This window comes from Chrysoperla carnea, chromosome 3, assembly GCF_905475395.1.
Source record: "Chrysoperla carnea chromosome 3, inChrCarn1.1, whole genome shotgun sequence".
NCBI classification, from domain to species: Eukaryota; Metazoa; Arthropoda; class Insecta; order Neuroptera; family Chrysopidae; genus Chrysoperla; species Chrysoperla carnea.
In genome coordinates, this window is record NC_058339.1 from 89678065 (window position 1) to 89750002 (window position 71938).

Consider the following 71938-nt stretch of genomic DNA (forward strand, 5'->3'; position numbering starts at 1 on the left):
AATATCACATTTCTGCCCGTGCAGTTAGAATTTTTTACCCGAAGTGATAAAAAAAAATTAGTCAACATGGCTATTGGAATTATGACCAATATATCGGCTATAACGACCAACGCATGTAAAAACACACGATTTTTTTTAAATTTAGGCGCGCTTTTTCAGTTAAACAACCCAAAGTATTCTGTTTTGCTCTTTATAAACTTTATTTTGGAACTCAATAACTCATATACGGGCTGTAGCGAGCAATCTTCATTGAAATTGTTCAGCAAAAACGACCAATATGTACATACAAACATATACTGACCACTTTAATATAAAAATGGACATATCGCTAATAAAGACTATCGATTATAACGACGGAATTTCTTGGTCCTTTCAATTTCATTATAACCGATTTTGACTATATATATATCGAATAAATACTTACTGCTTAAATAAACATAAGCTGGGAATAGTCTTGGCTCGAGGAAGTATAAGAAGAGTTTCCTTGGCAGAGTATAAGATGAGGCAGATGGAAATTTTTGAAAAAAGATGAGAAGTCAGAGAAGGAATAGATGTACTGACTAATACCTTCTATGACTTCTTATTTGGTTGGTGAACAAGTTTATCGTAATTTGGTGCGTTTTTGTTTCAGAATTCATGATCGCGGGTGTCCGATGTTTTCTAAAACGTATTTTTAAGATCTATAACATATTGAGATAAATATTTGGTCTGACAGTTCAAACTTAACCAATGTTGTGCCTTTTGTATGGAAGTTTGGTAGTTTAATCTGAACATAGAGGAAAATGAGGGAACAAATGCACGCACATAAATGTGAGTACCATGATATAAGACCAAAGGTGAGGTAGAGCATTACAATGCACATAAACAATAGCAGTCGAGCGCGAAGTCTCTCATATCATAAAATTAATGAAAATAAATTGCAAAAAAAAAAAAATACGACTGCTAGGGAACTTACTACACCAGACAGGAAAATTGTAAAGGGAAACGTAATATACGGGGTGTTAATAAAAGATCTGTACAAAGTTCTACAGCTCAAAATTTAATCAAACTTGCCCTAGTTCGAAGTTACTTCTTTTGATGGCCAAGTGTTGTCAAAGTTCAAACATAGAAATCGCTTTTTGTAACTTAACTCCTAAAGCAAAGTGCTATTTTTCTAAAATTGGCTATGTAGACAATTTTAGGATAAAAATCCCACATGAAAATTAAGTTTATCTTTAATCCCTTGGCGTAGAATTAGGAGTTTTCTTATTTCAAATCTTCCGTTTATTCTTACGGTTTATTTGAAATTCTGTATATAGTTTTAGATTTGAAACAATGGGCCTTTGTTCTATATTTTTTTTATTGCTTCACAAAACGTTTGTTATTAAGCCAAAACATCGCGTGAAATCAAATAGAAAGAATGAAAAATAACACTTGGTGACGTCATCGCCTGCAATTGCCATAGCGACTACATAAAAAAAGTTGTTTTGCAGGAATAAGATGGAAATAATTATATAATTGCTTTTATCTTTTATGATTATCAATCGCTTTTGATTTTGATTTCAGATCTTTTCATCTAAAATTGCTTTTTTCTTTCTTTTGGTAGTTCACAGTTTACCGAATCTGAATTCAACATTTTCAATTCTTTTCTTTCATGGATGTAGTTCTGATTTAGATCCCCACGTTCTGATTTAGATCCTTAAGAAGAAACTTAATGTTCATGAGTGCGGCTTTGTCCAATAAAACAATGTCAACATTGCTTTTAGAAAATTTGTAATTGGTGGTTGGAGTTAACTCACATTATTTAAAAGTTTGTTATTTTGAGCTGTACTATCTCTAATTGTACAGGTATTTAAGAAACACCCTATATATATATATATATATATATATATATATATATATATATATATATATATATATATATATATATATATATAATTTCTGTCTGGTAAAGTTGGTATGTATGCGTGCGTGTGTGACTCTTTTAAACTTCCTCTGTAGTTCTGTACCCTATCTAACTCTCCTCAACCCTATCTAGCCCTGCGTTTTATAGTTTAATAATAATACACTCTTTGCTAACAGGAATTGTTAAAATATATGTATGTATATGTACGTTTATTTTATCGTTGGGGATCGGGTAAGAGTCACAGGTGTTTTTACCATTGTCATTTGATGTTCACAAAAGGGCTTCTTAGAAACTTTAATTTTTGACCTTTTTTGAAGATATTGATCTGTTCCAATAGGCTTAAAAATTAAAGTTATAACAAGACAATGACAACGCAAATAAGTATGTTATCAAAGGTGGCTGTGCAAATAACAAGGAGGGTAGATTCCGGTGGAACGACACATGGGTGATTCCATTTGTGACTGACACTATCTTCGAAAAAAAATGCGTTTTATTTTGCGTCTTATTATGAATACTTTTATGTTAACGGTTTTAAATTTAGTGTAGTTTTATGGTTGATTCTACATGTAACAAGAAGTCGCGAACAAGAGTATTTTAAAAACTTCGAATATCCTTCTCTATGCAGCATTTATGTTTTTCAATTGTATCTGGGATCAAACTACATAAAAAAATTATTGGAAAATGGTAAAATGATGAATCTTATTTTAGAATTAAATTCATTAGAAAAATAAATCGGAACTGATACAACAAAACGATGATAAATCGGGACTGATACAAAAAAGCGATTATAGTTGCAATTTTAGGTTAACTGTTTTGGGTGCATGTTTATTAAGAACTCGGGCTACTCTAAATAACATTTCATTGCAATCTTCGTAAAGAGTTATTCTTTGTTTAAAATCGAAAAACTTTCAATGGCCACAAATATAATCATTTATAAACAAAATGAACAAGTCGCGTCTTCGTGTCGTGTATTTTAGTTTTCAATTTGTGCATTCTATAGGTAAACTACATAATAACACAATATACGTTTAAATAGAAAAAAAAATACAAGGTGGGTCATTTTCAGCGATATGTGTTTTAATTTGACCTTCAAAATCATCGCGACAAAAGTAACCTCAAATTCACTACTGATAAGAAATAGAGGAGCACCCAAAAAAAAAATCAATACGCTAAAAACACGAAAATTTTCAAATTAATAATTTGTACTTATATCTTGACATAGTGACCATGTACTTCTTTCAAAAATAAAGTCTAATATGGTAAAAACTCAAAAATTTCCAAATTTACAATTTGTACTAGTATTTCCACAATCATTTTTAGGAAACCCAAACGCAAGAAATTTTTTCCTTTTTGATATAGGTTTTTAAAATCCCAAAAATTTAATTTTGCTCTATCAAATCCAAATTATATTCAATTTTAATAAACTAAATATGTAGTTTTATTAAATTTGGGTCACACATTTCAAATTTTTAGTCCAATTAAGAGTACCTATAAAAGTTTTGAAGTTTTGAAGATAGTGGGATCCTGGTACCAAAATTTCACACAAAGGTGAATGTTAGCAAAAATTTAAATCAAAAATGAAAAGTTTGACCCAAAATAAGTGGATTTCAAAATATACTTTGTATACTTGGCGAGGATACTCTATCGATTAAAAATTTCCCCCCTGAATATGCAATTAAAACTTTAGCAAATATGTGCATGTTTTTGGAGCTTGAACACCATGCTAGTATACCTACACGAAGGATATCCTTTCAAGGGTGACTTATAATTATTTGCAAACAAGCATCAACTACGTAATTATCTACAAAATCAAATGGCTAACATAAATCCGTTTCGTTGGAAAATTAATATCGATTCAATTTATAAATAAAAAAATAAAAAACGGAATTCATGAACTGGTGAAAAAAATACTTTATAATCCTTTGTTAATAAATAATACTTTTTTTATATAAATATAGAAACATACACAAAAGTTTTGCAAAAAGGAACTCCATTAATCATTTTTATTTAAAAACAAATTCTTTTTTTAAAGTGTTATTTTTATAAACTGTTATAAAAACTGTCAATATTTGAAATGAAGGGCTTTGACGAACTTCTAATATACCATACTTATACTTATTATACCTTGCATATATGTAATATGCAAGGTATACTAAGTTTAGTCCCAAGTTTGTAACGCTTAAAAATATTGATGCTATGAACAAAATTTTGGTATAGGTGTTCATAAAATCACGTAATTAGTCCATTTCCGGTTGTCCGTCTGTCCGCCCGTCTGAGGACACGATAACTCAAAAACGAAAAAAGATATCAAGCTGAAATTTGTACAGCATACTCTGGACGTAAAAAGTGAGGTCAAGTTCGTAAATGAGCATCATAGGTCAATTGGGTCTTGTCCGTAGGACCCATCTTGTAAACCGTTAGAGATAGAACAAAACTTTAAATGTAAAAAATGTTCCTTATAAAAAAATTAAAAACTTTTGTTTGAAACATTTTTTTGTAAACATCACTGTTTACCCACGAGGGCGTTAATTAGGTTCAAATTTTATAGTATGTATTAATATAGGAATATCAGTTGTGTGTGTGTCTATTTAAAAGTGAATATCTTTTGTTATTTACGTGACGTCAAAAAAACAAACGATTGCGCATCAACACTGTCTATACATTTTTGTATGTGTTATGTGATAAAGAAATCAACACTGACTATGCATGGTATTTCAACAATTAACTCAGTCAATTGTTTCTTTTCACTTGTTTTATTTTACATTACGTAAAGAATGAGTAAACTTCTTTTCTTATTTGTTCAGAAATATTATGAAAAACTTATTGTGTTCCAACAATCAAAGATACAATATCGGAGTAGATCTAACAATATACTTAGATATACAGTGTGACTTAAGTCTTGTGGTTATTGACGTGAATACGTCTATATTTTCGTTTATAATATGGTTGCACATTACAGTTAGGGTTGCACATTTCGTGAATTAAGTTGGTAAGTATGAAAATCCTCTTATACGAAAGCGTATCCACGTAAAATTTGCGGCAAAGATTTTATTTAATATAAAAATAATGATGCAAAAATCATAGACAACAAAATACGTAATAAAACGACCTCGCAAAATCAGATAGAAAAATTACTTTTTCTAACCCACATTCAAATATTCTTTGGATCATTCTGATCAAAAGTTCTCACGGTCACAAATTCGATCACAAGTAGTTTTCGAGCTATGGGCGATCAAAGCTACGAATATATCATAGTTTTAGTATATGAGTAGGAAAATGGCTTTCCGTGAAACTTTTACGAACCACTCCTAAAATATTCTTCGGATTGTTCTCATATAAAGCCCACACGGCCACAAAATTTTTTAACAGGCAGTTTTCTATCTGAAGAACATTTTGAGAATGGTTTGAAAAAGTTTCACAGAATGTCATTTTTCTAGTCATTTACTAAAACTATAATATATTCGTGGCTTCGTCGTGGATCGTTCGTCGCTAGAAAATTACTCGCAAAAAATTTTTGTGACCATGATCAGAATTTGCGCTTTAGATCAGAATGAGTGAGTTAGAAAAAGTTTCATAGAAAGTCATTTTCCAATCTAATATTGCATATTGCGGGGTCTTTAGATAGTTACTTTGAAACTGTCTTGAAAAATGAAAAGTTTGGTCCCGTTTTTCAAACTTTTCGACATATTTCCAGTACTGTTTGACAAATTTCCAGTTTTTTTTTTTAGTTTTTTTTTTTGTATTTTTACGTCAAATTTACATTAATTGAGTTGCATCAAATTAAGTTACAAAAAATAATATCGCAATTTTTCGAAATTTCTAAAGAAAATTTATGCGTATCGCTTGAGCCCGTAATTGTGAGATAAAGGTACATGTAGGATCGAGGCCTGGTTATGATTTCGAAAACTGTAACTACACCAACCACTGCTTAATGATTTTCATTCTTAACTTTCAAGTTTCAAAAATAGAATCAATTTCGTTTTTTTTCAAAAATTTGTTAAATGAAATAGTCTTCAAAATCGTATTGATCATAATTTATGTGACTTAACTATTCTTCGAGACATATTGTACATTTTCTAAAGGATATCAATGAAATGATTGATTCTTTATCGTAGAAAAAATATGAAAAATATTTATTTTATAAAATACTTATGTTCTTTTCAAAAGTTAACCCCTTACCTCCCTTCGATATTCACTAAATATATTATTAATATTTGATATCAAACAAGCGAGATTGATCTAAAAATGATAAAACTTTTTGCAAATTATAATCAAATTTAAATCGCCATTTCTTTTGAACCGTCAGTTATTTCTCAGTGTTCACCAATTTTATTTCATTTTCTCATCACTTTCACGTTCAGATAAAAATCACCATCGTTTATAGAATGTAATATACACATTAATTTTCCCCCTTTTTATTTTGGATGTCAGTGATTTGGATTATTACTGGCCATTAGCCATTAAATCGAAACACATTATTCTGTATGACACAAGTTCTAGTAGTTGATAAATGTATTTCTATTTGTTTACAAATTACATCATTTTACACGGCATAAAACAATTGGCTATTACTTTCTTAATATATACAGGGATTAAATTTCAATTTTGCCCTAATTTCTTAGATTAGTTTTTGTATTGTATAAATACGTATTTTAACTACCATGTAGTCATCCTCAGTATGAATTAGCTAATCGTAATTATTCTTATTGTATATGTCACTCGTTGCTCATTTGATGACGGTCTGGGCACTGGTGGTTTGATGTGCGTACGGGGTATAATCGATATTTAATTCGAAATATCCTAGAGTTCCTATTTATAGAATAGACGATGAATTGGTTAGAGAAGCAATGCAAATTCGATTCCAAATCAATTTAAATAGTTCCCGCTTCGCATGTTTAAAAAAAATTTATATATAACCGTAAGCTCAGTGAAGATTCCCGGAATTATAAAGTTTTTTTCCGGGTATAAGTAACATTAAATTAATAATTTAAGGAAATCCCCGACATAAAATCAGGTCTGATTGATTCATTTGTGGTGTCACAGCTCTTTGGTGAATAAAACGGTTTTTTTTTAAAATTTTTTGTTTATTTTTGTTTTTAAAGGTAAATTAATCGAGAGTATCTAAGGTATGTTTAAAGAAAATCTGCTCGTCCGTAAGAAAATCACCTTGGTATAGGGAACAGAACCTTAAAGTAGCATTTGAAGCAAAGACCTTTGCCCAAACCTTTAAATAAATTCGTTATCATAGAAAGTAAATATTTCTAAATATTTGGGCATGAATTTTGTAAAACTAGATACATGATTGCTCTATATACAAGTATTTTCTAAATTTTAACCTTCCAAGTTGGTACAATTTACTTTTTACTTGATAAGAAGAAAGACTGAATATAACACACTTTATTCTTGAAACAAATAAAATTATATTCAATCAATGAACGAGACAATATAAGGCAAGGTATAGTACCTTGAATCAAAGTTTACTTTTATGTGTTTTTATAGGACATACATTGATATAGAACAATGGAAATTGCCTACGTTTATAGTAGTATCGTTCCTTAACACTAGTTATTTTTTGTGAATTTAAATATTAAGCAAGGTATATTTAAAACTGAAATAAGGTATTACAACTGAACTTACTCGCCACTAAACAATGATTTACGTTGAGTATAATTTTTAATATAATTACCAACTTATAAATATGACTGCCAAAAGAATAAAAACTTTTAATTACTTGCAAAAAGAATTTATTTTTAATTTATTCGAAAATAAAACCTCATAGACAATCAGTCTTCAGCCTATCTGCTTTCTTATAAAATACTCTCATTACAATGCCGCGCCTAGTAAAAAGCAATAGCTACCGAGAAATGATAGAAATTCAAGGTATATTTGACACTAGGTACCACATATTACCCTCATAAAGTGAATATTCACAAGATTATATTTTTCTTAGTACAACAAAAATAAAAATGCCTATAATATTTCAGATCCATTAATCTTTTTTCAATATAAAAAGTACACACATATACAGTGGAGGTAGTGGAAAACATTCTCTTCTTTATAAAAAAAAAAAAAATATATATATATATATATAATATAATATTGTAAGTAATTGATTCGATTATGTGATATAATATCAAATATGTATACTAAAAACTCTTGTGAAAAATATTTTACGAGGTCTAGAGCCAGACAATATATTTGACATTAATTTTGGTAAAGTTGGAAATTTGAGAGGCTAATGTAAAAACGATCATCAAGACAAATCACCCTGCAATGATTATTCAAAAAAGTTTTTAAAATACGAAAATATCGTTAAAAACTAGGGATCAATCTAAATATGATTTCATCCTGACATTTTTTGTACATTCTAGTTGAGAAATTCAGGCTTTTATCAAGAATACAGCATTTTTTAGCATTTGTTCAGGACGTTACAAAAATATCATGTTTTCTTAGTATCTTTTAACCGTATATAAAATAGTCGCTCAGCTCTACCTACTTTGGCACAGGGTCAATCGTAAATGCCAGTCTATTACGCGGTTTTTTTTACATAATTATTTTCCTTAATTATTCATTAAATATTACTTTATTAATTATTTAATACCTTATATTTATAAATATTGACCCAGCACTGAAGTACGTTATGCCGTACGCTCCGTCTTCTGTCCCCTTAATTTCAAAAATAGTTAAACGTAGAAAAAAAATTCAGACAAAATTTGTAGCTAATTTTATCCTCTGCTACTTATATTTAAATACTTGAAGGCAAAGGAAACACGGTATTCTCAAAAAACTGATTTATGCGACCTTTGACCTTGACTATCTAAGGACGCGAACATGTGACCATATGTGACTTTTGACACGACATTTGTTCTATCGAAATAAAGATTTTTATAAAAATTCAGCACAATCCGTTCGATCCCGAGGTGAAACCCTTAGATGATTGGAGTATATGTTCGATCTCTCTGCCTTAAATCTATTTAATTTGTAGTTTATACGTCAAGAAAATAATTTTAATTCTAAGTTATTTTCTGAGGCCAATAACAAATAGGTGGAAATAACAATATGTTATACAAATAGTTAGTTTTTAACACATTCCTCATGATTTTCTAGCTGAGACGTCAAAAATTCCGTAGTTATGAGAGTTACAGATTCGGACAAAATGGATTTTCTATTCTTATATCAATGCCAACCCCAATGGAATGCACAGTAATTTTATGCTTGCCACGCAATTAAAAATTTATACATTTTCTGAAAGGGAACTTCCAATGGTAAAAAGTTTCGTATTCTTTAAATTTGTTGGACACAGCCTTCACAAAAAGTTTTTCAAATTACCAGCCGTTCTAAAATGACTGTTGAATGCCACATTTGGTCCTATACCTACGAACACATTCTCCTCCATACCCATTGCCATCGTAATATTTGGAAAGAATGAGCGTAGAGAGGAAAATTTTTTGGTTCAGACCATTAATATTACAATTGAATAGAAATGTATAATATAATCGAAAAGATTAATAAATATTTTCTACGAAATACTTTTTTCATATGAAATTTATAAGGGGGAAATAAATTTGACATTATCTATATTAAATATTATACAGGATGTTTGTTTTTCAAATATGTTCAACCCAATGGCTTCTCTTAATTGGTTCCGAAAGGATGCAGGAAATTGTGTATTGGATCGAACTCCTGAAAAAAAAATCGATGGAATCAAATCGACGAGAGATACAGAACAGTATTTGTAGCACTACTCGAAATTTGTAGCCAAAACTGCATAAATTTGTCTTTTGTTGTTGGGCAAAGCTTCAAAAGGTAAGTTGATTTAACACAACACAAACCTAGATGAGTTTGATCTAGATTTGTAATCATGATCGTTTTGAGCTCAAAGAGTGTTTAAGAGGAAAACTTCCCATAGATGTGACGGTAAGGACGCAGAAAATTTGTATTTACTAATCCCATCATTGAAAGAAAGCAACCATAGAATCGAGGAAAGATAGGTTAGGCTAGGTTATATTGGCTGTTCACGAAGGACACACTTAGGCTATAAAGCCCGGTTGTGATACCATCTGTGTTTTACCACCTTTTCTGCTGATACTTTGATTTATTAGCAACTCAATAATTTTCAGAGACTGAGTGCACTTCCTTCATGCATATACCATGCACTACACCAGCCCATCACAACTATCAATTAAATTAATTTTGGTAGTGACGGCGGGAATCGAGCCCGCTCCTCTAGGCATACCGCGGACGAAATTGGTTTCGACTTAACCAACTGAGCTACCAGGGTTGAGGAGAGATATGGCTGGAACGTTATTTGTAACATTGCTTGAAATTTGTAGCCATAGCCTCTATTCTTACGAAATTGTGCTTTTGGAGCCACCTTCAAGAAATAGGCTGATTCAACATAAGTGCATCATACTAATTAGTATTAAACTTGTGTTGAATTGTTCCGAAAAACCATCATCCTGCAACCTTAGAACATGGTGTAATATAGAGAGGTCAAGAAAAGACCTAACAAGGAGTCTAAATCTTCCATACTCTATAAGCTTTGTCCTGGACACGCAATAACAAGGAATGTTGGGCACAAAACGGTGAATAAGATACTGGTTTATATTTTGAAATCATAAAATCTATCTCTAGATTAAAACATGAAGTATTCAAATAAACTTTCGACTTGGTAGTCGAAAATACGTATTTTAAAAATACAAAAAACTGATCTAGGAAATTGGGGCAAAAATCGAAATTTATTTCGATATATCCTAGAGTTCTCATTTATTATCTTCGATAATATTTGTATGAAGTATTCACTAAAACGGAATTTCCTATGAGAAATAAAGAAAAAAAAAGACAGATTATATCTACTCTCAATTGGAAAAACTGTTTTTAGATTGTGCCTTTATAAGCCTCTAGAGAAGGCATGGACGAGTTATTTTAAGTGGAAGTCACCATTATTATAACTTTCTTGTGTGCCATAAACTTTATTGCTCGTAGAGGGGGAAGCGAGAGGGGTATATGGTTCTTCTATCCATCTTAGTATCTCTTATAGTAATGAGATAGGTAGAAAAAATTGTTGTCTCTCTTCCTTACTCGTATTTTTGGTTGTCACTGGTTAGGTTGTACTGTCTTACTCGTATTTTAGATACAGAAGTATGAGGGATTTGTCTAAGCCACGTTGGCCATGCCTGCTCTAGAGTCTTCGACTATCTCAAAAGAAACCTTTTCATCTGAATTTTCCAAGTCTTAGTAATCAATCTGTATTAGTCTGTAACTATTCTAAAAGGAAAGAAAATATCGTAACATAGAATATCAAAAAAGATAAAAAAAAGGAAAAAGATTGAAATAAAATCAGTTATAACTGACTGAGGTTACATATAATAATAATAATAATTTGAAATAGGTTTGTTTATTTCAAGTGAGGAACTTGAAATGAATACACAAGTTCTACAAGGGGAGGGAGAAGATAAAGAATAGAGGAATGAGAGAGGTAGTAATAAGAATGAGAATATCAGTCAGAGCTATAGAGTCAGTCCACCTGTAGAATCTGTGTTTGATAGTGATTGATTAGGTTTTTACTACGAGATGGTTCTTATATGCGATGGTCTCACTGTTTTTGTACTCAATTCCACACATCTAGGGTATAGTCCAGACGCTGGATACTTTCTCATTTTCCTTTTGCATTTCAACTATGTTTTCGTTTATTAAAACCAAAACTTAATTTTCATTAAAGATAAGTTTTAAGATGTCGTGTCAAACAATCAATTCTCACGCTAATCTCGGACATTACAATATATCTCCAAAACTACCGTCCCAATTGTGATTTTTGAATTTTTTTAAGGGGTACCCCTTCAAAAAAATCGAAATAACCGAAAAAATTTTTTACTCTCAGAATTGGATAAAACTTGGTTTATAAGGTAAATATGACCCAAGAAATACAAAAATCGGGTTCATTTAACAATCGAATAAGTAATTTTGGAAATATAGCCAGAAATATTGGGCAAATTTGTAATATCTCCAAAACTACCGTCCCAATTGCGAATTTAACGTGATTTTTGGGTCAAAATTAGCTTATAAACTGAGTTTTGTCAAAATCGGAAATAATATTTTTTCTCAATTTTTTGCAATTTTCTTAAGGGGTACCCCTTCAAAAAAATCAAAAAAATCGAAAAAAATTTTTACTCTCAGAATTGGATAAAACTTGTTTTATAAGGTAAATATGACCCAAGAAATCCAAAAATCGGGTTCATTTAACAATCGGATAAGTAATTTTGGAAATATAGCCAGAAATATTGGGCAAATTTGCAATATCTCCAAAACTACCGTCCCAATTGCGAATTTAACGTGATTTTTGAATTTTTTGGGTCAAAATTAGCTTATAAACTGAGTTTTGTCAAAATCGGAAATAATATTTTTTTCTCAATTTTTTGCAATTTTCTTAAGGCCCTTCAAAAAAATCAAAAAAATCGAAAAAAATTTTTACTCTCAGAATTGGATAAAACTTAGTTTATAAGGTAAATATGACCCAAGAAATCCAAAAATCGGGTTCATTTAACAATCGGATAAGTAATTTTGGAAATATAGCCAGAAATATTGGGCAAATTTGTAATATCTCCAAAACTACCGTCCCCATTGCGAATTTAACGTGATTTTTGAATTTTTTGGGTCAAAATTAGCTTATAAACTGAGTTTTGTCAAAATCGGAAAAAATATTTTTTTCTCAATTTTTTGCAATTTTTTTAAGGGGTACCCCTTCAAAAAAATCGAAAAAACCGAAAAAATATTTTACTCTCAGAATTGGATAAAACTTGGTTTATAAGGTAAATATGACCCAAGAAATCCAAAAATCGGGTTCATTTAACAATCGGATAAGTAATTTTGGAAATATGGCCAGAAATATTGGGCGAATTTGCAATATCTCCAGAACTACCGTCTCAATTGCGAATTAAACGTGATTTTTGAATTTTTTGGGTCAAAATTAGCTTATAAACTGAGTTTTGTCAAAATCGGAAATAATATTTTTTTCTCAATTTTTTGCAATTTTCTTAAGATGTACCCCTTGTTTACTCTTGTTTCGGTAAAATGTAACGATCCCGAAAGAATGTAGATTTTATGTTCGATAGTGCTTCGACTATAAACTTTCCCCGATTCGCTTTCATCATCATCATGACCAGAGGTTAGGAGGGTTAGCTGCTGGTTATATTTGTGTAGTTGCTGACTAAGATGATCAATTACTTTTAGTACAACTCCAACTGTCAAATTCTTTTTCTGGGTTTCCCTTTATTCAACTCTCTCTCATTCATTGTAAATGCATTTATAATCATTATATTATTTTGTGGTTTCTCATTGTAGTTTTTTTTATTCAATACTGCGGTTCATTTGTTATTTTCAGGAAAAATAACAGGAAAAATGAATTCCACAGATATTAGGTAAATTGACCTTTCTGCTTTCTAAAGATCTGTTTTGGTATTTTGTTCACCTATTACCTTTCCATTATATCTAGTGTTTCTAAGTATTCCAAAACAAAGTAGCTGAAGGCACAGAGAACGTTTCTCAGATAAAATGATTTTTTTTTTTTTTCAGTGAAAATAATCGGGTTTGTAAGATCAAAACTCGGATATATAGTATTTTCACATTTTTTAAGTTCGGATTTGGATTTACCAACTCGAAAACCCCCCAAAACAATCGTATTTTCTGAACTAATTTTTTTTTAATCGCGTTTTCTATATTCGAGATTCGAAAGGGGGTTTATAGCTAAAGTTGAATTTTCTGTCATTTTGATTATTCACATTTTTTATAGCCAAATTCGGATTCAGCGAACTGCATGTTTTATAGTATCGAAAAATAGGCATTTTGACTAAAAACTGAATTTTGTAGCACTCACTTTGAATTTTAATATTATTTAAGCTCAGGTTCAAGTTTAGTTACCTCAGAAACCCCCAGAATGGTCTCAGTAGGTTTTTTGGTCTCAGTAACTCTGGGACTAAAAAGACGAATTTCCGCAAAAGTGGGTGGAGAAGAGTCACAAACTAATTTAAGAGGATTTTTCTTAATTCAATTACAAACAAAGTTCGCAGTGAAAAATTTTAATTCATTGTCAATAAAATTGGAAATTTTACCCAGATTTTGAATTCATTCACAGCACTATATCAAATTTTCTCACTTCCTGTGATTATTCATGTTTTGGATACATCCATTTCCAAAATAATGAGCGAAAATATTTGAGACCTACGTTTCAAATTTTGAGGGTAGATTTTGTTAAAACTTAAAAATAACACTAAAATTAAAAATTTTTCGATATATACCATAGTTTTTGAAATATTTATGCCGAAAGATTTAGAGAAAATCGCTCAAAGATGAAATAACTCACAAATGTCACTCATTTCTTCACTTATAATGTATTTTATGGAAAAACGATGCCCGTTTATAATAATTTTATTTGAGGGAAAATATTTGCCATGCTTTTAACTAATGAATATTAGCTTTCCAAATTAACCTCAAGAAAATTAGCCTTGTTACATAATCTCAAATCTTAAAATTTAACACCGTAAGGAATATTAAAAATTTACCTGCTTATTAAGGGCATTAATAAGAATGAATATAAACGATTTAAAGATGATCCTACGAGAACGCGATTTTTTGGGAACGTTCTTAAAGGGGAAGACAGTTAAAAATTTTTGGACACCGCGTACCTATATTAACTATTGTACATAGTAGGTACCATGAAGGTTATAAAGAAGGAGAACGACCGCTACGTGTTAAAGCATTAGCGCGTCTGTCCCTGAAAATTTGTATAATTTATAGTTCATTTTTCAGCCACCAGCCGCGCTGTCATCAAGAAGTAGTATCTGCGAAGTTAGCTGTTTATGAGTACAAGTAGATGAAGTTAGTTGCATAATGTACAAATTGATATATCATTTCGAATTAGCGCACAACAGCCCGCTTTTATTGATATTACTTAGCGGTCGCAGCGCCTCACTTATTTTATCCATATTTCGGGGACAATATTTTCTATAGCGATCGTTCTCCTTCTTATAACCTTCATGGTAGGTACTATTCACATAAAAGAATAGAATGAATACCTTTGGTTTTACAAACTTCTCAAACAACATAAATAGACAACAATTATTTAATTAACTTAAAACCATAGAAATGTTTTTGGTATTCGTTTTCTAGGTAAAGTGAAAACTTACATCCACACATGTTGATGATGAACAAAACAAAACTCAACTATACATTTACTATTTTATTTTATATTTATCTATGTTAAGGATTGTTATTCCTACATATTTTATTTTATTTTAAAGTTCGAGTCTAGTTTACTACAATAATCATAGCAGAGAACAACAAACAGTCTAGACAATACAAAACTAGATAGATTTTGAAGAAATGTGCTAAAAATTTATATAACTTTACAAATTTATTTTTATCAATCAATGATCTCAAAATAAAATGTCAGAAGGTAATATAAAATTTGTTTTCACATGCTAGTACCTAAACCGTAAGATAGTAAGGCATTTGGATACTTAATTTTATAAATTTTACCTCAAAAGGGGGCCTAAAAATTAGTTTAGTGTTGATTAAAATAAAAATTGATTAAAAGACGGCTTAGTTTTGGATAGTTCTTTTTCCATTGAAATTAAGTATTGAATCAAATAAAAATTATGATTGTGTTTATTATGTTTATTAAAGTGCGTATTCCTTGAACAAAATCCATAATTCCGGCACCATCTGTTTTGGTTTTCGATAAATTTGATAATTTTCAAAATTATTTTCTAGAATTTTGTTTCGCTAGAAAAAGCGCATAGTAGGTACAAAATTTTTAATATTTTCAAAATATTTTTGTATTTTCAAATCAGTTTTAAGCAAAAAAGTACTCTTGTGATTTTTTCTCTAGGGGCTTAGTTTTCGAAATAGAAATTCTTGAAAAAATGAAAATGCAATATTATTCGATTTAAAAAAATTTTTTTTTTTATTTCTCACTGAGTTCGCTTAGTTAACGCAGCTCCTGATCTCAATTTTCTTTTATATTTTTGAAGAAAATAGACATCAAATTTTTGTTCTAATTTTCGCTTTCAAAGTAAGACAATGGTATTTCCAAAAAAATGGTTGAAACAAAAGTTGTTAATTTTTTTATAAGGAACATTTTTTACATTTAAATTTTTGTTCTATCATGAATGACTTACAAGATATTGTTCATTTACTTTTTACGTCCTGAGCATACTATAGAAAAATTTCAGCTAGATTTTTCAGCTCTTTTCGTTTTTGAGTTATTTTATTTAGTGACAGACAGACAAACAGGCGGATGATGGGAAATGGACTAATTAGATGATTTTATGAACACCTATACCAAAATTTTTTTCGTAGCATCAATATTGGTAAGCGTTTCAAATTGGAACTAAACTTCGTATACCTTGAAGATATATCTTTCAAAAATACAGGGTATAAAAATGATATATATATATATTTGTTTTGATTTTCGACACTAGACTGATTAAAATGTTTAATTCTAGTTGCATTATCAACTGTCGCTAAAACTGGTGCATACAAATATGAAGATGGCTGTCGATATATCGGAGATTGGAATTCTCGCGGACAAAAGCATGGTTTAGGACATTTAGAATTTGCTGATGGTACTCGATATGATGGTGGTTTCAATAATGGCCTGTGTTCCGGATTGGGTGTAATGTGTTTTCCCGATGGTGCAAAATATGAAGGTGAATTTATGCAAGGTTGGTTTCATGGCCACGGGGTATTTTGGCGTTCGGATGGTATGAAATTTGAAGGGGAATTTCGTGGTGGACGAATATGGGGTTTAGGTAAGTGAGATTCGATATTTAATCACAATGGAGAGACTCCGATGTGTAAATTATATATATTTTTATTTTTTTTGGTAGGAATTGTCACATTTAGTGATGGAAGCCATGGATTTCCACGAAATGAAGGATTTTTCCAAGATTGTCGATTAATCCGAAAAAAACGCTGTCCGGAAGTGGTACAATGTGCTCAAAAAGTTGCACTTATGGCACGAGCTCAATGTGATGCAGCTTAAACTATATTTTAAGGAATTGTAGGGCAGATTGTATGTTGAAATACTAAACATAATAATTAGTTGGAATTTTTAATTTTTTACTACTTTTCCCGAAAAGTCCTGATACGAAAATTTCCTCCAAAGCTTCTACACTTTAAGGTCCAGAGAATTTAATGAACCCTGTCTGTTTGTACAAGCGCCTATCGATGATGACGATCATAAATTGGGTTTGTGTGTTACAATAGTTTAAACCAATGAATAAAAATAATCCTTGCCTTGGTCATTTATTGGATCTTGGAATTTACTAAAAGGTTTAAACGGCAAGATTTTGCAATTTTTTTTTATCAAAAATGAGTTTCCCAAATTTGATCGTATATGGGATTTAAATAATTGTTTGAATATTGTCTTCATTTTCTTTTTTGATAAGCTCCCTTGAAATTTACTACTTTGATTAAATATTTAAAAGTCGAATATATTTCCCTTACTTCATGTTCGATGAGAAAAATTAAAATCTTTTCAAGAATATTGATAAGCATTTTCATTCTAAAATCACTGCAATGGATTTTACGAAACTTTATTTTTTATTTATATATAACTTAATATATTAATTTGCATGTGTTCACGGTTTTTTTTATTTTGACAAGTAAGTAGGACTCAAAAATTACAAAAATAAGCATTTTCACTGTTAGGCCCATTGAATTATAAACGATATCTCAGGAACTATTTTCAAAATTACCATATGCAAATTCAATTTTATCAAATTGGAGACCAACTCAAGGAATCCACTCTATCCGTTTCAAAAAATTGGAAATATCACTACAGCAACATTTTGTTTCAGATTATTTATAAGAATCGGTTTTAAATGTAATTTCGACTGAAAAAATACAAAAATCGAGCTCATTGGATAATTCTTAAAGAACTTTTTACATTCCCGTCAAAAATCCTGTCCTTAAGTTACCAAAAATTCTACATTGAAGAATTCACTGATTTTATAAAGAGTTCAGGCTGTACCTCGAGCGATAGGAGTTGATTAGATGATAAAATTAGGGAAGCTAACTTGTCAATGATATTTCCCAATATTCGCAATTTGTGGCCTGTCTAGAAAAACATAAAATGTAAATTGAAAAGTTTGGCGATAGTGGAAATCCGTTAGATTCTGACCTCGGAATCCAAGGATAGTCAATGAATCTTTATAAAAACTGTTCGATTGCATTGTTTAAAGTTTACTTAAAAAAGTTATAAACAAAAATTTGTGCGATCTTGTCCAATCGCCAACAGCTCGGAAAGTATTGACTTTTCGAAATATACTTAGAAGACTTTTTTTGCTTAGAATTCATCCTTCTAAAGATTCCCGTTATCATTTTTAACATAAACTTTTCCACCCCCGAGAAGGAGTCTCCCCCCACCCCCTGGGCAAGATCGCACAAAATTTTTTTTTAACTTCTTTAAGTAAACAATATATTAGAACAGTTTTTATAAAGATTCATTGACTATTCTTGGATTTCGAGCTTTTAACATATTTATACCTTACGGATCTCTGTTACGAGGTGCTCTAGAAATTACTATACTTTATTCCTTAAAAATAAAGTAAAAGCATTCAATTTATATATTGTATTTGCTCCCGTGTTCATTAGTAAAGATTTTATGTATTTTTATAAAGCACAAAAAAAACTTTTATAGATTAAAATAAAGGAAAAAAAAACCTTTTAAGATCATCAGTTGACTGTCAGTTGTTGAAAGTCAGTAAAAAGTACGTATGGCACAAAATCACTAAGATAGTAAATTTGATTCGGAGACATGATCAGTAAATTTACTATTTTTATTAAAATAATAATAGTCCTTTATTGACATTAACTTATTTAAGCCCGGCATCAACAATATTTGATATAAAGTCACAGTAATTCTATTACATAGTAACAATTTTGTTGTACATTATTATATTATAAAAATGATTTCGTGAATCGAAAGAATAAAATTTTGCCAGAAAATTTAGAGCAAAGTTTGTCTGACGGTTATGCGTCAATTTCGGAAATACAAGATAGCGTGCGAGAATTTGTTTGTGAAAATGTGAAAAATGAGGCAGGTATGGTTTTTATCATCTTTTAACACCATACAAAAGCTGCTGAGTTTAATGAAGGGCATAATGTTCCGACATCAGATTGGTCCTAGTTCTTCGGGTTTCTTTGATAGCCAATTTAAATCCTCAATGGTAAGAGATAGAATAACACTAAAAATAAGAAATTTATCCCCATAAAAAAAACTATAATTTTTCAGCTTGGCCATTTCTTCGAAAATCGTCAGCTTTCCAAGAAAATGATTGTTTAAAATATGTCATTATTGCATTTAATCGAAAGAAAACACGCTAACTGCGTAAAAGTATTTTGGCTAAAGGTTGTCAAGGGCAGTAGAAGACATTCGAATGTGTCTTTGACTTTGACCTACAATTATCGATAAGCTTTAAGCGTATATTCTTTCGATTAATGCAATAATGATATATTCGTAAGTCGCATTTCCTCCAAAAGCTAACGTTTGTCAAAAAAATGTTTTAAAGAAAAATTGTTAGTTTTTGTATGAGGATCAACTTTCTAGGTTAAAGTGTTCTCTCACCGTTTAGAATCTAAATTGACTATTTAAGCAACCCGAAAAACTAGGTCAAATTTGATGCGGGAATATGATATCCACCATCAAACTCTATAATTTTTGTTAAAGTAGCCATCATAGATTAAAATTGAACTGTATATCAAAAACCATTCTCAAAAATTCCAAATGCGGAATTTACCACCTTGGTGATTTTGTGCCATATAAGTAAATCTCATCACCTTATGATATGTTTTTTACCTCATCACCTTGGCATGCCGCCACTCCGCGCACCGTTACTTACTGAAAAGTTTATTTTAACAAAGTGAGAAGTGTAAAGGTAGACTTCAAATCATACAGTGGGAACAATGGTAACTGATAAGTGGAATGGATGCTAATATGCTTATATACTTCGTTGCTACCATAGATGTTTATTTTATAACTTGATCGCTAAACAATTTCTTCTTTTCTTAAGAATAGTAAAAATTTTAAAGAAATTGAGAATTGTTTAATTTTTTAAATAATATATGTTTTGAAACGAAGCAAAACAAAACGCCAAAAGTGTTGTTTTTATTAACATACTGACCAAAATGTGTCGATGTGGATTTCGATAGCTTCAACAAAGATAATAATTGTGTTTTGTAGGTTAATAAATTTGGCTGTTTTTAAGTTTAACAAATATTGTTTCGAAATTCTTTTAAAACGATCACCACCTTTCAAGCGATTCGTATTCAATGTAATGCTCTTTGTTGACTAAAACTTAGAATATCTATCAGAATAAGCTTTTATACTACATAACTTCATCAAAAAGCAAGACACGAAGGATATGAACTTTGGTGATCAAATCAACAACTTTTTAATTCACTATGTTAATTTACCTGTGATAATTAAATCATTTCACCCACTTCTCGAGTTACTAAACGGCGTGTTCGAACAAATGAGCAATAATCAAGGAAATAAATACTAAAGGAGACACCCAAGATACCCGGGCTTTCATTAAATACTTGAGAAATTTATGTTAGGATAATTTATGTAATTTTTTCGAAGTAGAAACAATGACTTTCTATAAGGAAGTTTATTCGAAATCCTACAACTTTAATATTCTTGTAGATGTGCGGTGAAAGTGTAAGTATGTATGTATGCGTTTTATTTCGAACTGATCGGATTAAATTCTTGGGAAATGTTTCAGGTGGAATAAAAAGTTATATATCAAATATGCTAACCAATGCTTAACTAACAACACATAGTGTAGAATATACTATACTTTAATTCGTCACACCATCAGATTCTTTAAGGGTTTTTGAGCACCAAGGCAAGTTTAAATAAAAAGCTTCACTTTTTTATATGAAGTTGGACTAGGTAGAATCAAAAGTAGGCATATTTAACATTGGTTTAATGGTAAAATGATATGTTTTCCTAGATTTCTCCAAAACTAATCGGTGGAAATTAAAAAAAAAATCTAGTTGCGGCCGTTTAATTAAATATGTATGAGTACTTTATATGTACAATACTTTATTATATTTATAATATAGAAAAGTAAAATGTTTTTTTGATGGAAGTATTTTTCATCAATAAAATAATAAACAAATTTCATCAAATTGACAATACTCGTTTATAATAACTTCAAAGCACCTTGATTGTACGTAATCACAATCAGGTTTAAAATTTTACAAATCATTTTATAAGCATGGAAAATTATTTTAAGATAATTGAAGCAAATTAATAGCTTTAGATAATTCGATTACATAATATATGCATAAACTAAAACGAATCTAATATTGAATTTATACACATTTTAGAAAAGAGTTTTGATTAAAAAGTAATTGAATTTGAAGGACTTTAAATTGGGATCAACAATTGAAAGTATGAATCTTAAATTACTTGTAATCTTACTAATTAATATTGTATTTGTTTCAAAAGTTAATGGTAAGTTTTCGCAAATTTGTAATTGATTCCTTGAAAACATAAAATAAACAAAAATTTAAAATTTAAAATTTAAAAAACTGAAAACTAAAAATTCGACCTTGATTTTCAATATATCTTGAAAATTGAGTCTACAAGTTATCAACACAGACGAATAGTATTTATTATCCTTGATAACTATTGTTTTAAACATTTTTCTAAAGTTAGCGTATTTTCTTTCGATTAAATACAATAATGACATATTTTTAAAACAAATTCCTAAGAAAGGTAACGATTTTCGAAAAAATATTTTGAATAAAACATTTTAATTTTTTTATGAGGAGCAACTTTTAAGTTAATTTTAGTGTCCGACTGAAGGTCGATTTTTGGCCGAAGCCGAAGCCGATTAATCGGCTATCGGCACAACCTTCGGCCGAAGCCGAAGCCGAGCCGAAGCCGAAGGTTTAAAAACATGATTTAAAACTTGAATATTAAAGTTGATCTCTAGAAGTTGATCTAGAGATTATGATCTTTAGAAGTTGATCTAGAAGTCAATCTAAAGATGATTAAAAAAATTACCTTGAAATTTATTTCAAAATAATAACATTTAGAACAATTCGTTCAATTCCGACGTTTGCTAGGAACCTTCAGCCAAAGGTTCGGCCACGGCCTGAATTCAGGCCGAAGCCGAATGTTGGAAGGTGGTTTTTCTGGCCGAAAGTGGTCGAAGCCGAAGCCGAAGCTTCGGTCGGACACTATTTAAAGTTCTATTCTATCTCTTACCTAGCAGGATCTAAATTAGAGCTACCCGGAGAACTAGGTCCAATATGATGTCAGTATTTTATATATGAAGTATATCGAGGTATACTAAGTTTAGTCCCAAGTTTTAATACCATGTATATATAAAATATATCAAGATATAGTAAGTTTAGTTCCAACTTGTAACGCTTAAAAATATTGATGCTATCAACAAAATTTTGGTACAGTTAGTTGATTTGGTATTTAGATTTAATTTATAACTGTGTATTTTGTTAGGGTCAGCTTTTTCACCACCATTTTCTAATTTCTCCTCCAAAATAATACGACAAAATGTAATCGATTCAAGAGCGGATATAACTCATCACCCGTGTATGGTAAGGAACCAAAATTATATTTTTAATATTACAATATTATACTTTGTAACTTTCTATTAAGATACCGTGGGTAAATTTCACCGAAAGTAGAGAAAGTAATCCGATAAGTTAGAGAGCTAAATATAACAGAATATGTCTAATTCAAGGTGTATATTGCAAAATAATGACAAGAAAAATACAAATCTTGCGGAAGCATTGGAAACCAAATTGATTTTATTGCTATTCTTCAGTCTTAAATTTAAAAAAAAAATGAGTAAAAAATACTTCTCAAAGATCAGATAATTTTCTCTGAGAAATATTTCTCTTTTTTGTTTAAACTAGGAGTGTCAGGATAAAAAAAGATAGTCAGTCATTGGGACTGTCGACAGAAATAAAAAGTTAAAACTTTGGAATAGCTGTGATCTTTTTTTAAATTTTTAAATCAATGATAGAAGGTGTAATTTATTAAAATTTCATAGATTCAAATTATTATTATAGTGTGTATAAAAAAACTATTTTAAATAATAAAAAAAAGCAACAATACGCAGTGATTCAAGCGATCTCCCATCCTAGAACCAAGTGTGCTCACTGTTGCTTAACTTCAACGATCGGGTGTGAATCATTGCTATCAATGTGGTATGTATGGAGCGTGACGATGACACGAGTTCCATTATTCTTGTTCACCCAACAAGTGTTCAACGTGACTAAAAAACCTTTCACTTAAAAAAAATTGCATTTGTACAATTAGTGATACGTTCTAGCGATCTAATAAAAATCTCATTCCCCCCTCCCTTCGACACTCATCTAAAATTCGCATGTCGTTGTGACCTCACTGAAAGTAGCTTATTTAGACTCGTTCTTAAAACAGGTATGATATTTTAAAGTAGTTTCTTTTTTGCACACTCACGATTTTTAAAACACAGTCATTTGTTTGATTTTTTTTGCTTTAAATTTTACAAAACTAATCATATCAGGTTCAAGTGTATGTGCTACGAAGACAAGAAGAAGGTTTCGCCGGTGTAGATGATTGGCATTTTGTATGCGGTGGAGCCTTGATTCAGCCTATGGTGGTATTAACTGCTCAAAGCTGTGTTTATGAAACATTATTTTATGCTGTTGATGCTGGAACACATGAAACTCATAGCTGTGAACATTTTAATTATGTAACTAATAAAAGGATGCATCCTTTATACATACCGGGGCAGCCTGATTACAATGTGGCAATGCTTAAGGTATGTAAAAGACTTGAATCCGCACAAATTAATTATTAACTTACTGGTAGGAACAATGAAGGACAAGCGAAAAACTTCTAACATGAAGCTTTTTTTGGAAAAAGTTCCACACTTTCTCGAAGTATCACAAAGTCGGTCGAGGAACTTTTCTTGGAAATATATTTTCGTCAAATCGATTGCTATAGTATCTAACAACCTTTGGAAAAATGTTTTAAACAAAATTGGTTGTTGTTTTTATAAAATCAAACTTTGTGGTTTCTACTTTTTCCTTATCATTACGAAAAATATAACATAAAGACACGTGCGTATAAGCACAAATTTCCGTTGAAAGAATAATAACTTAACTTCTATCAGAAGGAAATAAATGTATTTCTATAGCCCATGTTAAATTAAAATCGGAGTGCGATGTCTTTCTCCGAGTAAAACAACTTTTACTCCGACCAAAGTTTTCCCCTATAACGCTTCTATTCATCTCGATTATTTAAAATTTGAAATGTGTTTTTCGTTATACATATATTCAACTTTTATGTTTTGTTAGGTGGAAAGGCCATTCGATTTATCATCGAAAGTTGGCCTTTGTATTATATGCTATACTCAGGATTGGGAAAATATTATGGAGTTTTCAAGGTGAGCCATTTAACTCGATATATCTTAAAAATTTCCTAAAATACATCAGCTACAAAAACTAGTTCGGATAAAAATTGTTAAGTTTGAGATGAGACAAAATATTTTCACCGGGAATTTGATCTGTGTTTTCAGGATCACATCAGGAAGTATGTGCATTATCAAGCTCATATACGGCGTGTTAGAAAAATAACGAAATAGCAAAATAATTTATGTATATTCTAGTTAGTTATCGAAGAATGTACTAAACAGATTCTTTCTTTTATAATGCTTTTATAATTATAACCAACCTTGAAATTTAACTTATTTCCATACAAGAAAAAATAAATTCAAGTTCCATTTCTGACAAATCTACTAAGCTGCTGTTCATTTTCAGAATGTATACAATTCTTCTAGGTCTACAACTTTACTATGCAACTGTTTCTTCTAAATATTTTTTTTAAATTTAGTTATTATTGTAACAACAGTCAATCTGTTCATAATATTTTTTCAACAGTTCGGTAAAACAAGGTTTTCCTTTCTAAATTTTCCGAATTCTTTGTTTTTATTAAATATTGTTTTTATAGAGAGAGCATTCCTAAATGAAGTTTTCAAGTTATACATGAATATATATCGACTCGTTGCCTGTTGTTTTTAAAGTCATATTTCTACGAATGCATTCGATTTTCGAAAAATAGTTTCAAATTAATGAAGAAAAAGCTTTCAAAAAATTATTGATATTTCATATGATAATATTTCAAATAAAAATGATAATTTAAAGTTTCATTTTTAACCAAACTGCCGGTTATTCTATGGAAGCTATTCGGTGGAAGCTTGGTTTGAAAGTGTTATTTTATCTCTTACTGATTATGAGTTGACTCTTAAGTGATCCTGATTATCAATACCAAATTCAAGGTCAAAATAAGATGACTACCATCAATCTCAATTATTGTTCCGCGATCTCGTATGTAGGGTTTCGTAACCGAACATTTACCAACGGAACCGTATTACTAAGACTCCGTACCGTCGTACAAATACTTTACAAATTCTACTTATTGTTTGGTATACTGAGTGCATCTCTTAATTCTTTTGCAAAAGTATTTAAAAAGTACATAATGTAACATCGTGTACGATGGTCCGGAACCGTTGGTGAAACTGATGTATTTTATGAATTTTTTTAGTATAAATTAAAATAACTAACTTATTTAATTTGTATTTTTACATTCAGTCAACTCAAAATAGAAGGAATGGCAGTAGGATGGCGTAGTGGAAAATTACGAAATTACGTGGCTACGGTAAGTGAATTTCTTTTTACACGTCTTTAGGAGCATTGTGAAAGAAAAATTATTAAGAGTTAATTTTTACGATGCGCGCGTACAGAGTGGCGATATATACAACGTGTCTACTTAAGTTGGCTCCATATGGAAAACTTTTCTTTTATATCGTTTACGTTTATCGTTATCGTTTACGAAAAAAGCTTTTTTTTATAAAAATTTCTGCTTTTGAAAGTAAGCTGATCAATTTTAACATCGAATGTTCAGGATGTCCCCAGAATTTGAAAAAGTTCAATAGGAATGTTAATAGTCGTTTTGAAATGTAGATCATTTAGAACAGATAATAAGGAAAACGATTCAAGAAATCTCTCCGGAGATATCTAGGAGTGTATTATACGAATTTTGTAAAATAATAATTACATGTGTGAAACGCGAAGGTTAAGGCAAAAACGAACTGCCTTGGGCTTAATGAAATTTTTTCTGACTCCACTGTATCTGGTACTGTATAAAATTTGAGAAAATTAACAGGATTTTCGAGAAAAAAAAAATGATTACCTATAACATATCCGAATTTCAAAGCGATAGAGTAAGGGATATAATCGCAGTGCTTGAAATTCAGTTGTAACTTTAACCATTATTATCTTGAAAACCGCTTTTCTTTATAAATTATTTTCCCGCCAATGAAAATTTAAGTGGGTTCTTCAGGAAAATATAAAGTTTCAAGCCAATCAATAATGTTTAAAATTTGTACATGAGAGCCTTAATCAAACAATAGAATTCTATAAATATATATTCCAAATTTTTCGTTCTATTTTATTCATTCACTTCGCTGAAACTTCCTCACTTCGCTGGGCTTAAAAGTAAAGACCACCGCATTATAATCGCCACCTTTCTTGCTCTCACTTATCTCCGTTCCATAGCACTGGAAATAGGGTAGAGATTGTTTTACACAGGTCAAATACATGAACATGTTTCAATTTTTTTGAAATGTTATATAGTCTTGATTCATTGAGTGTATCAGAAAAGGTGGCCATGAATTTATCTAGTTCAGAATTTTTACAGAAATCTTTAACTTACGGTTCAAAATACTGCTAATAGATGGCGTAGTGAAAGGTCATAGACTAAATTAATTTTTTTTTAATTTTTATTTAGTTTTAATATTATTTCTTTATAAATTATAGCTTACCTTCGCAGTCGCTAATGACCCAGACGTTAAAAGCGACTTAAAAGAAAATAAAAAAATTAAAAAATTATAGCCTAGTTTTTTCGTGAAAGCGTAACAAACACACAAACAAACAAACATCCATACTTTCACATTCATAATATATAGGGTTGTTCCTACTTACCTACGTATCTTGAAATCTTTGTGCAACGCCAAATATTTAACAATTTATTTGTTTTTTGTTCATTCAGGAACTTCATCATGGATATTTTGATATTTTAAGGAGATCTGCATGCGTTCATCGTATTAAAGAATACTTTCCATTGTCTGGCAGTGATCAAAACCAAGCTTTTTGTACTGTTTTCTGTTTATGTAAAGAAGAGATGTCGTATCAGAAAATACCAAATGTGTGTTACAGAGAAAATGGTGCACTGCTTTTTGTAGGAAAATATTTATGGGGTATTTCATCAATTCTCGGAGATGGTAATAGTTGTAAACAAACCACGACTTTCTTGTTTACAAAATTGGTTTATTATGGTATTGCGCATTGGATAGAAGCTATTAAGACAGAATTTAAAACTCTTCAGCCTCGACCCACATCATGGTTGAAAGATTCCGAGACTCCCATGCCAAATGCTTGTGAACGAAATACACCAATAGAAAATACCAAAGAGTATTATTGGGGTTGAAATCTCAAATTGTTGAAACATATTTCAGATATAATCAAGTATATTTGTATTTTTTATGATAATAAATGATAAAATTTTGTTGTTGACACCATATAATACTGCGATACTTAAGTTTCATTAGGTTCCCATTGCGAAAAAAAAGCTTAACTGTGGGGCTACATCATTAAACATAAAAAAACTTTGGTTTTTTACTTTTACGCGTCAAAAATTAGTCAAATTGACGTATAAATTTTATCTATTATGGTATTTTTAAAGCATTAAAAAACATTTACGTGATACAAATATTATTTTTATTCATATCTTAGATTTAAATTCAATAAATATAAATTAGTTGTTAACTTGACTAGTCATGTGACGGCCGAACTAATTTAGGGTCATATTTTCCCCTTACAAATTATTCAATTCACAAACTAACAAAAAGTCAGTTGAAAAAGCATGATATTTCGGTAGAAAAAAGTAACTGAACGTACATAAAAATGGCTATAAAAATGCGAAAAACCTTAAAGAACGCAAAGAAAAATATTATTCCTAAAATACGAGGAATAGAGGCTGAAAAATTACTATTCCGATTATTCCGACAAATTCGTTAATTTACTGCTAATGTTTATGTTCAATTTTTAAAATCATTTCCTTAGCTGCATGAATAAATGTGATAGAATGCATATATGTACATTTAGCAATGTGTATAAGAAAGATATTATGATAGTCTAGTCACTAAATCTAGTTTACATTACTAAGTAATGAAGAATTTAAGATCACCGATATATCTACAAATATTAGACTAAAAAAAGTTATAAATATAAGATTTTGGTTCTATAAATCTTTATTGTATGTGAACCGATGATTCTAAAATCAAAATTTCAACAATTCAACACAACGCTAATATTTTTTAAGTTTTGCGAAGTACATATATATACAGAGAAGTCATGCCAAAATAATTTAAAATGGATTCAAGGATGCAAAAAAAAATATATTAAGTTGTTGGTTAAACCATAACCGGGCAATAATTGGAATTACATGTATAGATATAGGTAGTGTCCCATTCGGTCTCCCCCCTCCCTAGCTGAAAATTTCATTAAAGAAGCGTATTTGAAAAAATTTTAGTAAAATTTGTTGCTACTTGGAGGTCTTTACCACATTTCAAGGTCTTTGTTATTGGCGTCACATTTGCTTCGCCTTTCAATAGAAACCTGGCATTACCTTAATAAATGGCATCCATCTAACCGAATAAAAGCAGAAATAAACTACTTCATCAACCTCTGAAGATGAGATATCTCAGTACTCCATTAACCAGGAATAATAAAAACCATTTTTATAAGCATGCTAATATTTCGAGTAAGTAAAAACTAATACCATTGACTACGGCTAATTATTATCGTTGACTAATTTAGTTACGATCTAAAAGCGGAAACCAAAACAAATTGGTATAATTTTGTATTCATACAGTTTTGGATATAAGTAATTTATAGATTATTTCTTAACTGTGTTTTTTTCAATACAAATTTAAAATGATGGACTTTAAACGACAGTTATTTCTATTTCTTAACATTGCCTTTGTTTCAAAAGTAGTTGGTAAGTTTTCAAAATTTATTTATGGTTTTAAAAAATTTTCTTCTTTTCTACATTTATACTTATTTGCTAAATTATTTATTTAAATTTAAGGGATCGATTTCTTAATACCAATATCAAATTCCACTTTCAAAATACAACGACAACAAGACAAACCCAGAGCGAGAATCGAAGACCATCCATATGCGGTAAAAAAAAAACACAATTGTATATACTAGCTTAATGTTACCATACACAGTAAAACTTTTACTTGGCTGTTGATGTTCTTATAACAAGTAAATATGTCTTGAATCAAGGATCTCGAAGCTTAACTCAAGAAAATTGGTATTTGAATGTTTATAAATTTCCTTGAACCAAGAAAGTTTTTACTTGCAATTATTACTTTATTTTACAGTGTATACTAATCATAGGTATTAAACCATTTAATTTTCGAGGTTTGGTTTTTATCAAAATACAAGTATTTTACTCGAAAAGCATGTTTTATTGAGAAAATTTCTTCAAGTAAAATTTGTTATATTGAAAGTTATAGGGTGAGGGTCTGAGAGACTTATTTCATAATTTATTTCGACTGCACTTCTTTATCATCTCAGACCGTCAAAACTTATGGAGGGCTTTTATTTCAATTCGATTCAATTTATTCATTCTTTTCTAAGAGTCTAAGGTTCAAAGCAACAATTCGTCTAGAGAATATGGACAAATATTCAATAAATACTTTTTTTAATGCGGCTACAAAATTCGATCCATATTTCTTCATTATAGAATTGATTGTTTTACATTTTATAAAATTATACAGACGAATAGCTTGATTTCGAGATCAAAAACCGATTTAATGAGATGTCGTTAAATTTTTTTAACGGCTTTTACAAGCAAAGTACCTTGGAATATGTTAGGCCAAAATGGAGAGTAAAGCCGTCATGTTTATCTTGACGTCAGATATTCTATTATACTTTGCTGGTCAAGAGAAATTTACCTCAATATCACAACAAGTAAATTTCATCCACCAGTTCGGATCTCTGCTTTTGTGAACAGTCCAAATATGAAAATTGATTTGATTGTATAAAATTATTTCTGCCTAAAATGTGTGCGTATTAATAATTATTTGAATTTCCTAAATACCAGGTTCAAATTTATAAACGTGAAGGAGAAGATACAGGAAATCCATACTGGCAGTATACATGCACTGGAGCCTTAATAGCACCTCAGATAATAATAACTGCTGCGCATTGTGTATATGTCACGAAATATTATGGTGTTAATGCTGGCGAAAATATAACGTATAATTTTCTGAATTGGAGACTTGTTGTTAACAAAAGATTGCATCCATTATTCGAGAATATTGATCAAACTGAATACAATGTTGCATTGCTTAAGGTAAATAGGAAAAGGTGCAGTATCAAGAAACAAAATTTACATTTATGTATTTTTTGAAGTCTTAAATTAAAATATCACAATCAAAATGCATTTTTTGCTATAAAAAAACTATGAAATTAATCGTAACATTATGCAGTTTGCGATAATATTTAGTCTTCGTTTTTGGAATTTCTGTACCATCGGATAACAAATTAGGTATTTTTACGTTTATGGTGTGCGCTTATAGTTTTATACAGACTTTTAGAACAAATATGGCAGACTTGCCTCTAAACATATTCTGTTTTAATCCATTTTCTACTCCTCTATATAGGTACTTACACAAATACGCTTTTGCCTACTAAGAATTAAACGGTTGAATAAAGTTTCAAATGATTAATCATGATATGTAGATAACAAAACACAAAATTAATTTTTATAAAATCCCAGAATTATTATTATTTAAAAAACATAAATTATTTAAAATTATACATCCGATCACGTTACAGCAAACACCAATCAGATGTACTTTGAAGGAACTACGTCACGCCATATGAATACCTATGAAAGCTTACAAATACAAAAAGATAAACTTGCAAGTACTTGTAACTTGCATAAACAAAAATGATTGTATGTCAAGTACTGTCATTCAAGACGCCATGGTAGTCTACACTATTTTAGAAGTAAATTTGACTTGGTTTTTTTAAATACAAAATACTTACTGTAAAAAGTATTTTTTTTTAAATAATACTTTATTGGTGTTAATCAGATACTAATTCTGTAACGCATAAACCAATTTTTCAAATTTAGGACAAAAGCCTGGTAATAAATTGTTCAGATAATTTTTTGTTTTTGTTTCTTTAGTTTTTATTAAATTTTTTTCAGTTGGAAAGGTCATATACGTACACAGATAAAATTAAACGTATCTGTATATGTTGGAACTGCGATTGGGAGTATAAGGCACATATCAAATTCAATATATCTGGAGAAATAGTTGGATGGATGGAGGTAAGCCAGATTGTTTCGATTGTTTCTAAAGTACTTGATACGCCAATCTGAGCTAGAATTTCATAAATATACCAATTTCAGAGGCTAAGTAACTTCTGTTTGCATTGTGAACACTATGTCGAAATTTGGCCTAGGTATTTATATTATCCTTCTTTCCAATTTCCAATATTCTGCTTGCTGCACTTAGAATATACTTATTTTTCGCAGAAATTGAGTTAAACAAGTGAAAACAAACAACTTACTGAGTTAATTGTTGAAATACCATGCATAGCCAGTGTTGATTTCTTTATACATAACACATACATGCATGTGACCCACCTGATATTCAAGTATAGATAGAACATACTATAAAATTTCCGCCTAATTTGCGCGATGTTTACAAACAAATGTTTCAAACAAAAGTTTTTTATTCTTTTATAAGGAACATTTTTTACATTTAAATTTTTGTTCTATCTCCAACGGTTTACAAGATGGGTCCTACGGACCCAAGACCCAATTGACCTATAATGTCCTGAGTACGCTGTAAAAATTTTAGCTCGATATCTTTTTTCGTTTTTGAGTTATCGTGTACACCGACGGACGGACGGACGGACAACCGGAAATGGACTAATTAGGTGATTCTATGAACACCTATATGAAAAATTTGGTGGGTAGCATCAATATTTTTAAGCGTTACAAACTTGGGACTAAACTAAGTATACCTTGCATATTACATATATGCATGGTATAAAAATTTAAATGTAAAGAAAGAGAAAGAACAAAAGTTTAGATGTAAAAATGTTCCTTATAAGAAAATATACAACTTTTGTTTGAAACATTTTTTCACTGTGTACCCGTGAGGGAGCAAATTAGGTTATAAACAAAATATACAGGTATTGTATATTTTTAAATTTGTACGTTACATGGTTTTTATCCCACTGAGGCAATGAGAAGAAAGATACTCTTATTACTTTGTGTGTAAGAGTGGCTACCTTTCTTTACTTACTAAGCCAATGGTCTCTTTTTACTTGTGATGAAATTCTGTGCCAGTGAGTGTATTTTAAATCCTTTTTTTGTTTGTTAAGAATGGCAGACAGGGCAGTGTGATCGAAAAGGTAAAACTAGAAGTTACAAACAGAAATATTTGCTCAAACCTTTGGAAAACTCATTCTACCATCTTTGAGGGATCCTTACAACATCAAATGCATGAACATCGTATATGTTCTGGTTTTTGCTTAAAAACACCAGATTATACAGTAGAAAATGGAGGCTCGTCTGAGAAAATTTGTGGTCCTTCAATTGGTGCACTGTTTGTCAAGAACAACCAGTTATTTGGAATTGAATCACGAATATTATATCAAGAAAAGGGACATGCCACTTGTCAAAACGCCAATTATTGGTTTCATTCAAAATTATCATATTATGGAGTAGCGCATTGGATTGAGGCCACAAGAAAGGAACTTCAAAGATCCATACCAAATCTGAACGGATGAATGAATAATTCCCAAAAAGCTTTCCTTAATTTTTTCTATTTTTCCAATTTTTATGTTTATATTTAGGACATATTTTGGAAACAAATAAATTTGTCTTTTCAATTATTTACTTATTTTTTTGTTTTTAACTAAATGATGATTTAAAATACTTTTTAAAGGGTAAGCTATTATTGCTCTAAATCATAAAAAAATTAAACATTTTCTCCTAAACAACTGCCCTTTAAACCGCCTAAAAATTGTTCGAGACTCTAATCTTGACAAAACGGACAACAACAATTTTTGAATTCCTTTAAACAACAATTCCAACCTACTCGAAAATTAACACGATTTGAAGAATCTTTTTTTATTGTATTTTTTTGAAATAGGATCTGAACTTTGAGTTTAATTTTACAGCTCTTCCATCATATTCATACTATTTTGAAATAGTTTTGTACTTTTCGTAAATAAATCCCTATAATAAAAAAATTTTCGCCAAGAAATACTGTGCAAATATTAAGCTTTTAATCACAAATAATAAAATTTCCCCTGCTCTACCTTACATTAAAATTTTGAGCGAAATTGGAACACACATTTTCTAAATTTTTAATTTAATCAACTCGTACAAGCTTAGTGGGATTGAGTTGAGTTAGCTCCAATTTTTTGTCAGAATTTTTTACTTGTCGTAATTCAATACCTATTGAACTACTGAAAAAGCAGTTTACTTTTTTTTTAATTAATACGAAATTTTATCACCAGCTGGCGGGATTTTTCTGATTAGAATATTTTCATTGGCCTTTAAAAATAGTAAATACAATATTGCTATCCATTTGTCTAAATTAGAACTACTGAAAAGGGACCCACTTCCTGTTTTAGTTAGTACGAATTATTTTCGCCAGTTGGCGGTTTGCCACTAAATATGGTGCAATTTCAAGCTTTCATTGCACTGAAAAATAGTAAAATTTCTGCTTCGCTACCTCACGTGAAAATGTTGAGCAAAATTGGAACTTAATTGCTTTAATCAACTCGTACGAGGTTAGTGGAAATGAGCACGTGTTGGCCTGTTTTAGTAGCTATTATAATGCTACCAAAATTACATGTCTACGAGGTTTATAAACTTTTGAAATTCTATTGCCGGTACAAATCCAATAGGTCATTTTCCTTGGAGAAGAAATTCGCTACAAAATAATTTTACTGTTTTATAAAGATTGTGAATAGTCGTGTGTAGAAATTTTATTAACCATTTTATAAGCATGCAAATTATTTTCAAGTAATTGCAACTAATTAATAAAACTTTGGCTAATTTATTTACGAACTAAAACAAATATAATTCGAAACTATACAGCATCAAATTATAATTACAAATATTCAGAAAATATTTGACGAGTGATTAAGCTTAGAAAAACAAATTTTAAATTATGGAGCTTAAACGACTTTTACTCATAATTCTTAACATTGAGCTGACTAAAAAAGTAGTTGGTAAGTTTACAAAACCAATTCCATTATTCTGATAATGGTGCTACGTCACGATTTTAAGACGGCTGGATAGTTTAATTTTTTTTTTCTTACTGAAATTAATGTTGCTTTTAAAATCAATATTAAGACAATTTGTTTGAAATCATTTTTCATAAGCTTTTAGCATAAATTATAATTACCAAGCAGTTTTGTCGTTGCTAACACCGCGTTAAATATTATTCCAATTATGAAAGAAACGTATTAAAATCATTTTAGTGGAGCTGTAATTTTAATATAATATATTTTTGTAATTAAAAAATTTAATTTTAATTTGCATGGCTGAAAATAGGTTGCTTTACTAATACGCATCCCGCGTTAATTATGGAAACCGTTCTTAGGCGCAAGACGTACTTCGCCTTCAACTAAGTTCAATAAAGAAAAAAGGTAAACTCAATAAGCAATGAAATTCAGTCGTATTAAAAAGACTATCGAAAATACTTTCAATCACAACTACCGTTAGACTAATAAATTCGACTATCATATGTCTAGCGAAATTCCATTAATGTTTTTCTCTTATGGCCAAAAAAGGCCATATTAATGCAGCTTGTAATTAATTGGACCTTAATTGAAAACAGTGTTTTCGTTTTTGTTTTAGGTTTTATACGGCCATTATCAAATTTCACCTCCAAAGTTCCACGACAGGAATATGAATACTACGGAAATGTGGTGCAGCATCCATATGCGGTAAAAACATAACAAATGTTTGGTTGGAAGTTTTACAAACTGTTATCAAGATCATAAATACTGTTCTGCTTAAAAAAATACTCAACTGCTTAAAAACTGTCCCTATGTAAAAAAGTTTAGAGCAAGAGAACTTCCCTTTCCAGTAGATTTGGAAAATTTTTAATTGCATGCTTAAATTTAAGTATCCACTGTGAATGCTATTCAGATAAGAAGATAATTGAATAAAAATGCAAAAAATATTTTATCGAACATTTAAAATTAAGAAATTTTTTAGTTTTTCGAAGACCTCAAAAATTGGAATTTCAAAGTATTTGGCGACGCACGCGTTTTTTTTTCAGTGCTGGACAAACTGCTATTTGAATTTTTTTATTAAAATTTCTTCTCATTTGAATATCAACTCCAATGAAAATTCACCAATTTTAAGCTTGTTCCGCAGGTTTTTCCCAGGAATTAAAGGGTGAAATTTTTTCGGTTGCCATTTAAAAGAATTCCTCGTGTATGTTAATTTTCGAAAAGAATTACGATCTTGATAACAGCCTCAATAATATCCAGCGGTTCTGAAACTACTATCAAATACCACGCCTGACCCTAGACCTGGAAGTCTGATAAAAGTGTTACATTATCGTAATTTTAAATGTGCCGCCCAAATATGACTCAGGGAGTTAAAGTCTAATAAAACGCAGTATACGAAACTATTACATAGAAAATTCTTAAATTTGGAAAGAGAAATCGCTACACGAAATTTTAAAACATGTAACTCATGATATTGAAACAATTTGTTTAAAATATTTTATTAGTTATTAATTAGTTTTCCTTAAAATCAGGTTCAAATTTATTCGACGGAAAAAGTCCGTAAACCTACATATTTCGAAGTTGATGGTTGGAATTTTGAATGCAGTGGAGCCTTGCTTTCGGAGATACTGGTATTAACAACTGCAAAATGTGTACAAGATAAAAAATTTTATATAGTTTGTGCTGGAGATACGGCCACTTATTCTTTTATGAATCCCGCAGTCCCAACACTTGTTGTTAACAAAGCTGTCCATCCTTTGTATGAAAAAGGCAACCCTGATTACAATATTGCAATGGTTAAAGTATGTAAACTTTTGATATGTAAACTTTTATGTTTAAAAATTATTTATAGCCAAATAGGTGACAGATTTTTTTACGCCTCCTCATTCCGTGAATTTTTAAAAGGTCTTGCGTCTTGTTTTAGCTCAAAAGCTAAATAAAAACTTTTGAAAAGCATGGCTTATTACTGACAGATTAATTTTTATTATCCGTTAAATGACATCAGTTTAAAAATTAATTTTCAGGTAATCCCGTCACTCATAACTTCTATAACAATCCATTCGATCGAAATATGTTATACCCAAAATTGGGAATATTTATCAGAGTGGAAAAAAGCGAATGCAACAGTAGTGGGATGGGAAAAGGTAAGTTTAACTAAACCGGGAATTCAACGCCATCAAATATGTTTCGGCTCCCTGTAAGTTCTGGAATGATTGGCAATTACTATTTCTGAACATATTGCCTGTATTTGTAAAATAATGAGATTTTGTATTTATAATTATAGGCAATATTATTACATAAATGATGTGTATATCATTTTGTGTGAAAACTCAAATTAATAATAAAACAAAGCAATATTGAATAGCTCCGTGAAAATAACACCCCCACATGGGAATGGGATTCGTTTGTCCATCATTTAAACAATTTTTTCCAACCCAAAATTTGTCCACCCTCTATAATTATAAATTATGACATAGTTAAAAATTATAACAACAGCACCCTCCAGATGCAAATTTTCTTCCAAAGGAAGATGCCATTCACGAACATTTACGTTTGTTTTTCTTTCAGATTTAAATTTTCTTTAAATTCAGAATTTTGGGTGGGCAAACGAATTTATTCAGCATTTTATGAACATTCACATAAGGGAGTACTATTTTCACAGAGCTATATTGAAATTAAAAGTTCCGCGAGCGGTGCTAAATGGTTCTGCACGCATCGAATAGCGCCAAATATTGCAAGTACCTTTTTGTTTTTGTTAAGAATGAGGATCGTAAAGAAATTTCCATCGATTATACGAAAACTATGGCGAAAAAAGAATGTGGCTTGAAGATGAAGAGTTTGAGAATATTCGCTGATCCCGTACCGCCGCTATGTACCAGTAGTTGTTTAGAAACACCCTATAATTGTAAAAATCAAGAAGGTGCACTTGCTATCGTGAACGGATATTTATATGGTATTGGATCCCAGTTAGAGGATGAGGATTGTGAAACCACCTTTTATACAACGTTTACATCTTATGGTATAGCGCATTGGATAGAAAAGCATATGCAAATATTGTCCAATTCTGACAATTGGATAACAGGATTTGAGAATAAATAAAACACTAAATTTGTATTTGATATAACACATATAGCCTTTCAATTTTTGATAGAAGCCCACTTTTTCCTCGCTAATCAATGGTTTTATATATAATATAATAATATATAATATAATAATATATAATATAATAATATATAATATAATAATATATAATATAATAATATATAATATAATAATATATAATATAATTATAAGGGATTTGAAGGGAATGGTCAAAGTAAAAGTTGCTTGTTTCAAAGTGACAAACTGGATTGAATCCTTGAATTTGATATTGTTCTTCGGGATGAAGTAAATGTTAACTTTCCCCCTATCCAAATACGCTTTTCAAAATATTAATCTTGTGGCTTTCGGAAAAAAAAATTGTAAGTAGAAATTTAGCATCCTAACGAATCAATTCGGTTTTGAAAATAACAAAATTTGAAACAAACATGTTTTTATTACAAAGAATTATTTTGTAATTTTTTCAAATTTCTATATCTATTAACAGTTAGTCTTTTGCATAGCCCTGAAAACTCAAGGTCAATTTCATGATGCCGTCAAGTTTCTTTTCTTGAAATAAATAACTTTTATTTTTTATGCATTTTTATAGGAAATAATTTTTCATTTCTCAATTTAAGTTTTTAAAACATGTACAAAACAGCTTAGAATCTATTCGCCAATGCTAAAACGCTAAAAAATTTGATTGTGAATAATCGAGCGTGAAAATCTTGTTAACCATTTTATTTGTATGGAAATTATTTTCAGTTCAATTAACAAATTTAGTTAATTTATAATAAAACAAAAATGCAAATAATATGGATCCATATTTCTATAAAAATGAATATTTAAAAAAAGTTTTGAACTACTGTACTTTGAAAATAAACAATTTTAAGCTATGGACTTCAAACAATTTTTATTTCTAATTCTAAACATTGTGTCTGTTTCAAAAGTAAATGGTAAGTTTCTTAAATTATTAATTACCCTGGTGAAAAAAATATTTGAAGAAAGAATAAGAAATTCTGAAAAAGTCTTAGGAACTTTGAATTTCTCTACGTTTTCGGACTAGTCTAATTCAGAGTTATTCAGAGTTCTTAATACTTTTTTAAAGTTTAGAAGACTTTTTCAGAGTTTCCTAAGACTTATTAAGACTTATTCTTTTTTCAAATAGTTTTTCCACCAGGGTATTTATTAATTTAGCTGTGTGTTTAAAACATCACATTTCATATATTGTGTTCTCCGAAATATACCAAGATACAAACGTCTTCGTATCTCAATATTTCTAAGCGTTACAAACAATTGAGACTAAACTGAAAATACTTTGATATATTTTACACATTCATTGTATAATAATAAAAGTTGGGTAAAAATTTTAATCAAAAAGAGTTGATTATTATACGAAATTTCCCGTTGAACAACTTTGCTCCCTCCATAATTTTTCTAGAAATGAATGAATGGTTTTTGAGAAATTCGATATTTTCGAATGTTTCATGTTTCGAATGAAGAAAAACGTAGTCAATGCTTCAATTATATTCCAAGAGCTAGAAGTTTCTCAAAACCAATTGAATTTTTAGAAGAATCACAACAAAGTAAAAATTTTCGTTTCATTCATTATTCACTTAAAACTGTTCTTCCTTTTTGATTAAAGGGACTATGTTTTTATTCCCAATATTAAATTCCACCGCCAGAAGAGCTCAAATGCCAGGAGTAATGGTCAAAGTCGACGATATTGACAAGACAAGAGCGGAAATAGAAGATCATCCGTATGCGGTAAAAAAATAGCTTACTTATCACCTAAAATTGCATAAGTATTTGTACCTATCTACAAGGCCTATGCTTATGCGTAGTATCTGACAATTATTATAGAACGATTGGAAAGACGCCATCTGCAATCGTTTACAATCTGAAAGTGGGGTTTTTGATTCTCTAAATTTTAAACCAAAACTTTAAAACCAACAATTCTTGTTATAATCATTTTTCACGGAATATCAATATTTATCGAGATAATTGACTTCTTCTATGATTCAAGATAGCAGCCATCTCTTTAGGAATTCGAGGACGGCGAGGGGCGGGGGTACCATTAACGCAAAACCTTGTTGTACGATTTTACTATTCTAATTTGCTGATCTTACATATGTTTAATTGTATAGGGAAGTTCTTGTAACCAATCCGAAAATCCAAATCGAAGCATTCGAACCATATCTTTACGTTTCATGTCCTGGATAATGTGTTAACACCACTTTTAGATTGAAGTCTATGTGTATACCATGTGTGTGTGTGTGTGTTCGGGTACATTTTTACGTTCACAATTTGTCGTGAAAGAAAGATGATAGCGATTTCTGATATATATTCCAAGCTCTAAGAAATTCGGGCGTTGAAAGGGGGAGAAGAAAATGATAATTTTCTGTTCAGATTATGAAACTGGAAACAGAGAGCGAGTATTTGTAAGTTACATATCTCGGTTGAAATATAATTAATAATAAAGTGTTTTAGGCAGTTATAGAAAGTTATTTTCATCATCTATAGCAAGTTGAATATGTGTGGATCATAACAGCTTGTTTTTCTGATCGAATTTGTCTAGATTAAGTTTAACGAATGATTATTTTTAATTATTAATAAAAAATATTAAATGTCAGGTTCAAATTCACCAGTATAAGAATGAAATAAATCCAGATAATGGTTGTGTGCTGGGATATCAATTCATTTGCACCGGAGCTTTGTTAGCCCCTCAGATAATAATCACTGCTGCAAAGTGCGTATATGTGGATAATTATTATGGTGTCAATGCTGGAGTTGTATGTACTAACGAATTTACAAATTGGCGTACTGTTGTTAATAAGCGCATCCATCCCTTATTCGCTCTTGGAAATTTTGACTTCAACGTCGCATTGATTAAGGTAGACAAACTTTTAACAAAATGCATAAAATTACAAAAAAAAAAAATCAAATCTATATTTTCAAAGTAAAACATGATTCATATTGATCGAAGTAGACTAGAATTATTGTTTGAAGCAATTCTAATAATTGATGAAAGCTGGATTGGAATCACAATTCCGGTTCATTATTCGAGCTAAATACCACTTACCAGTTACTGCTGATACAAATGCTTCTGCATGTGTTTTTATTTTAAAATCAATTTTCAGGTGGAAAGACCTTTCGATTTATCAACAAAAATTACACCAATCTATTTAAGTACTTATGATTGGGAATATAAGAGAGAGTTTGAAGACGTGAGTGGCACAATAGTGGGATGGGCGCAGGTATGTTGACATGTTTTATAAAAAAAAAGTAATACCATCGAGCCGGTATTTAAGCCTATTTTGAATTTCGATAGTAGGAATACAACAGTAAACACGCTTTAAGCGTAATACGGCTTCCTTTGTAGGTCATACAATTTAGTCAATCAAAGAGTAACTGTTTTATAGAAATTGCCACCGTTTAGCAGACAAAAACACTTGAAATAACATGGCGAATCCGACTTCTTCATCAGGGATGCTACTGATTTTGTTTTCATTCTTTTCTTTTGAAGTTTTGCAATTTTTTGTTTCGGAATTTGATAAAACTTAGTTGATAGGGTAATTTTGACTGAAAAATCCGATTTATTTGGTGATCTGGCGATTTGTTTGTTAAGACAAGACCTTTTCAAGATCCACAAGATGCCACTGAGCTACAACAAGATACATACAGACTTATAAAAAAAGAAGAATGCGATTCTCAACTGAGTTGGATGGAATCCAATGAGAAACCTGCACCCGAATTATGTGCCAGTTTTTGTTTGGAAAAACCAGCGTATGGTCCCAAGCCTAGAGTTTGTATCAGTCAAATTGGTGCGCTGTTTGTCAAGAATCGTCGTTTATTTGGTATTGCCTCGTATCTGCAGTTTAATTGTAAATGGTCGTATGTCAATAGTAAAATAGCCTATATTTATGCAAAACTCACACATTATGGCATACGGCATTGGATAAATGCAACTATGGTACAATTATCAACAACGAAGCCAAACATTCTGGTGAAGCGGCTCAAATTATTGCGTAATCACAAACTACAAGTTTGCCGCAGATAGACGGCACGGGAGCTTATATTCCCTATATTTTCACTATAAATTTGTATAACTCTGATCATTTTTAGGCTGTATGTAATATATTTGTGAAAAAAATTGTCTATATTTTAAAACTTTTTGAATTAAAAAACTCCTTTGGGTACACAAAAAATATCATGGCGCAGAAGCTGCGTAAGTTAAGCAAATTCCCCCAGAGATTAAAAATCAAAAACAAAAACAACAACAACAACAACAGCAACAAAAACAACACATTTTTCTTAAAATCGAATATTGCTTTTTTAGTTTTCCAGGAATTTTTATTCCGAAAACTAAGCGTCTAGAGATAAAATAAAAGTACTTTTTTGCTTAAAACTGATCAAAACATATAAACATATTTATTATTTTGAAAAAAATCAACATTTTTTTCGTTTTAAAAAAAAAACTAATATATTTTTAGAAATTATAGGAAAGGAACTTTTTGGCCACTCTGTACATAATTGGGTGTAAAATATATTTCAGTCATTGCATCATGCGAATAATTTTTGGGTAATTTAAGTTAATTAATAACCTTATCTAATTTACTTATGTGCATTAGCAAAACGAATGAGATTTTTGATTTAAATAAATAACATTACACTTTGCTTTTGTGGACTGATTTTGAACTAATAATAATAATAACCATCTATAACTATGTGCTTCAGACGTATTTCATTACTATTTCTTAATATTGGATGGATTTCATTAGGTAAGCTTAGAAATATTTATATTTTTTTTTTGTAGCTAAAACGATTTACGTTGCGTATAAGACTACAATCAAAATTTAAGATTAAAAAAACCAGAGATAACTTCTTTTTTTGTGGCCGTTGTACGTATATATACGAAGAATAAATTATCAAATTTTTTAATTTTTCTTTATATTCTTACTCCTACATAATCAACCTATTGAAATAATTTTGACAGTCAAAACAGTTTTCCTTTTTCATAAAAAGTATTTTATTGTAAATAAGAAATTACCGAATTTTTTTTATCCTACTTAGAAAAATTCTCGCGTTTGGGAATATTAATATGTTTAATGAAAATGGTTAAAAAAAAACACTCTAAAAAATATTTATCACATACTTATACATATTTAATTACTTATACACACAAATTCATATAAATGTGTAATGTGTAAATCCATATATAACAAGTGAAAACAAACAATTGACTGAGTTAATTGTTGAAATACCATGTATAGGCAGTGTTGATTTCTTTATCACATAACACATACAAACATGTGACACATACATAACTGATAATCAAGGTATAGTACATATTATAAAATTTCCGCCTAATTGGCGCCCTTACGGGTAAACAGTGATGTTTACGAAAAAATGTTTGAAACAAAAGTTGTTTAATTTTTGATAAGGAACATTTTTTACGTTTAAACTTTTGTTTCTATCTCTAACGGTTTACAAGATGGGTCCTACGGACCCAAGACCCAATTGACCTATGATGCTCATTTACGAACTTGACCTCACTTTTTACGTCCTGAGTACGCTGTAAAAATTTCAGCTCGATATCTTTTTCCGTTTTTGAGTTATCGTGTCCACAGACGGACGGACGGACGGACAACCGGAAATGGATTAATTAGGTGATTCTATGAACACCTGAATTAAATTTTTCTCGTAGCATCAATATTTTTAAGCGTTACAAACTTGGGACGAAACTTAATATACTATGTATATTTCATATATATATGGTATAAAAGATTTTTGATAACTTCGTTTAATTCACTCACAGATGGCGAGACTAAACTTCGCGATATACCTAATTAATATACATTTATTATTTTTTGTATATTTTAATAGGTTACATTTCAGGTCTAAGTGCTTATATAGACGAATTCATAAATCCGGAAACGAATTTCATATCGAAAACAGAACGATATGTATGGAAGAAACCAACACTCAATTCGCCGAATGATATGTTAATGTATGGTGGTATTAACACGAAAATTGAAGAATATCCATTTGTGGTATAAAAAATTTTAGGTGTCTAATAGAAAAAAATAAGTGAAAATTATTCCCTCGGGATAAAAAGATTCCTGGTTATCTCCGATGAAGTATATGTGTGTCTTTTATGTATGGTTAGGTTAAAGTAGCTGTCTTGGGATAGTACAGACCATGAAGGCTATAAAGAAGGAGAACGATCGCTACGTGTTAAAGCATTAGCGCGTCTGTCCCTGAAAATTTGTAGAATTTATAGTTCATTTTTCAGCCACCAGCCGCGCTGTCATCAAGAAGTAGTATCTGCGAAGTTAGCGGTCGCAGCGCCTCACTTATTTTATCCATATTTCGGGGACAATATTTTCTATGGCGATCGTTCTCCTTCTTATAACTTTCATGGTACAGACTCAGACCATAGGATCCGTTGTGATACCGAAAAGAGAATTGGACCATCATCAGCCACTATTTCATTTACCCTTTTAGATGTTTAAGAACAGCAAGAACAGCAGAAACTATTAAAAAGCAAAAATATTCCGTGTTTCCTTGCAAAATTGGGTCCACACTTCAACTCTCTGATCACTAGATGGTAGGTTCTTAAATTCATTTAGTAATAAAAACGGAAGACTTCACATGATTCAAAAAATGGAAAACGAGTTTCCAATGTATATGCCATCTTCAAAAAGTTTCCTCTTATCCTAGGCAAATTTTTTCAGCCTTCTTTGCCATTCTCTTAAGCTCTAAATTTGTTGCAAGAATCAGAGTGTACTTTTAAAAATGTTCTTTATTCTTTCCAATGTACAAAAACTAGGTTCAAATATTCCAACGCATACGCAAGGTATTCCATGGAGAGAAAATATGGATATGGGATTTTATATGCACTGGAACCATTCTCTCAGAGTCGGTAATAATAACTGCAGCACGATGTATCAATGATGCGCAACAATATGGCATAATAGCCGGTGAAACATTTTGTGATAATTCAAGCCAATCACGTACATTAGACTGGAGTAAGAACGAAAATTTTAGAGAGATTGACAAAAAGTCTACACGAATACATCCTTTATTCGGAAAAGATTCGGACATAGAATATAATGTTTCTTTGTTGAAGGTACAGTTTTACAAATATTTACTTTTAATACGACAAAGTAAAGCTCGAACAAATTAATTTAATATTTACTTTAGTGCTATTAGTCTTCGAGTTTCCTTGTCTATATACGGAATGCAAAATCGAAAAACGCTAAAATACGTATCGGCTTATTCTTAAAGGGAATAACTGCATAAGTCTAAATTTTATAATAAATGTGGGTAAATATGATTGAAGGCAAAGGAATCGAAATATTCCCAAAAAACTTATTTTCGCGGCCTTAGACCTTGAATATCTAAGAACGCGTACACGTGACCATATGTAAGTTTTGAGCTATAGCACCACTAACTAATTGGGGATATTAGTTATAAAAGTCTTTTCCGAAAGAAAAAACACCCCATTTTTTGTTTAAATATGTTTTTCTAATCAATTTTCAGTTAAAAGTAAGATTAATATATACAGACAAAATACAAAACATAAAAATCTGTCATAGAGATTTGGAATACTGGGCTAAAATAAATAAGGAGGAATTCGTGGGAGAAGTAGTGGGATGGAATTGGGTAAGTTAATTTTTCAAAAGTTCTACACAAACATGATGATTCATTAAATGTTCAGCAGTGGATTCAATTTTCATGGCTGTGTTTGTTTAAACACAAATTATGATACTACCCTCTCAGGAAATGACATTTATAAAATTATCACCAAGCTGAAAAATTTATAGAATATGCAGAATTCGATGTGTAATCTGCTTCACGATATTGGTAGAAAATTTCAAAGCTCAGAAAACTATTTTTTTAAATAACTTGTTAAAAATAGGCTTTTCGGCTGTTGAAGGGATTTCGTACAAAACTGTTTCTTACAAATTTTTTGTACAGCATCAACATTTATACTCTAAATCACGATTCAAAAATTTTTAATTGTTAAAATTATTCCAAAGAAACTGAAAAGTCCATTTAAAAAAAATTAATATTTAATTTTCTTGGATTAATTACCAACCGTACAAATATCACCAGGCTGTATGTGGCCGAACGAAAAATTAAGTTGTATAGACCTTTTCATCGTTTTGCTTTTGTTTCGGACATTTGTCAAAAAACTATTCAACCTAAGAAAGTTAAGTATATGTTATCTTTTTCAAGCAGCGCTTTTTGACAAGGATAGAAGATATAAGATATTTCTTTACTTGATTGAAAACAGTCCGAAACAAAAAAGAATCATTTTGTAAATGAAAAGCCCTATTCATAAGTGTGCACTTTGTCAACGACATCTGGTGGTTTAAAGTCATACTACCTTTAATGTGCAGTTTTAAATATCACGGATAAATTGAATTATAGCTTTTTCTATGTTATAACTTACAGTGTAGAACTTATAAAAGTAATGTGGGTGGCCTCTGTTATAGATAGATATCTGAAACACGGAAGTTAAGCCCCATTATTATTATAACTTGTAGTTTAAAAGTCAGTCGTTCGACACCTTCTTCGAAAATCTTTTAATTTTTATAGACAACAAAGATCTTGTTATTCAGTTTTGGACAATTGTGAGTCCTGAGAATAATTGTGAAATTCTACGATTGGTTCTAGTTTTATAATATTAGTATTAAATGATTTTTTTAGAGAAAGGACCAATATTGTTGTCCGATTTCCGAACAGCTAATGAAAATCCAGCAAAAAATTACACCGCTTGAGCAATGTAGAAAAATGTTTTACGAAGATTCAAGTGGAAAAGATTATTTACCAACTTGTACAACATTTTGCGGTACTGAGTTTAAGTCTCAAGAATATTTGTGTAAATCTGATTCTGGAGCCCCGTTTGTATTCAATAATACGTTATTTGGCATAACGACTTTTTTCCCACATGAATGTGACAAAGACTTGAATCCGTTACGAACACGTTATGTGTTGTATGCACGACTGTCAAATGTTAATTTACTTACCTGGTTGAAAGAAGAATTGAACAAACTTGACCAGGAATGACAAAAAGTTTATTTATATCAATACTTTGATTTGTATTTCAATAAAATTGTGTTTTAATAAAACTATTTCTGATGGATAAATTATTGTTTTCATGGATTTAGGATATTTCTTTTTAAATATGACAACAAATTATTTTTGAAAAACCTTCATTCCAGAGCATTTTATTTTCTTTTCGTACAAAATTTTATTTCCCCATTGACTAGGATTATTTGTTTACAGGTGCCTCGACGATTACACACAAAGTAATAAGAGTATCTTTCTCCTCTTCCTTCCCCAGTGAGAAGAGTGTAAAAGTAAAAGTTGTTTATTTTTTTATAAGAAACATGTTTTACTTTTAAACTTTTGTTCTATATCTAAAAGCTTACAAGATTGATCCTACAGACCCAAAACCAATTGATTTATGTTGATCATTTTCGAACTCGACCTCGCTTTTCAAAATGTAAGCTGGATATCTGTTTTCGTTTTAGAATTATCGTGTTCACAGACGGGCAAACAGATAGACAACTGGAAATGGACTAATTAGGTTATTTTATGAACAAAATATTGTTCGTAGTGTCAATGTTTTTAGGCGTTGCAAACTTGGGAATAAACTTAGTATACCTTGATATATTACATATATACATGGTATAAAAACTTTTGAAATTGTACCTGTGTTTCAATCAATCATTGAGCAATTTGATTTGCTAATTAATTGAATTATTGAAGCTAATTAATAACTTTGGCTAATTTATTTATGGATTAAATTAGCATAAATCCAAATGAATTCAATCAATTATCTAAATACATTAAGAAATTTAAAAAAAAAATTGTTTGTATTTGTAAATTGTCTTTGAACTTAACGAAGTAACAATTTAAACTAATGGATTTTAATAAATTTTTTTGCTTAATTTTTAATATTGTGTTTATACCACATCTGATTGGTAAGTTTTGAAAATAATATTTCAAACAAAAAAATCGCGAATCTTCTTTGGAAGAACTCTACTAGAAAAATCTTTTGGGGTATCAAATTGGTAGATTTTGACCAGATTGAAAAATAATCATAAAAATTGTTTGTCCGATGAAAAAAGTATATTTTTTACACGGGTTGGACTTTTAAAAATGGTTTTTATTTAAAGGTGCAAATATTTATGGACAAGTAATGGAACCAATATCGAATTCCATAGACCGAAAATGGGACGTAAATATGGAACATAAATACTTCAAGGGAAATAAACCAAACAAATACTCTGCCTACAACGGTGGAAGTAGCCGACCACTAATAGCGGGCGAGGGTGCTATAGATGCTAAAACGATAGATTATCCTTATGTGGTAAAATATATATCCTATTTACTAATGTTTTTTTAGAGGGTGATTTGTTAAAAAGTTTCCACTCTTTCGAAAACAGAAGAAATGAAAATATAATATTTATTTTAAACATTTTTTTGGAGCTAATTTTTTGGCAAAAATAATACCCCCTCGTATAAAAAAAATAGACAATTTATTTTCATTACTCGTTTAAAATGAGCCGATACCCTATATGATACGATAAATATAATAGGAGATAATCCTGTTGTCGAATTGGTCATATTATTATTCATAAAAATGTAAAACTAGACTTAATACCATCACAAAATATGAAAATGAAACTAAAATTGATTAAAAAACGAAGATTGCATTCGAAGCCCATCTTCTTTTAGCAAAACAAAGTTTTATATGAAATCTTTATAGCGATACTCACGTATGACGTCACTATTGTGGGTCTCTTTCTGTTTGTTTAATTAGGAATTTTAAATGTTCATACCTTGCGTACTAGCACAGAATTTTTAAAACCAACTCATCTGAAGTGATAAAAAAAATTATGTCCGATCCCCTATTGAAGAAACTTTTAAAAAATTCACTTTGTATATAACACAAAATCAAATGAAATACTCGAAAAATTGGGACAATTGTCAGTAGAAATCCATTAAAGTTTAAAATTCCATTGGTTAATTTTTTCATTTTATAACTCAACCCCCCCCCCCCTCAACTGACATGGAAGGGCGTTATAAGTTTAACGCGTTTGTGTATCTGCGCTTTTAACTGATGATCAATAAAAGGTTTTGAATATCAGGTTCAAGTGTTCCAACGCTCGATGGCTAGTAACCGCCGACAAGTATGGAGGTTTAGATGTACTGGAGCGATACTCGATCGTAAGGTGATAATTGTTTCTGGATTTTGTATTGGAAACTCACCATATAAAATAAGCTTAGAAAGAGGAAGTAATTTTGCGATTCTTGCTGGGGAAGATTACCATGATCGCCCAAGGAGTGACCTGGATTCCAGATATAAAAGAGTAGAAAGTTTTACTATGCATCCTTTAAGCAAAATATTGAATGGAACTACTGGAATGGAATATGATATTGCTTTATTGAAGGTATAAAAAACTCCCACCTCGAATCCCCATTGGATACTTCTTTTCATTAAATGTGTTCATTAAATGCCGTTCTACAAACTGGGGAAAAAATGGGCTCTGGTTTCAGCTTGACTGTTTTTGTACATTCTAGTAGCGAAATTCAGACTATATTATCAAGAATACATTGTTTTTTAGCCTGTCTCAAATGGGACAGTCAAAATATGTCTTAAACTAATGGCCATTGTATGAAATCAAGTGGCAGTAAACTTTACAAAAGGCATTTCCTGAACATAAACTTCATTTCTAGAGAAATTTTCTTGTTTAAATTGGAGAGACTTTTTTGACACTGTCTAAGTCTACATACCAAGTTTCGACCCTGTAGCTCAATTTGGAGAAGATGTAGAGATGAGCAAAGCTTTAAAATCGTCGAAAAAAGTTGTTTTTCTATGGCAAATCCTCCCCAAATTTCTGAAACCAAGATTTTTCATGGTTTTTTAACCGCCGAACCAAAAACGGGGATGTTATAGATGTCTGTCTGTGGCATCGTGGCGCCTAAACAGATGAACAGATTTGGAGTTTTTTTTTTCGTTTAAGAGGTAATTTAATAGGGAGTGCTCTTAGCTATGTTTCAAGTACGTGGCTAGGGTTCCGTACCCAGAACAGCTAAAAAATAGATGATGATCTTCAAAATCGGTTTCGTTTGAAGAAAGCTCTAAGGAAAAATGTAATTTAATGGAGAGTATGTTTCAAGTGCGAGACTAGGGTTCCGTACTCGAAAAATTTCTCGAGGGTTATTAAAATTTTGAAAATTCTCACTTGTTAAATCAACTTTCAGCTAAGTGAAGAACTAAATTTTGAAGAATCGGAAGGAAAAATTGGAAAAATTACAATTTGTAGAAGAGATGGAGAGTATTGGGCAAATGTATGGAATGAAGGGGTTCCTGGATTGGTGGTTGGATGGGGTTGGGTAAGTTTGAAATGTCTTTAGAAGGTGACGTCTTATATTACAATCAAATTACTTAATTTCAAGAAAACTGGAAGGCGTTGCTGTGAAGTTGCTGACACACTAAAAGTAATGCATCAAGAAATAATAACAAATTATCAATGCCAAAAAAGACTTGATGAAAGAATAAAATTACATACGCCACCAAAAGTACCCCATTGTTTGATATTTTGTTCGGACGATTATAATGACGATAATAAGGCATATCTGTGTAAAACGGACACTGGCGTATTGTATATAATTAATGGCACATTATATGGAATTGCAGCATGGTTTCAAGAAGAGTGTCCAGATTGGAATCTCAAGAATCCGAAGACAGATATGAGTCGATATGAGCAACCGACCCGTATTGTAATGTACAATAAACTTTCAAGTTTCGGCTTATATGATTGGATCATTGACACGACAAAAAAACTTATGGATGGTGTACCAGTAGAGAATATTCAATTTGACATTCCTCGTATTGAATATGAATAATTTACTTAAAATATGTACAGAGTGGGTCATAAGCAGAATTACAATTCTATTGCTATTAAGTCAATTGATAATTTACCATTTTGGTTATGACATTGGTGGCTTAAAATCAAATTAATTTTAATGTGCAATTTAAATGTATGAATATCAGGAATAAATTGAATTATAGCCTTTCTTACATTATAACTTGAAATATATTATTATTTATCAATTTTTAATCACATTTCCGTAGAACAATAAAGATATTTTTACAAAAATACAAACAATAATACATGAATATTTACCAATGTTTTATTATAACATAATACACTCGTTTTTATACCATGTATATATGAAATAGACATAGTATATTAAGTTTAGTCCCAAGTTTGTAACGCTTAAAAATAATGATGCAAGGAAAAAAAATTTGTCATAGGTGTTCATAAAATCAGCGTACCTGAAGAGGCTTTTTATTGACTAGGGAATTTTTCCAATTAAACTACAATTACCTAAAAAATGATAACCTGGTACAAGGGACAAAATAATTGCAAAATTTATTTGTGTGTACCTATAATCTGTATCAATGGTACAATGTGGTATTTGATCCAAAATACAAGACGGTAAATCAAACTTTATCTTCTCGAAAATTAATGCTGTGTTTAAAAGTGAAATATGGAATAAAAAAATTAGAATTTTGGAGGATGAAGACAGGAGAGACATTGTGATAAACGCTGAGTAAGTTAGGATTAGTAGTTAAAGTCACGTTGACACGAGATTAATTTAGGTGGGGTGTGATTGGTAGGTTTCTGGTAAAACTCAGAACTTCGATAATAATCGAGTACATACTTCGATCGTCTTAATGAACAAACAAATTTGTTTCATCAGAAAGATACTGGTCTGCTCTTTCCTTTATGTAAAACAAATTTTTTAGTGATATTCGTAGAAAATTTAAAAAGAAGCCACACCAATTTGAAGTGAGGGTAAAGCTTTGAGTTTGTTGCTATGTTGAAATTAATCATTTTTTGCTTAAATATTTAAACAATTTTACATAGCAATTATTTGAAAATAATTTAAGTTAATTAATAGCTTTGACTAATTTATGGGCTTAATTAGCATAAAAACAACTGTACACAATTTTTTAGGCTTGAAATAACATTAATATCAAAAATTATTTGCATTTGCAAACTGCTTTTTTAACTTGAAATATGAATTTTAAACGATTTTTATTTTTTATTTTCGATATTGTTTTCATTTCAAGACTGGGCAGTAAGTTTTCTAAATAATTCAATATTTTTTATTCAAAAAAACAGTAAAATTCAGTCCTAAGGTAGATTAAAAACATCGTTGTTGAGAAGCTTTAAAAATTAATTATTTAAGCTAATTTTGAATATAATTTTTTGTTGTTGAAAAAACGTGTTCAACGGACCACTATTACTCACTTTACCAATGTAACCCGTTTAAAAACTCTCTTTAAACTTCTTGAACACGCTGTAAACATTTCACTTCGATATCTCTTTTCGTTTTTGAGTTATCGTGATGACGTTTATTTGTAAAATCAATATTTCTAGCCGTTATACGAACTGGGAATTAAATTTAATATAGGTATTCTAATATACTTCATATGTGCGCGGAATTTTTTTCGGGGGTTTAAAAACATTTGTTTTTAAACCCCCGAATAAATAGAGGGATGTTTTAATATTAACGTGCCTTTATATGTATCTATGGCATCGTAGATCCTAAGCGGAAGAATCGATTTTGATTTTTTTTAATGCTTGTTTGATCGAGAGTGTTTTTAGCTGTGTTAAGTGTGATTCCGTACCTACCAGTGTCAGGTTCAAGATTCCGTACCCGACAACATTTGAAAACAGGCGATGATCTTCAAACAGCGAAGTCGTTTTTCTTGAAACATAGCTTGGGACACCCTCTCGATCAAACTACCTTTAAAAAACTAGGTTCATCCATTTAGGACAGTCGCCACAAACGGATCGATCAGAATTGTTTTTATCTCGATTCATTATAATTTTTAATTTAATAAAATTATTTATTTAGTGTTTTTTACTTTAAGGTGCAAATTTTTATAGTAATGTCTCCATTCCAAAACTAAATTTTATATCCCGATCAAACTATCAGTACGAAAAAAATTACGGACGATATAACGATCCACTAATGATGGGTGGTCAACATGTCCATATCGAAAATTATCCATATGTGGTAGGTCTTGTTACTTTTTATATTTGCTTATGGTTTATATCTAGAGATGTATGTGTATTGAAAATTCAAAATTATTAAAATTCTCTCACAAAGTTTTCAAAAAGATTCATTTTTTATAGAAATTTTAATTTTTTTTAGATTTTTATATTGGGAAAAATAAACCTAGACATATATAATTTTCTGAAGAATTTTACAGGGAAAAATTCTTAAAAGAAAATTTCCTTACTTTTTTCAATCCAATTTTCGATTATCTAGACAGGACAGCGTAAAAATGCGTTATAATGAAAATTATCTTATACTACGTAAAAGACGTAGTGATTCCGAGAAAATAATGATTTTCTTACTATGGTAGCAAATTAATATTTCCTTGAAATTTTTTAATCCATTAGCACTCCGTAAACCGTTTGGAAATCTTTAGTCTTGTGATGAGAGATTTGATCACTTGTTCTGAATTTGAATGAGTTATTAATTTTAGAACAAAAATCAAAATGATGATAATTATATTCATTAATTATCTATACTGTAAATATTTATTGAATTAATTCTTTGCATATTAAAAATTACGATTTTATGTAAAAAATAAATATGCTTCACCTATAAGTTACGCACCAGTAAGAATACTTTCAATAAAAATTGAAATATAGATAAATAATAAAAGAGATAATTTAAATTATTTAATAATTAATAATAACCAACTGATTATCTATGAGATATGTATCAACTTTCAGGTTCAGATGTTTAAACGCAGTTTTGGTTATGATTGGCAACTAACGTGGGATTTTAAATGCACTGGAGTTATACTCGAACGTAAGGTAATAATTGTTTCCGGATTATGCCTGCAGTCCAACGATAGGGATCAATTCGCGAAGGATATCGTGGAATATGCTATTCTTCCTGGAGAGACTGTTTGCGAAAAAAGTCGAAAAATTTTGGATTCGAGTTATGTAGGCGTAGAAACCATTTATTGGCATCCTTTAGCCATTAGAAGTCCACAAAGTGGAGAAGACATGGAATATCATATCGCTTTATTGAAGGTAATATATTTAAATGAATATAAGGGCGGCTAATTTAAGGACACAAAGTATCCTAAAACTACTGAACTATGAAAACTGGTCATGGTGTGTTTGTGTGAATTTACAGATACCATGAGTAATTACGCTTATTTTGAGAAAACACAAAATAACAAACTGATATAGAACAAAAAATACGTAGCTACAATTTAAAAAAAAAAACTTGACCCATCTTTGATAAAAAAAAAAGAATTTTTATTCCCCATAAAAATGAACGGATAGATTCGTCTTTTTTGATTTTCCATTACAAATACAAGGATGAGTTACTAAAGCCTATCCGTTCGGGTAGAACAGCTTTACTTTGGGTTATGTTTCCAATTGGTTTGTTTTTATCATTTAACACATTTTAAAAATTAATTTTCAGCTGAAAGAAGATTTAGATTTTGAGGGATCAAATGGAAAAATAGGTAAAATAAAAATTTGCGTTAGGGATGTGGCATATTTGGCTGAAATTTGGGAGTATGTTACAGGAGAGGTTGTAGGATGGGGCTGGGTAAGTTTTATTGTTTCACATAACCAGATAGTACTAGATGACCCATGTGAAATTTCCGCACGTTAAATAGTCACCACCAAGTATGCTCGTAGTTAAAATGTGATGTTAGCTTTTCGCTATCATTCATCTATGTGCTCCCATATTCTTGAAACGTAGTAAACTAGATTAAATTTGACCACAAATTTGAAAAATATGATTTGAATTTAGTACAATTACATACTTTATTTACCAAAATTGTATATAATTTCGATGCAATAGAGCAAAAAAAAAAAAATTTTTTTGGATTTTGATGGCGTCATTAAGTTCAAAAAATTGATGTTTTTTGATAACACAGACAAATTTGATCAGTGATGTTAGTTTTTCGATAATATTTATCTATGAGCATATAACCGGAACCAGAATCCGACAATCTTGAAACCTATAAAGGCTTGCTTAAATTTGACCACGAATTCAAGTCAAGGTCAAGGATATGACCCAAATTTAGTACAATTACATACTTTTTTTTATCAAAATTGGACATAATTTGGATGTGATAGACCAAAATTTAATTTTTTTTTGATTTTGATGACGTCATCAAGTTAAAAAAATCGATTTTTTAGATAACACAGGCAAATTTGATCAGATCTTAATGTAATTTTTTTTCGAACCCACTAACTTCATGTGATACTTTTTGTCTGTGATGTTAGTTTCTCACCACTATTCATCTACCAGGTCCTTCAATCTTGAAACCTTTCAAGACTTGCTTAAATTTGAAAATTATTACCCAAATTTAATAGAATTATATATTTTGATATAATTTGGATGTGATAAAGCCAAATTAAATTTTTGGATTTTGATGACGTCATTAAGTTCAAAAAATCAACAGTATGTGGTTGACCAGGACTAACCAAGAAAGAGAAAAACGAATACATTACTTTTTATAGAAGTAACTAACTGAAAAATTTAATTCCACCAGCTATGAGAAAGACGTATGCCTTATCTACCCGAATATTTTTTTCTTTTCAAGACAACTGAAAAAACATGCTGTGGCATTTCAGACCAATTATTAGCAACACACCAAGATGTTATAACAAATTATGAATGTCGTCGAAGATTAGACCAACGATTAACTGGCTCTTCTCTCAGACAGCAGATTATACCCCATTGTACAGTTTTTTGTACGGATGATACCAAAATCACAATGGATGATAGAGCATACCTGTGTAAAACGGACACAGGCGTCCCATTTATTGTGAATAACACATTATACGGTATTGCAACATGGTTTATGGCAGAATGCTCAGTATTTCCAGACCAAAAAAAGACTCGAATCGTTATGTACAATCGACTGTCATGTTATGGACTATATAGTTGGATAACGGAAACAACCATGAAAATTACAAATAAATTATTATAAATTATTTAGAAATTTTCGTCGTGAAGAAATTGGATCTTTTGTCCTCTGAGTAGCTCGATCCTTTGAATTTTTTTCAAGAAATGTAATCATAATTATTTCAAACAATAAAATTGTAATTTGTTTTCGTGACGTGCGTTCATCACTGGAAAAATGAAAACCAATTATGTAGATAATTAAATTACTGGAAAAATTGTATTTATAAAGTTTTTCAAGAAATGTAATGATCTATATATTTTGAAAAAATTAACCAATGGCTGGTTTTTCCGATGCACGTTCATCATTAGAAAACAATTACTGCGAAAAGTAATTTTTTTTATTATTTTCTTTTAATCCTGATACCGGAAGAATATAGTGTCCTTGAAAAAAACACCTAGAAATACTTTTATGGTTTACTTATAACTATCCAAACAAATTTGTTCCTATGCTTCTTATCCTTACTACCTTTTTTTAGAACACACAAAAAAGAGACATTTTTGGTTGCACTAGAAAGCTTAAAATGGATTTTGGAAGATAATTGGATGCTAAATGAAAAGTATTTTGTCTGCAGGCAGCAAATAATCGAAAATTGTATATTATACAGGGTAGGTCATTTTAATCTGTAATAGCTAATAGTTCGTTTTATAGCTAACCAATCAAAAAATAACTAAAACAAAAGTTGCCGAATTTGATGGGGGGCATCATGTCCTGCCATCAGATTGGACCAAGTTCTTCGGGTTGCTTCAATAGCCAGTTTTGATTCTAAACGGTAAGAGATAGAATACCACTTTTTATTAGAAAGTTGACCCACATAAAAAAACTAACATTTTTCAGCTAAACCATTTTTTCGAAAATCGTCAGCTTTCGGAGGTAATATGACTTAAAATTATGTTATAATGCAATTAATCGAAATAATCATAGAAAAATATATAAACAAGTAGTACGATAAAGATTCGAATTGCTTTTCTGTTTCAATATTATACAATTATGTATGCCATTTATTTGAAGATAATTTAAAGTAATTAATAACCTTGACTAATTTATTTATGTTCTAAATTAGAATTGATCCAAACGAATAAAATTTTGTTGATATAATGCGTTACCTATTAAAACAATTACTTGTGTTTGTATTTTTTTTTTTTTAGAAATAACTTTTCAAAATGATGGATTTCAATCCATTTCTATTTTTAATGCTTTATATTGTGTTGGTTACAAAGACGGTTGGCAAGTACTCAAAATAATTCAATCATTCATTACAAATTTGGGACTAAAATTAGCATACCTTGATCTATATTTCGTATAGACAGGGTATAAAATAGGAGAGATTATATCTTTAATGCAACTGATGAATATTTTTTAAGTCTTAAGTAATCATTAGGTTGTCAATCCTAGTAGCTCAGTTGGTTAACGCGTTGGTTCGTACGCGGTATGCCTAGGGTATAGCGGGTTCCCTTCGTTACAATAAATAATTAATTTAATTAATATTTGTGATGGGCTGATGAAGTGCATCGTATATCCATGAAGGAGGTATGCTCAGTCTCTCGAAATAAATGAGAGGGTAGCCAATATAACCTAACCTAACCATAATTAGATACAAGCGCTAGTCTTATCATTACGGAGCCCGATGTGAAAGTCATTCATCTTCCAAAGTTATTTATTGCCCAATACGTACTTATGACTCAAGAAATTTTACAGCGATTGATGTATACTTAAATAAAGCGCCAATACATCATCGGCGAATACGTGAAAATGCCTCTTAGCATCTAAGTACCTACATCACATATACCACACAGAAAAAATTAAGGCTGAAAATTGCTATTAATTATATGAACTGTTTTATTTAAGGGAATAATTATTATGGTCAAGTGTTGGATCCAATAATGAATTCCATATCCCGATCAGATCGTGGATTTCGTTCCAAGTGGTCTTATGATGACATACAGCAATCGAATCCTTACAAACAATGGATACAAAATAACGATCCACTAATAATGGATGGAGCGCCTGCAAACCTTAGAAATTTTCCATATGCGGTAAAAATATATCTAATTTGATTGTACTTTTAGCTAGGGATGTTCGAAAATTTGCTATTTTTGAATAATTTCCATTGAATAGAATAATGCCACTATATTGACAATAATTTAAGTTTTTTCGTATAATTCGAATTTTTTCGATTAAATTATTATAGTTCCGTAATTTCAAATACTAGGTTCAGGTGTTCGATGAAAATAGTGCTATCGATCACAAAAAATACTGGCGTTTTAAATGTACCGGAGCAATACTTGAGACAAAAGCGATCTTAGTTGCTGGATTTTGTATGGACCTTGTAGATCTTAATCGAAGATATGCAATAGTTGCTGGAGAAGAAATATTCCAGAAAAATATAATAAAACCGCTGCGAAAATTTATAATAGTCGAAAAAACGATTTTTCATCCTTTAAGAAGGGAAAACAAACATGGATATGATGTTGCCATATTGAAGGTATAATACAGTTTTATTGCCGCTGTTTTTAGGATCAAAGATTAAAAAAGTATATATAATTTTTCCATGTGTTACAAAATAAATTTTAAAACCTTTGCAACATTGCCACTTGCTGCTTTGAGTATATCTATCGTTAAATTGCTCTGTTCAAAATAATTTCGAATATGATCAGCAAATTAGGGATGGAATGAATGGATTTACAACTAGTAAAACATGTTTTAAGCTTATATATCGTGATATATTCACCTGAAGAGAAAAGTTATTTGTATTTTGTTTATTGCATACTTACGAAATATATCACGATGTTCCATCTTTATATTACAGCTCCCCAAAAAATAATTTGTCGTGTTCTTCTCTTAAGAAAAATAATTTATATGGAACCCTTATATACGTGTACTACACACACTTGCAGGTCAATGTTTTATACATTACGCCACACTTTTGAATACAGTTCTGAAACTTGCATATATTTTCTTGGAACTGAATTTTTTCGATGGAATCGGATATTTTGAGTTTGTGATGTTCCAAAATAGTCCTCAAGCAAACTTAAGTATTCGAAATTAATTGTATGCTTTGGCCGAAAAAATCATTTTCCGGAAAATTTTCACTTTTTTTTTTGAAAAGTTAAGAGCTTTTGCGTAAGGCATGAAACATATATTTCAATGATTCGGTAGGAACAGTAAAAGCTAGATCTCATGGCGTTTAACATGTATTTAATTTTAATTTTTAGCTATCAGAGGAATTAACGTTTAATGATGTTACAAACAAAACTATAATTTGCCCTAGAGATGTGGAATATTGGGCACAAATGTGGGGAAAAGTTCCAGGGCAAGTTGTGGGATGGGGATGGGTAAGTAAAATTGTTTTGTTTGTAAGTAAAATAGAGTTTCAACCCGACTTGTGCCATCTTACTTTGTGGTACTTTGTTTGTTATCTCAAAGTTCGATGGTCAATTAATAGGCTATCATCAAGATTGATCAGCTAGGGACGTAACTATTTTATTTCTATTCGTTCGTATTCGCTTAGTTTACACGGTTCCAGAATTCTTAACATATATTCACCATAAACATAAGATTTTTATATTTTAGAAAAATGGCTCAAAATGCTGTGAGGTTAGAGACGAACTACAAGTGATGTATCATGACGTTATCTCAAATCACGAATGTCAAATTCGACTAAATGATAGATTACCAAAAGAAGGTCGAGTTAAAATACCGCATTGTACGGTGTTTTGTACTGATGATTCATCTGAGGGATATAATAGGGCATATCTGTGTAAATCTGATACTGGCGTATTGTTTGTTGTTAATGAGACGTTATATGGTATTGCTACATGGTTTAAACCGGAATGTCTGCAGAACGGTGAGACGACTCGGATTGTTATGTACGCACGGCTGTCGATATTTGGAATTTATACTTGGATTCATGAAACTGTAAAAAATATTACAAATAATTTAATATAGTCTCTTATTTTAATTAAAGAGAATTGAAAAAAATACACTCGAACCAGGACTCGAACCCGGACTTCTTGGATTCATGTCAAGCGCCCTACCAATTAGGCTATTCGAGTTCTAGACACGAATGCAATTTTTTTCAACTCAATGAATTTTTTTTACTTTGTTATCCACTTTATTTATTATTATTACTTATTATTGTTGTTCACATTTATTCTCTTATTTTAATGTTACATATACATATATTTCATTTACCCACTTGAGTATAAGATATCGCACGTCGCGCGGATACATTATACCCTTACTTAATTCACTCTGTTGTTTATCGACAGACATCGTTTTCTATGGGATAATACCCATGAAAACAGTCATTGTGCCATGCGAAAAATTGGTGGTTTAAGGAATAATTATGATTGAAGGTATAAAATGGGTTTTAGTAGAAGTTGAGTAATTAGTTGCTTAAGAAATCGTAGTAATTTACAATGTTATACTAATGTATGTCAAATACATGGGGCACAAAGGTGAAGCACATGGATAGCATATTGCAAGCGTAAAAAGTTTCACCAAGTAAGGAGATGGAAAGAAATACTTTGGGGAGATCCAATGGATGCAAGGGAGTAGAGGTCGACTGTTATGGAAGTCCATGGGAGAGACCTCTGTTCAACATGTGAGGCATTAACGAGCTAATTATTTACTAATATATGAATGAATTGTCTAATGGTCCAAAATACAGCAGAATATCGATAACTCAAACCTCGTAGAAGTAGAAATCTTCGAAAAATCGATAAAATTTGGTATTCTCTTTCGCTCTACATCCAAATACGTGATATCTCGAGTTATTTAACCTCTAAAACTCCAGCAAAGTATTGTTTACTTAAGAAGAATTTAGAATGTATATTTGTACTCGATAACTCGAGTTTTAACAAACAGTCTCCGTAAGTCAAAGTGAATAAAATATGTGTGTAGCTATAAAGAAGTATAGAAGCTATAAAGAAGAATTTTATTGTTCTAAAAGCAATGTTTTCTTTGAGTCGAATTTAGCATTCCCTTTGAAATTCGATTGATCGAAATTATACTATATTACAATGGATTTAAGGGAAAAATTAATTATTATTTATTAAGCAATAATAATGATTAAAAGAGAATATTTTTCATATATTATAACAATTTAAAACAGACTTATAATAGAAATTTTCTTAAATACCACTCACTCAATGATATGAATAAACATGAACATATCTAAATCATAACTATTAAGGCCTGAATTTTGAACCAAATTTGTACTTTCCATTTTATTAAAATGCTTGAGAAATACCGGTATAACACGAAAGTTTTATTTTATTTCCGTAAACTTTCGTTTTTTTTGGGTTCCGTACTCGAGAAGTTCCTCCGTGTATGAATCCGACTCGCACTCGTCCGCTTTTTTTACTACGCAAGAATTGGATCATTCTTTAAGCGAATAAATAGTTTCCGATAAACTGCCTAAAATACAAAAGTTTTATATTTTTGGAAACTTAATTCTTCGTTTGTTTTTTTTCCGTCGTAGCCAGCTTAGCATCACTCGGAGTACATTTAATCGGATTTTCTCTCCCTGCATTAGTGCTTTGTCTGGCTGTAGTCATTAAATATCACTCGAAAGTGATTCAAACTTTATGTACATGATGAATGCACATTATTATCGGAAGGTTTGGTCCTCATAAAATTTTCGCCGTGTATATATAGTTCAGTAAAAGTTCAATAAATAACAAGAACACCAGAATGTTTTAAGAAGCGAACATTTGAACAATACTTCAAGTTGATTCAATAGGTTATTGCAAGTAAGCGAAATATACATACAAGAGGGTGAAATTGTTGTAAGTATTATGTAAGGGTTGTTTTTGTTTTGGTTCTGGTGAAAAGCACATTAAGTTCGACACACACACGTAATAAATACGAATCGTTTTAGTCTAGGTCCAGGCAAAATATTTCACAGTAATTTTTTCTCAATGGAAATTTCCATAGTTTGATATTGCGAGTGCAAAAAAACACGAATTTTTTTGGGAAGATCATTTATTTTAAATAAATATAAAAAAACTTATAAATATAGGACATTTCTTTAATTTTTAGATCCCTTTGTCCGATTTCAAAAATTTTATATGGTACTGCTCCTGTACGCGATTTCCTATAGATCCTCCAAATAAAGGTGCCCGGCGGTGAGCAGCATATCTCTGGTTTGGATTATCTGAAATGAAAAAATCCAGAAAAGTTCTTTAGTCGATAGATGAATACAGGTATTAATCGAAGAAATAGTCAAAATTAAGAGTGCTCTAAAATATCGAAATAGATTTCAGAAATCTTATATCTTCGATAATACTTGGCAAAAATATCTAAGATATCTGTGTAAAAATCAAGCCGTTTCGGAGAAATCTTGCTCACCGATTTTGAAAACACTGTTTCGAGAAAAACGCATTTAAAGTTTCAAAATAGTCAGTCAAAACTTTTTTTTATGCGATTATTAAATATTTGTACATTTCTTGGATCAACTTGAAATATTCAGAAAATATACTGAAATATGTACATTTCGGAAAAAAAATCGAATCTTTGAAATTTTTTTTAAACTGGAAATAACCCCTTAAATTTAAGTTAAATATTTATTCCGTATGCGATTTAACACGCACTTTCTCATTTTTTGAATAAAAACATTTGTTATTCGTTACATTTCGAAGTAAATATGATTGTAGTTATCAGATTAAGCAAAATAGTTTTTGGAGCGTCGATATTCTAACTGTTGAAGTGACCCATTTTTCGAGCCAAGAACAAGTCAGTTTTCTTATTAATTGAATACTATCTTTAAGAAATAATCATCAATTTTAAACTGGACTCTTGACCGGATATCAAAATGTTCGTATTTTTAAAAGTTAACGACCTGCACAAATTTTCCGTACTGAAATATTTGTCAAATACTACCAATGGCCCCTGCTCTATAAATTCGAATCGTTCGGTATTTGTTTGTATGCATTGGCAAAAATAAAAGACATGTGATTTATTTGAATTTACACCGAAAAAATGTTTGGTGTATACGAATGTTACATTTCCCATATGGGAAAACTTTGTTGTTTTTTTTATATACTTTTTTAAACAAGGGTATGGGATACGAAGTAGGAGGAAAAGTGAAATGGTTTTATAGAAATCAAAGTAACACATTTCAAGTGAGTAGGCGCGATATTTTCCGCCGGCTAGAAATACGTACACGTAACATATTATTATTGTACAGCTCAAGTTTTGTGAACGATATTGGGAGGTTTCTGTTCGAATTTTATTTGCCAGGGTTTTGTTTTTCTAAAATTCTAATCAATTCTAATTTAATTTAATCAGCTATTTAATTGTAAAGCAAAATTTTTACCAAAAATAAAACTCAGTTAAATTATCAATTTGTCTAATTTTTACATTTCATAGCACAAATAGTTAATAAATTAGAAAATCAACTTTTATAACTAGCGTGTTATGGATTGTAAAAACTGGACAAATTGATAATTTAAGGTAGTACAAGCGCCAATGCAAGTTTATACTTGTGGTTGAAATTATTTGTACCTTATTTTCAACTTTGATGATTAACTTTATAAATATAGGCGAAAAATTCGAATAAAATTTTTCGATATCTGCCTTGGTTTTCGGAAAATCGAAAGCTACATCAATAAACAAAATTTTCAACTTTCGATATTTTGAAAATTACTCCAGATATCCAAAAATTTTATGCTTACTTTTCGTTTTATGTTGTAAAGTTAGAACATAATTCATCATCAAAATTGAAAATATATATTTTTTTTTAAATTTGTGGGTCCACTACCGTGCTAATGCATTCTTAATTAGTAGAGCTCAACAAGTTTCTGTTGTTTTCAATAATTCATTAAGGTTTAAATACTTTTACACAAGCCCAATGTTAAATATACCTACTTTTGAAGTCATTTATTATATAATAGGCCAACCCCCCCCCTTAAATTTATCAGAAATGATTTAGGCCTAGCCCAACTTCATATGAAAATAAATCAAATCTTTTACCCAAAAGTGCCCAGGCACTCGTTCATCTTCCATAGAAATAAATAAATTTGTAATAACTTTGAATTTAGACCACAATAATAAAAAAATTAAAAATGCGAATTCATCTCTGACGCTAGGCAAAATATTGTGAATCGGCCCTATTTGTCAATTTTTAGTACGCTGAATTTAAAGTTCAGATTTCGGTTAAGAATCTTAGAAAATGTGCCCTTTCACCCCGTATGACTCTACAAAATTTCAAATCGTTATTCCTATGTATAACGAAAATATGTGGGTGTCTTCATCTTAAATGCAATAAACGGTGTAGAACCTTCAATTTATTGCCTATCTTCATGCTTATTCGGTTTTTTATCGTTTGTTATTGGTTTTAAGTACAAGTTTTTTGTATGTTGTATTATTATTATACAGAACACATGCTATGGAAGAGATATGTCAATATATTTCGATTCGCTTTCATTCGGTGTACACCTCTGGTGTTGTTTTGTATACAAGTGTATTCGAGTATATTGTCATTCAAACCACCAAACACCCCCCATTCATCCATCTGATGTGACACATACACACACTTTCACTCCCACTACCAAATATTTTATTATATTTGTATGGATGTGTGTTTGGTTTGGATGGACTGATTGAAAATCAGTTGACGAATGAAAAATAAAGTCATATATTTCAAAATGTCAATGAAATAGACATTTTCATTCATGATAAGAATGATTTTATTAAACTATAAAATAAAATAAAATGAAATAAAAACCGATAAGTGCGAGTTGGACTCGCACATGAATGGTTTCCTACCATCGTACAAGACCCTTTAAATATTTGTGTAATATACAAAGTGTTCTATAATTGACTGTAGAACTCTTGACTTCCGAAAGAAGCTTATGAAGACAAAACGAAAAAGTTCTTTCACAAATTTCGGTCTGACGCCTAATTTCCGGGATAATTAACGAAATCAACTAATAAATTTATCCAATGACAGAACACTTAGAAATAGAAGGATGTATTTATCGTTGCATTAATCATATTATCTATCTCATCTTTTTTTAATTTTTATAAAACCTCTGCCACTTATGATAGAGACATCCTTCTATTTCTAAGTGTTCTGTCATTGGTTAAATTTATTAATTGATTTTGTTAATTATCTCTAAAATTAGGCCTCAGATCGAAATTTGGTGAAGAGCTTTTTCGTTCGTCTTTATACGCTTATTTAGGAAGCCAAGAGTTGGACAGTCAATTTTAGGACACCTTGAACTGATTCCTTCGAGTATGGAACCCTAAAAAATGTATCTCTATGTGTTCGTGTCTATTTAGAATATATTTCTATCTATCCTTTTACTAAGATAGATCTTTTTTTTGTTTGGTGTTTCCAAGAAGGAATATTTTAGTCTCAAATATTTTATTTTATAGATTTTTATTTGAAAGTGATTTAATTTATTTTTAATTTGATATATTACTTATTTTCTTCGTCTTGTTTTTATGTGTATTTCTGAGTTAACAAATAATCTACATAGTTTGAATTTATTGGGCGTGACACCTGGCGGTAGTTTAAAATAATTTGAATGAATTTAGTTAAATATTAAAACTTTCAAAATATAATATATCAATAATTTTATTTATAATCAATAATTTTAGAACAATTTAACTCCTAATTAATATAAATTATGTTATTTGAATAGATTAAAATATATATTCTTATCACATATGTAATCAAAAAGTGTTTATCTATTTTAATATGTGTATTCTAGAACACGTAGAAGGTTCTAGAATATGGGTACACGTGTATGAGTGTCTGTCTGGTTCTATTTATTTTGGATTTAGTCTATTCTATGTGTGTGTGTTGTATAAAGTAAATGAAATTAAATTGAACGGAAAATATATTCAAATATCAACCGAATAATATACCTACAAAACTATATAAATAAATACAAGTTGGGAAACCCATAAAAATTCAAAGGGTGTCCGTTATTATTTTAAATAAAGTTTTAACCAAGAACGTCATAAACTTTCTTCGTTTTGCATTGAAAGTTGTTCTTTGGTGTAGTTAGATAACCACTCCATCACAAACAGGTCACTTGAGTTACCTTAACCTCGTCCCCACCTGTTTTGTAAACCTCAATTTACCGTGTCATTCAATTTACTAATATTTGAGTTGACTTTGTTCTTTTGAATTATTGTTTTGAATTACCTAATTATTTTACCATTTAACTTTTCAAAATAAATTGAGCCAGGTTTATTTGACCATTCATTTCCATAGTAATTATTTATATGTTAAAATTATACGTCAAACTGAATCGATTTTGAAGATCACCGCCAATTTTTTAGTTTTTTCGAGTACGGAACTCTAAACTCGCACTTAAATAGCTAAGAACACTCTCCGTTAAATTACTTTTCAAATGAAAAGAAAAAATTAAAATCGGATTCGTTTAGGCGCTTCAATGCCACCGACAGATAAACACACGGACACACACATACACACGGTCAAACTTATAACACCCCTTTTTTTAGTTCGGGGGTTAAAAATATTAACAATAATTGAAGTTTAACACCCCACGCCTTTTTACGATAAAATTTTTAAGAAAATTTTTGAATTTAAAGAAATTATTTGTTACCTTTTAGTTCAGCTAGCTACAAAAGTATGTTTTTTATTTTTTTAAAACTATTCTTTATTGATAACTAGAAATATCATTAAAATTTGTAAGTATGTATCGGCCTGACTCCAGAGGATATTGAAGAATAATTTCAACCTGTACAACTATGGAAAATAATATAATATTGTAAATATGGCCGTCGAGTATATTTTAATAACTTACAAGGCACATGAAATATTAGTGAATAAATATATTTAGCTGGAAGGCCTGCCGCCATGTAGTAATTCAATTTTAGAATATGATAATGTACATCAATTAATTTAAATATTTCAATTAAATTAGTAATTATAATTTATAATTATTTAGTCCTTTATACCCTTAAGAATGTCCTATGGTTATGTGAATATTGTCTGACAGTTTAACTATTCAGCAGCTCGATTATTATAGGTTTGTAGGTTCAATAGTGTAGGTTTCAAGGTTTCATAAAAGAAAAAATACCTATTTGTGATAACAATCCATACTAGTCCATACTAGAATATTATAAATGTGAAAGTAACTCTGTCTGTCTGTCTGTTACTCTTTCACGCCTAAACGGCTGAACGGATTTTGATGAAATTTGGTATGGTGATAGATGATAACCTAGAAATGGTCATAGGCTATAAATAATCACGCCATCGTTCTTAGGGGGTAGGCAATAGGCAGATAACTAGGTTGAGTTAGTGATTTTTAGTCGTTTTTGTTGGGACTTTTGCTCTTTCACGTCTAAACGGCTGAACAGATTTTGATGAAATTTAGTAAGGTAATAGATGGTTACCTAAAAACGGATATAAGATCAAAATGATCACGTCATCGTACTTAGGGGGTAGGAAGTAGGCAGAAAACTGAATTGAGCTAGTGATTTTTTTATGGTGTTTGCTGGGAGTTTTGCTCTATCATGCCTAAACGGCTGAACGGATTTTGATGAAATTTAGTTAGGTGATAGACAGTAACCTAGAAAAGGATATGGAATATGGGGGGAGGGGTGAAAGTGGGAATGTTGCCCAGCAAAGCGGGTAGTTCACAGCTAGTATAACAATAAAGCCAACTATAATATTGTAGCGAGTATGTACCAATCCCAATTGAAAATGATTTTTGAGTTTAGTAAATCGTAAATGGTTTAGTTGATTTAGTCCCAGTGTGTTTAACCCCCGAACTAAAAAAAGGGCTGTTATAAGTTTGACCGCATGTGTGTGTGTTTGTCTGTCTGTAGTATGGTAATACCTAAACGGATGAACCGAATTTGATTTTATTTTGTTTCGTTTGACATAGATAATTTAATGGAGAGTCTTCTTGGCTATAGGTCAAGTGAGACTTTAGTACTTTTATTTTTATTAATTGGGAGTATTCTTAGTTATGTTTCAAGTGCGAGTATAGGGTTCCGTACCTGAATTTTTTTTCGGGGGTTTTTAAATTTTGTAAATTTTATTTGTTGTTGCCTGGTAAAATAAATAAATATATAAAAATAATTTAAATATGGCTATCATTATCAAATAAGTCGGAAGCTTCTTTGACAATATTAATCATTTTCTGTAAACCAAAAAAAAAGGTAAACATTTTTTAATATTCTATTTAACAATTTAGCCGATGTTCTTAACCGATTTTATGTTTTAGTTTGAATAAAATTATACACAATATCATCCCAAAAATCGACCCATAGACCTACTACTTATCAGATGAATGCTCAAAGCTCTGTCACGCAATATCGTGTAGACTCGCCGAAAAAATTTTCAAAATTGCAAGTACCCCGTTTAGTTATACTTTTTATAAATTTTCTGAATGAAATGCTTAATTTCTTTGGACAGTTTGCTATAAAATTTTGACAATGAATGACAAAGAATTTTTATAAACATTTATGGCTTACACAATTTAATATTATTATTTTATTCATAATTCATCAACAAAATTTCACCATCAAACATTTCTTACCCTCCAGGTATACAGGTGGTGTAGGGTAGAGTTGGTACAATTGTACAAGGGTTGAATGGATTAAATGAATGAATATTTGTGTTGTTATTTAATAATATTAAATGTTTAGTTTCTGGAGGTTGTAAATATTATACAGCTTTTTACAGAGTGAGTGTAGAAATAAAAGATAATTGCAAATAAAAATGACATCTTTAACACTTGTAGCATGGAAGAAGTGTGCGAAAATGCCAATCTTCTTAATTTTTCTAGTGCAGTAGTGTTACCGTTTTGGAAAAAACTAATGTTTGGAACAATAAAATATTTCGAATCATTAAAAAAAAAAAAAAGAGACGTCGTGGGACACCCAGTTGGAAATATGCTCCTTTCGTACTTTCTTATATTATAAATGTAGCACTTACTGTTTTTACTCAGATTTGCTTCGATTTTTTTGCTGGTTTGAATGATTGTTTATGCACATGTTCAATTTTGTAAGATCATTTTGTGCTTTTTCTAAAAATTATTAGAAAATACAAATAACTGTATGAGTAATTAATTTACAATATTGGTTTTGTGGTACACTGCCTTGCAGGTTTAGTTTAAATGTTATTTTTTATTGTTTTTTCATTTTTTCTCTCACGATACTGTTTGCATATCTGTGCGTTTGTAATTCTGAAAATTTAAAGTATTAGTTTAAGAAGTCAAATACTTGTTTTATTGTTTAAGGAATTAAATATTAAAGCTACTTAAACTCTATACTTTATGAATTAATTGTAATATTAGTTTAAAAAAGACATACTTCTGATTTAGTAGTCAACCCACTATGTATATTTATTATGACATAACATAAAATTTCCTTATTTTTACTTTAAACTATCTCTATTTTGCTTAACTTCTTCTGGACAAAGAATATAAATTGTCAGATTGTGAACTATTTCCAAAATCTTCTCAAAATTTAGATTTTTGGGTCATTTTAAATTGTTGCACATATTTGGTTTTACCTCCCAACCAGCAAACAAATTATAACGTGCTATAAGGAACATTGTGCCAAAAATTTTGGTTGCTCAAAGATTCTAAAAATATCATTCTGCTTTTATATTCGCTAATTATAATGCGATACTTTTCGAACACTCCATATCTGTACAGAATTGTATTCCAGCAATGTTAATATTACATAAACATGTATTCCCGCTGTGAATAACATTACATATTACAATGTAATACCTAGTAGGTAGTCCTAGTAGGGATCTACCTAGTTGTAATGTAATGTTGTAACTCACTGCTAGTCTCAGCAGTTTATATCTGTAATAAAAACTGTTCCAGTGCGATTCGGGCTCACATACTAAGGGTTCCGTGCCATCGTACAAGAAATAACAGTCCTTTTTATTAAAAACTTTTGTAAAAGAATTAAAAAAAAGTGGAACCCTTATTATGTTATTTTTGTTATAGCGGCATTGGGAATATACCCCTTCTTAAAATTTTTAGCTGTCTTTCTATTGTGGTTTATGAGAAACAACCTATGACAGGCGGACTCGTGGAGTCTTAGTAACCTGTTGATTACCTTTCGGGTACGGAACCCTAAGAACATCATTTACTAAAGGTGAAAAACACTTGGTTACTAAATTACGAATACCATACTTCAAAAAATTGTGGACCATTATAAGAAACACATTTTAATCATAATTCAAAAATGCTTCATTATTCAAAAAACTGCAAAACATACAACAGGTGAGTCAAATCCAAGCGATACAAGGTCGAATGCATCACAATTCGCAATAATTAATTTAACTTTATCGTATTCGACTACTGTATAAATTCATTTTACCATTTGTGTATACAAAAATTGTGGAAAATTAAACCTGGTAGTTTTGCCGATCGGGAATTCCATTTTTTTAATATCGTTAAGTGAAGAGTTTTCACTGGGCGAGAAGAAAAGTGAAGTTGATTTTTGAAAATCCTTAGTAGTATGCTTCATTATGAACGTTTAAAATTCTTAGATAAACAAAGAGGAAAATATAGTCTAATGACGTCATCACTATAGAAATTACATATAAAACTTTGTTATGACAAAGGAGATGGGCAACAATCTTTAAATGCTTTTAACTTCTTCGGTTTCTAATCAATTTTAATTTCAATTTCAAATTTTGTTATGGTGTCAAGTTTATTTTTATGGGTAATATGGAAAATTTAACATCGGACAACTACCGTATTATCTGCTAGTACAAAAGTGATTTTCACGAATTGCACTGTTTTTCCGGATGAGTCAAAGAAGAGTCCGCAATAAGCTTAATATCTTTGCCAAAACATATTAATTTTTATCAGTTTCGTCAAATGACGTGCTTTGCGACACTGTCAGATTGTAAGAAAAGTAAGTTTATCATTTGAGTATTTGAAGAAGGTTCACACTTTTGAATTACACGGTATTATTGTGAATCTTGAAGTATATTTTCGATTATACCTATTCTATGTTTATTTAATCAAATTTATATTAATCTAAAATATTTTATGTTTATTAAATCAAATATTTTTTATTTATTTGAAATTTAAAATGTTCTCCTTTTTGTCTATTTCAACCCCCAAGATAATAGGATTTCGATGCATTGAAGATTTAGTTAAAATTCCATTAAGTGTTTGTAAAACTTTTATTTAAATTATTTTACTTTATATATATAGCTTTGACTTAAAAACTTTTAAACTACGAAGATAGTATGGAACAATGTCCAAACTGTACTGTCCAAAAGAAATCGCTCCTTAAATCCTTGGCAATTAATAATTAATATATTATTAATTATGGCAATTAATTAATAATATATTCTTGCTCCATTGACATCGGTGGTATATTCCCCAGAACTAAATAAGTCCATTGAAAAGTTACATTTACGGTTGCAAAAGTAAAGTTAAATCCATGTTTGTGTGGTCACATACCTTGCCCCGCAGCCGCCATCTTGTATAAAAAGGGATACGAATGGTTTTTACGCTATTTCAATTAAATTCTGGTACCGTTTATACAAGATATCAGTTGCGGGGCAAGGATTGCGACTTCACAAATATGGATTTAACACTACCTCCTATTGACAACAAAAAGTAAAATTGAGCAAAAAAATATATCATTTCAATGGTTCAAAGGACTAAAGAGCATATCGTATGAAAATAAAAGTTTGAAAATCTCCATTATTATTTTTTAGCAAAGGTAAATAAAATTAACTTTTACCAAAGAAAATTGTACAGGTAGCAACAGTTATCATGAAAAAAAGAAAGACAAAAAAGATAACGAAACTGTTAAAACTATAAAAACTTTTCACTTAAAATGTTACAAAATTTATTTCATCAAACAAAACGAATGCGATATTATTCGAGTCTTTGTGACACTTTGTTATTTTATTATTATTATGATTTGTTTGTGTTTGTATAAATGTTAGGGAAGGGGGTAGGAAGAAAAAGTATTCTTCGCACTCGTATTCCTAAAGTGAGTTTACTTTAAGGGATTATTATTTAAATAAAAAATAATACAAATAAACTACAAAATGTAACAAAACACAAACAGCTTACTAACCAAATTATACAGGGTCGAAAATGGTCTTTTCAACGCTGTACCAAATGACCTTATGACTCCTTAGAAAAATTCGAAAAAATCGTAAACAATTATTTGTTTTGGAATTTGATGAAACTCAGTTTATAAGGTGATTTTGACGTAAGAAATTCAAAAATCGAGTTTATTTGGCGATTGGGCTAGTAATTTTCGAAAAAAACGATATTTCGGATCGATTTCCGGTATTATCTCGAGAATTATTCGCCCAATCGTTAAATGAAACCGATTTTTGTATTTTTTGGGTCAAAATTACCTTATATACAGAGTTTTATCGAAATTGGAGACGATAAATTTGTATCGATTTTTTGCAATTTTTTCAAGGGGTACCCCTTAGAAAAATTCGAAAAAATCGTAAACAATTATTTGTTTTGGAATTTGATGAAACTCAGTTTATAAGG

At 30.3% G+C, this 71938-nt stretch overlaps 8 protein-coding genes across 8 annotated transcripts; all 8 read left to right on the forward strand.

Annotated features, from left to right (window-relative positions):
• Positions 1-15150: 15150 nt before the first annotated feature.
• Positions 15151-16996, forward strand: LOC123295572 (MORN repeat-containing protein 4 homolog). Its single transcript, XM_044876973.1, has 3 exons — positions 15151-15335; positions 16387-16692; positions 16771-16996. The coding sequence occupies exons 1-3, from the start codon at positions 15326-15328 to the stop codon at positions 16923-16925; spliced, it is 471 nt and encodes a 156-aa protein (XP_044732908.1). The 5' UTR covers positions 15151-15325; the 3' UTR covers positions 16926-16996.
• A 4290-nt stretch (positions 16997-21286) lies between these two features.
• On the forward strand, positions 21287-27455 carry LOC123296337. The gene is made up of 6 exons (XM_044877799.1): positions 21287-21407; positions 22419-22516; positions 23470-23727; positions 24266-24354; positions 25559-25625; positions 27018-27455. Exons 1-6 carry the CDS (start codon positions 21347-21349, stop codon positions 27453-27455), a joined length of 1011 nt encoding a protein of 336 aa, XP_044733734.1. The 5' UTR covers positions 21287-21346.
• A 1493-nt stretch (positions 27456-28948) lies between these two features.
• Positions 28949-32851, forward strand: LOC123296338 (trypsin-like). Its single transcript, XM_044877800.1, has 5 exons — positions 28949-29027; positions 29118-29212; positions 30144-30395; positions 31257-31379; positions 32444-32851. Exons 1-5 carry the CDS (start codon positions 28964-28966, stop codon positions 32849-32851), a joined length of 942 nt encoding a protein of 313 aa, XP_044733735.1. The 5' UTR covers positions 28949-28963.
• A 1335-nt stretch (positions 32852-34186) lies between these two features.
• Positions 34187-37471, forward strand: LOC123296644. The gene is made up of 5 exons (XM_044878204.1): positions 34187-34306; positions 34938-35026; positions 35851-36120; positions 36343-36462; positions 37079-37471. The coding sequence occupies exons 1-5, from the start codon at positions 34246-34248 to the stop codon at positions 37415-37417; spliced, it is 879 nt and encodes a 292-aa protein (XP_044734139.1). The 5' UTR covers positions 34187-34245; the 3' UTR covers positions 37418-37471.
• Positions 37472-42116: 4645 nt separating this feature from the next.
• LOC123296339 (hypodermin-A-like) lies at positions 42117-46474 on the forward strand. Its single transcript, XM_044877801.1, has 5 exons — positions 42117-42177; positions 43295-43449; positions 44229-44528; positions 44942-45064; positions 46115-46474. Exons 1-5 carry the CDS (start codon positions 42123-42125, stop codon positions 46472-46474), a joined length of 993 nt encoding a protein of 330 aa, XP_044733736.1. The 5' UTR covers positions 42117-42122.
• Positions 46475-47273: 799 nt separating this feature from the next.
• Positions 47274-50326, forward strand: LOC123296340. Its single transcript, XM_044877802.1, has 5 exons — positions 47274-47394; positions 47590-47783; positions 48565-48867; positions 49682-49813; positions 49877-50326. The coding sequence occupies exons 1-5, from the start codon at positions 47334-47336 to the stop codon at positions 50324-50326; spliced, it is 1140 nt and encodes a 379-aa protein (XP_044733737.1). The 5' UTR covers positions 47274-47333.
• A 3092-nt stretch (positions 50327-53418) lies between these two features.
• Positions 53419-55472, forward strand: LOC123296341 (hypodermin-A-like). The gene is made up of 3 exons (XM_044877803.1): positions 53419-53547; positions 53948-54076; positions 55083-55472. Exons 1-3 carry the CDS (start codon positions 53521-53523, stop codon positions 55470-55472), a joined length of 546 nt encoding a protein of 181 aa, XP_044733738.1. The 5' UTR covers positions 53419-53520.
• A 1832-nt stretch (positions 55473-57304) lies between these two features.
• Positions 57305-59801, forward strand: LOC123296342 (trypsin-6-like). Its single transcript, XM_044877804.1, has 5 exons — positions 57305-57481; positions 57658-57930; positions 58661-58780; positions 59019-59326; positions 59717-59801. Exons 1-5 carry the CDS (start codon positions 57329-57331, stop codon positions 59799-59801), a joined length of 939 nt encoding a protein of 312 aa, XP_044733739.1. The 5' UTR covers positions 57305-57328.
• Positions 59802-71938: the final 12137 nt, after the last annotated feature.

Excerpts from the sequence above, each read along its gene's own strand:
- LOC123296342 (XM_044877804.1), top strand. The coding sequence starts at position 57,329 with ATGAATTCCATATCCCGATCAGATCGTGGATTTCGTTCCAAGTGGTCT. Across the intron at positions 57,482-57,657 it reads TTAGAAATTTTCCATATGCG|GTTCAGGTGTTCGATGAAAA; the intron begins GTAAAAATATAT and ends TTCAAATACTAG. Across the intron at positions 59,327-59,716 it reads ATTGTTATGTACGCACGGCT|ACATCGTTTTCTATGGGATA; the intron begins GTCGATATTTGG and ends GTTTATCGACAG.
- LOC123295572 (XM_044876973.1), top strand. Across the intron at positions 16,693-16,770 it reads TGGACGAATATGGGGTTTAG|GAATTGTCACATTTAGTGAT; the intron begins GTAAGTGAGATT and ends TTTTTTTGGTAG.
- LOC123296340 (XM_044877802.1), top strand. The coding sequence starts at position 47,334 with ATGGATTTTAATAAATTTTTTTGCTTAATTTTTAATATTGTGTTTATA. Across the intron at positions 48,868-49,681 it reads ATGATATTGCTTTATTGAAG|CTAAGTGAAGAACTAAATTT; the intron begins GTATAAAAAACT and ends ATCAACTTTCAG. Across the intron at positions 49,814-49,876 it reads TGGTGGTTGGATGGGGTTGG|AAAACTGGAAGGCGTTGCTG; the intron begins GTAAGTTTGAAA and ends CTTAATTTCAAG.
- LOC123296644 (XM_044878204.1), top strand. The coding sequence starts at position 34,246 with ATGGAGCTTAAACGACTTTTACTCATAATTCTTAACATTGAGCTGACT. Across the intron at positions 34,307-34,937 it reads GCTGACTAAAAAAGTAGTTG|GTTTTATACGGCCATTATCA; the intron begins GTAAGTTTACAA and ends TTTTTGTTTTAG. Across the intron at positions 36,463-37,078 it reads CAGTAGTGGGATGGGAAAAG|AATGAGGATCGTAAAGAAAT; the intron begins GTAAGTTTAACT and ends GTTTTTGTTAAG.
- LOC123296338 (XM_044877800.1), top strand. The coding sequence starts at position 28,964 with ATGATGGACTTTAAACGACAGTTATTTCTATTTCTTAACATTGCCTTT. Across the intron at positions 30,396-31,256 it reads ACAATGTTGCATTGCTTAAG|TTGGAAAGGTCATATACGTA; the intron begins GTAAATAGGAAA and ends AATTTTTTTCAG. Across the intron at positions 31,380-32,443 it reads AAATAGTTGGATGGATGGAG|AATGGCAGACAGGGCAGTGT; the intron begins GTAAGCCAGATT and ends TTGTTTGTTAAG.
- LOC123296341 (XM_044877803.1), top strand. The coding sequence starts at position 53,521 with ATGGAATATCATATCGCTTTATTGAAG. Across the intron at positions 53,548-53,947 it reads ATCATATCGCTTTATTGAAG|CTGAAAGAAGATTTAGATTT; the intron begins GTAATATATTTA and ends ATTAATTTTCAG. Across the intron at positions 54,077-55,082 it reads AGGTTGTAGGATGGGGCTGG|ACAACTGAAAAAACATGCTG; the intron begins GTAAGTTTTATT and ends TTTCTTTTCAAG.
- LOC123296339 (XM_044877801.1), top strand. The coding sequence starts at position 42,123 with ATGTGCTTCAGACGTATTTCATTACTATTTCTTAATATTGGATGGATT. Across the intron at positions 42,178-43,294 it reads TATTGGATGGATTTCATTAG|GTCTAAGTGCTTATATAGAC; the intron begins GTAAGCTTAGAA and ends GTTACATTTCAG. Across the intron at positions 45,065-46,114 it reads AAGTAGTGGGATGGAATTGG|AGAAAGGACCAATATTGTTG; the intron begins GTAAGTTAATTT and ends TGATTTTTTTAG.
- LOC123296337 (XM_044877799.1), top strand. The coding sequence starts at position 21,347 with ATGAATCTTAAATTACTTGTAATCTTACTAATTAATATTGTATTTGTT. Across the intron at positions 22,517-23,469 it reads TAACTCATCACCCGTGTATG|GTTCAAGTGTATGTGCTACG; the intron begins GTAAGGAACCAA and ends TAATCATATCAG. Across the intron at positions 23,728-24,265 it reads ACAATGTGGCAATGCTTAAG|GTGGAAAGGCCATTCGATTT; the intron begins GTATGTAAAAGA and ends ATGTTTTGTTAG.